Source organism: Petromyzon marinus, chromosome 79 (genome assembly GCF_048934315.1).
Source record: "Petromyzon marinus isolate PM22_M1 ecotype Great Lakes invasive population chromosome 79, UKy_Petmar_22M1.pri1.0, whole genome shotgun sequence".
In the NCBI taxonomy this organism is placed as follows: domain Eukaryota; kingdom Metazoa; phylum Chordata; class Hyperoartia; order Petromyzontiformes; family Petromyzontidae; genus Petromyzon; species Petromyzon marinus.
The window spans coordinates 15452952-15518072 of NC_133745.1; the positions used below are offsets into that span (position 1 = coordinate 15452952).

At 45.4% G+C, this 65121-nt stretch overlaps 2 protein-coding genes across 3 annotated transcripts; one reads left to right on the forward strand and one right to left on the reverse strand.

The window, feature by feature from the left end:
• Positions 1 to 41167: 41167 nt before the first annotated feature.
• On the reverse strand, positions 41168 to 49607 carry LOC116945277 (uncharacterized). Of its 2 annotated transcripts, none has more exons than XM_076056954.1 (11): positions 49351 to 49607; positions 48871 to 49198; positions 47944 to 48061; positions 46525 to 46594; positions 46141 to 46229; positions 44729 to 44836; positions 43401 to 43510; positions 43063 to 43099; positions 42150 to 42227; positions 41553 to 41603; positions 41168 to 41309 (listed from the first exon to the last, which is right to left on the reverse strand). In XM_076056954.1, the coding sequence occupies exons 1-11, from the start codon at positions 49409 to 49411 to the stop codon at positions 41307 to 41309; spliced, it is 1053 nt and encodes a 350-aa protein (XP_075913069.1). In that variant the 5' UTR covers positions 49412 to 49607; the 3' UTR covers positions 41168 to 41306. The 2 variants fall into 2 exon arrangements, with proteins under 2 accessions (XP_075913069.1, XP_075913070.1); XM_076056955.1 differs by having other exon boundaries at positions 48871 to 49168; positions 49351 to 49605.
• Positions 49608 to 49662: 55 nt separating this feature from the next.
• LOC142907451 (uncharacterized) lies at positions 49663 to 59942 on the forward strand. The gene is made up of 5 exons (XM_076056956.1): positions 49663 to 54562; positions 55365 to 57342; positions 57661 to 57788; positions 58042 to 58200; positions 59741 to 59942. The coding sequence occupies exons 2-5, from the start codon at positions 57168 to 57170 to the stop codon at positions 59756 to 59758; spliced, it is 480 nt and encodes a 159-aa protein (XP_075913071.1). The 5' UTR covers positions 49663 to 54562; positions 55365 to 57167; the 3' UTR covers positions 59759 to 59942.
• The last annotated feature ends 5179 nt before the right edge of the window (positions 59943 to 65121 follow it).

The window sequence follows — 65121 nt, forward strand, 5'->3', positions numbered from 1 at the left end:
CCCATAGCTTAACCACTCAAATCTTTGGATTCCACTCGATGAGGCGAGCAGCACAAGTACCACCTTGATGGGTCTGCGACGTTTCCTTCCAGAGTTATTGCCAAAAAAACACAAACTTCCAGAATCCTCTCGGTTTGGGGTCAAAATGTTGTCGCTCATTAAATCCCATAAGAAACATCGCATCGAATAAATGTGAGTGAATTCTCCCCGTCTGGACGAGCGGAATTGAATGGTGCAACTGATTTTGCTGTGCTGTGTTAAATAAGATATTTGCATGACTGCTTTTGTTTTATTTTGTGAATAGCAAAAAGCATTCAACCCCGTAATACATGTTGTTTTATTGGTCGCTCGTCCATTTCATATCCCATAGCTTAACCACTCATATCTTTGGATTCCTCTCGATGAGGCGAGCAGTACGAGTACCACCTTGATGGGTCTGCGACGTTTCCTTCCAGAGTTATTACAAAAAAAACCACAAACATCCCAGAATCCTCTCGGTTTGGGGTCAAAATGTTGTCGCTCATTAAATCCCATAAGAAACGTCGCATCGAATAAATGTGATTGAATTCTCCCCGTCTGGACGAGTGGAATTGAATGGTGTAACTGATTTTGCTGTGCTGTGTTAAATAAGATATTTGCATGACTACAATTGTTTTATTTTGTGAATAGCAAAAAGCATTCAACCCCGTAATACATGTTGTTTTATTGGTCGCTCGTCCATTTCATATCCCATAGCTTAACCACTCATACCTTTGAATTCCTCTCGATGAGGCGAGCAGTACGAGTACCACCTTGATGGGTCTTCGACGTTTCCTTCCAGAGTTATTGCCAAAAAAACACAAACATCCCAGAATCCTCTCGGTTTGGTGTCAAAATGTTGTCGCTCATTAAATCCCATAAGAAACGTCGCATCGAATAAATGTGATTGAAATCTCCCCGTCTGGACGAGCGGAATTGAATGGTGCAACTGATTTTGCTGTGCTGTGTTAAATAAGATATTTGCATGACTGCTTTTCTTTTATTTTGTGAATAGCAAAAAGCATTCAACCCCATAAAACATGTTTTTTATTGGTCGCTCGTCCATTTCATATCCCATAGCTTAACTACTCAAATCTTTGGATTCCACTCGATGAGGCGAGCAGCACAAGTACCACCTTGATGGGTCTGCGACGTTTCCTTCCAGAGTTATTGCCAAAAAAACACAAACTTCCAGAATCCTCTCGGTTTGGGGTCAAAATGTTGTCGCTCATTAAATCCCATAAGAAACATCGCATCGAATAAATGTGAGTGAATTCTCCCCGTCTGGACGAGCGGAATTGAATGGTGCAACTGATTTTGCTGTGCTGTGTTAAATAAGATATTTGCATGACTGCTTTTGTTTTATTTTGTGAATAGCAAAAAGCATTCAACCCCGTAATACATGTTTTTTTATTGGTCGCTCGTCCATTTCATATCCCATAGCTTAACGACTCATATCTTTGGATTCATCTCGATGAGGCGAGCAGTACGAGTACCACCTTGATGGGTCTGCGACGTTTCCTTCCAGAGTTATTACAAAAAAACCACAGACATCCCAGAATCCTCTCGGTTTGGGGTCAAAATGTTGTTGCTCATTAAATCCCATAAGAAACGTCGCATCGAATAAATGTGATTGAATTCTCCCCGTCTGGACGAGTGGAATTGAATGGTGTAACTGATTTTGCTGTGCTGTGTTAAATAAGATATTTGCATGACTACAATTGTTTTATTTTGTGAATAGCAAAAAGCATTCAACCCCGTAATACATGTTGTTTTATTGGTCGCTCGTCCATTTCATATCCCATAGCTTAACCACTCAAACCTTTGAATTCCTCTCGATGAGGCGAGCAGTACGAGTACCACCTTGATGGGTCTGCGACGTTTCCTTCCAGAGTTATTGCCAAAAAAACACAAACATCCCAGAATCCTCTCGGTTTGGTGTCAAAATGTTGTCGCTCATTAAATCCCATAAAAAACGTCGCATCGAATAAATGTGATTGAAATCTCCCCGTCTGGACGAGCGGAATTGAATGGGGTAACTGATTTTGCTGTGCTGTGTTAAATAAGATATTTGCATGACTACAATTGTTTTATTTTGTGAATAGCAAAAAGCATTCAACCCCGTAATACATGTTGTTTTATTGGTCGCTCGTCCATTTCATATCCCATAGCTTAACCACTCTTACCTTTGAATTCCTCTCGATGAGGCGAGCAGTACGAGTACCACCTTGATGGGTCTGCGACGTTTCCTTCCAGAGTTATTGCCAAAAAAACACAAACATCCCAGAATCCTCTCGGTTTGGTGTCAAAATGTTGTCGCTCATTAAATCCCATAAAAAAACGTCGCATCGAATAAATGTGATTGAAATCTCCCCGTCTGGACGAGCGGAATTGAATGGTGCAACTGATTTTGCTGTGCTGTGTTAAATAAGATATTTGCATGACTGCTTTTGTTTTATTTTGTGAATAGCAAAAAGCATTCAACCCCATAAAACATGTTTTTTATTGGTCGCTCGTCCATTTCATATCCCATAGCTTAACCACTCATATCTTTGGATTCCAATCGATGAGGCGAGCAGCACAAGTACCACCTTGATGGGTCTGCGACGTTTCCTTCCAGAGTTATTGCCAAAAAAACACAAACTTCCAGAATCCTCTCGGTTTGGGGTCAAAATGTTGTCGCTCATTAAATCCCATAAGAAACATCGCATCTAATAAATGTGAGTGAATTCTCCCCGTCTGGACGAGCAGGATTGAATGATGCAACTGATTTTGCTTTGCTGTGTTAAATAAGATATTTGCATGACTGCTTTTGTTTTATTTTGTGAATAGCAAAAAGCATTCAACCGCATAATACATGTTGTTTTATTGCTCGCTCGTCCATTTCATATGCCATAGCTTAACCACTCATATCTTTGGATTCCTCTCGATGAGACGAGCAGTACGAGTACCACCTTGATGGGTCTGCGACGTTTCCTTCCAGAGTTATTACAAAAAAACCACAAACATCCCAGAATCCTCTCGGTTTGGGGTCAAAATGTTGTCGCTCATTAAATCCCATAAGAAACGTCGCATCGAATGAATGTGATTGAATTCTCCCCGTCTGGACGAGCGGAATTGAATGGTGTAACTGATTTTGCTGTGCTGTGTTAAATCAGATATTTGCATTACTGCTTTTGTTTTATTTTGTGAATAGCAAAAAGCATTCAACCCCATAATACATGTTGTTTTATTGGTCGATCGTCCATTTTATAACCCATAGCTTAACCACTCATATCTTTGGATTCCGCTCGATGAGGCGAGCAGGACGAGTACCACCTTGATGGGTCTGCGACGTTTCGTTCCAGAGTTATTACCAAAAAACCACAAACTTCCAGAATCCTCTCGGTTTGGGGTCAAAATCTTGTCGCTCATTAAATCCCATAAGAAACATCGCATCGAATAAATGTGAGTGAATTCTCCCCGTCTGGATGAGCGGGATTGAATGGTGCAACTGATTTTGCTGTTCTCTGTTAAATAAGATATTTGCATGACTGCTTTTGTTTTATTTTGTGAATAGCAAAAAGCATTCAACCCCATAATACATGTTGTTTTATTGGTCGCTCGTCCATTTCATATCCCATAGCTTAACCACTCATATCTTTGGATTCCTCTCGATGAGGCGAGCAGTACGAGTACCACCTTGATGGGTCTGCGACGTTTCCTTCCAGAGTTATTACAAAAAAACCACAAACATCCCAGAATCCTCTCGGTTTGGGGTCAAAATGTTGTCGCTCATTAAATCCCATAAGAAACATCGCATCTAATAAATGTGAGTGAATTCTCCCCGTCTGGACGAGCAGGATTGATTGGTGCAACTGATTTTGCTGTGCTGTGTTAAATAAGATATTTGCATGACTGCTTTTGTTTTATTTTGTGAATAGCAAAAAGCATTCAACCCCATAATACATGTTGTTTTATTGGTCGCTCGTCCATTTCATATCCCATAGCTTAACCACTCATATCTTTGGATTCCTCTCGATGAGGCGAGCAGTACGAGTACCACCTTGATGGGTCTGCGACGTTTCCTTCCAGAGTTATTACAAAAAAACCACAAACATCCCAGAATCCTCTCGGTTTGGGGTCAAAATGTTGTCGCTCATTAAATCCCATAAGAAACGTCGCATCGAATAAATGTGATTGAATTCTCCCCGTCTGGACGAGTGGAATTGAATGGTAACTGATTTTGCTGTGCTGTGTTAAATAAGATATTTGCATGACTACAATTGTTTTATTTTGTGAATAGCAAAAAGCATTCAACCCCATTAAACATGTTGTTTTATTGGTCGCTCGTCCATTTCATATCCCATAGCTTAACCACTCATTTCTTTGGATTCCACTCGATGAGGCGAGCAGGACGAGTACCACCTTGATGGGTCTGCGACGTTTCCTTCCAGACCTATTACCAAAAAACCACAAACCTCCAGAATCGTCTCGGTTTTTTGGTCAAAATCTTGTCGCTCATTAAATCCCATAAGAAACGTCGCATCGAATAAATGTGATTGAATTCTCCCCGTCTGGACGAGCGGAATTGAATGGTGTAACTGATTTTGCTGTGCTGTGTTAAATAAGATATTTGCATGACTACAATTGTTTTATTTTGTGAATAGCAAAAAGCATTCAACCCCGTAATACATGTTGTTTTATTGGTCGCTCGTCCATTTCATATCCCATAGCTTAACCACTCATACCTTTGAATTCCTCTCGATGAGGCGAGCAGTACGAGTACCACCTTGATGGGTCTGCGACGTTTCCTTCCAGAGTTATTGCCAAAAAAACACAAACATCCCAGAATCCTCTCGGTTTGGTGTCAAAATGTTGTCGCTCATTAAATCCCATAAGAAACGTCGCATCGAATAAATGTGATTGAAATCTCCCCGTCTGGACGAGCGGAATTGAATGGTGCAACTGATTTTGCTGTGCTGTGTTAAATAAGATATTTGCATGACTGCTTTTGTTTTATTTTGTGAATAGCAAAAAGCATTCAACCCCATAAAACATGTTTTTTATTGGTCGCTCGTCCATTTCATATCCCATAGCTTAACCACTCATATCTTTGGATTCCAATCGATGAGGCGAGCAGCACAAGTACCACCTTGATGGGTCTGCGACGTTTCCTTCCAGAGTTATTGCCAAAAAAACACAAACTTCCAGAATCCTCTCAGTTTGGGGTCAAAATGTTGTCGCTCATTAAATCCCATAAGAAACATCGCATCTAATAAATGTGAGTGAATTCTCCCTGTCTGGACGAGCAGGATTGAATGGTGCAACTGATTTTGCTTTGCTGTGTTAAATAAGATATTTGCATGACTGCTTTTGTTTTATTTTTTGAATAGCAAAAAGCATTCAACCGCATAATACATGTTGTTTTATTGCTCGCTCGTCCATTTCATATGCCATAGCTTAACCACTCATATCTTTGGATTCCTCTCGATGAGGCGAGCAGTACGAGTACCACCTTGATGGGTCTGCGACGTTTCCTTCCAGAGTTATTACAAAAAAACCACAAACATCCCAGAATCCTCTCGGTTTGGGGTCAAAATGTTGTCGCTCATTAAATCCCATAAGAAACGTCGCATCGAATAAATGTGATTGAATTCTCCCCGTCTGGACGAGCGGAATTGAATGGTGTAACTGATTTTGCTGTGCTGTGTTAAATAAGATATTTGCATGACTACAATTGTTTTATTTTGTGAATAGCGAAAAGCATTCAACCCCATAAAACATGTTGTTTTATTGGTCGCTCGTCCATTTCATATCCCACAGCTTAACCACTCATATCTTTGGATTCCACTCGATGAGGCGAGCAGGACGAGTACCACCTTGATGGGTCTGCGACGTTTCCTTCCAGACCTATTACCAAAAAACCACAAACCTCCAGAATCGTCTCGGTTTTTTGGTCAAAATCTTGTCGCTCATTAAATCCCATAAGAAACGTCGCATCGAATGAATGTGATTGAATTCTCCCCGTCTGGACGAGCGGAATTGAATGGTGTAACTGATTTTGCTGTGCTGTGTTAAATCAGATATTTGCATTACTGCTTTTGTTTTATTTTGTGAATAGCAAAAAGCATTCAACCCCATAATACATGTTGTTTTATTGGTCGATCGTCCATTTTATAACCCATAGCTTAACCACTCATATCTTTGGATTCCGCTCGATGAGGCGAGCAGGACGAGTACCACCTTGATGGGTCTGCGACGTTTCGTTCCAGAGTTATTACCAAAAAACCACAAACTTCCAGAATCCTCTCGGTTTGGGGTCAAAATCTTGTCGCTCATTAAATCCCATAAGAAACATCGCATCGAATAAATGTGAGTGAATTCTCCCCGTCTGGATGAGCGGGATTGAATGGTGCAACTGATTTTGCTGTGCTGTGTTAAATAAGATATTTGCATGACTGCTTTTGTTTTATTTTGTGAATAGCAAAAAGCATTCAACCCCATAAAACATGTTTTTATTGGTCGCTCGTCCATTTCATATCCCATAGCTTAACCACTCATATCTTTGGATTCCTCTCGATGAGGCGAGCAGTACGAGTACCACCTTGATGGGTCTGCGACGTTTCCTTCCAGAGTTATTACAAAAAAACCACAAACATCCCAGAATCCTCTCGGTTTGGGGTCAAAATGTTGTCGCTCATTAAATCCCATAAGAAACATCGCATCTAATAAATGTGAGTGAATTCTCCCCGTCTGGACGAGCAGGATTGATTGGTGCAACTGATTTTGCTGTGCTGTGTTAAATAAGATATTTGCATGACTGCTTTTGTTTTATTTTGTGAATAGCAAAAAGCATTCAACCCCATAATACATGTTGTTTTATTGGTCGCTCGTCCATTTCATATCCCATAGCTTAACCACTCATATCTTTGGATTCCTCTCGATGAGGCGAGCAGTACGAGTACCACCTTGATGGGTCTGCGACGTTTCCTTCCAGAGTTATTACAAAAAAACCACAAACATCCCAGAATCCTCTCGGTTTGGGGTCAAAATGTTGTCGCTCATTAAATCCCATAAGAAACGTCGCATCGAATAAATGTGATTGAATTCTCCCCGTCTGGACGAGTGGAATTGAATGGTGTAACTGATTTTGCTGTGCTGTGTTAAATAAGATATTTGCATGACTACAATTGTTTTATTTTGTGAATAGCAAAAAGCATTCAACCCCGTAATACATGTTGTTTTATTGGTCGCTCGTCCATTTCATATCCCATAGCTTAACCACTCATACCTTTGAATTCCTCTCGATGAGGCGAGCAGTACGAGTGCCACCTTGATGGGTCTGCGACGTTTCCTTCCAGAGTTATTGCCAAAAAAACACAAACATCCCAGAATCCTCTCGGTTTGGGGTCAAAATGTTGTCGCTCATTAAATCCCATAAGAAACGTCGCATCGAATAAATGTGATTGAAATCTCCCCGTCTGGACGAGCGGAATTGAATGGTGCAACTGATTTTGCTGTGCTGTGTTAAATAAGATATTTGCATGACTGCTTTTGTTTTATTTTGTGAATAGCAAAAAGCATTCAACCCCATAAAACATGTTGTTTTATTGGTCGCTCGTCCATTTCATATCCCATAGCTTAACCACTCATATCTTTGGATTCCACTCGATGAGGCGAGCAGGACGAGTACCACCTTGATGGGTCTGCGACGTTTCCTTCCAGACCTATTACCAAAAAACCACAAACCTCCAGAATCGTCTCGGTTTTTTGGTCAAAATCTTGTCGCTCATTAAATCCCATAAGAAACGTCGCATCGAATAAATGTGATTGAATTCTCCCCGTCTGGACGAGTGGAATTGAATGGTGTAACTGATTTTGCTGTGCTGTGTTAAATAAGATATTTGCATGACTACAATTGTTTTATTTTGTGAATAGCAAAAAGCATTCAACCCCGTAATACATGTTGTTTTATTGGTCGCTCGTCCATTTCATATCCCATAGCTTAACCACTCATATCTTTGGATTCCACTCGATGAGGCGAGCAGCACAAGTACCACCTTGATGGGTCTGCGACGTTTCCTTCCAGAGTTATTGCCAAAAAAACACAAACTTCCAGAATCCTCTCGGTTTGGGGTCAAAATGTTGTCGCTCATTAAATCCCATAAGAAACATCGCATCTAATAAATGTGAGTGAATTCTCCCCGTCTGGACGAGCAGGATTGAATGGTGCAACTGATTTTGCTTTGCTGTGTTAAATAAGATATTTGCATGACTGCTTTTGTTTTATTTTGTGAATAGCAAAAAGCATTCAACCCCATAATACATGTTGTTTTATTGGTCGCTCGTCCATTTCATATCGCATAGCTTAACCACTCATATCTTTGGATTTCTCTCGATGAGGCGAGCAGTACGAGTACCACCTTGATGGGTCTGCGACGTTTCCTTCCAGAGTTATTAGAAAAAAACCACAAACATCCCAGAATCCTCTCGGTTTGGGGTCAAAATGTTGTCGCTCATTAAATCCCATAAGAAACGTCGCATCGAATAAATGTGATTGAATTCTCCCCGTCTCGACGAGTGGAATTGAATGGTGTAACTGATTTTGCTGTGCTGTGTTAAATAAGATATTTGCATGACTACAATTGTTTTATTTTGTGAATAGCAAAAAGCATTCAACCCCGTAATACATGTTGTTTTATTGGTCGCTCGTCCATTTCATATCCCATAGCTTAACCACTCATATCTTTGGATTCCACTCGATGAGGCGAGCAGCACAAGTACCACCTTGATGGGTCTGCGACGTTTCCTTCCAGAGTTATTGCCAAAAAAACACAAACTTCCAGAATCCTCTTTCGTTTGGGGTCAAAATGTTGTCGCTCATTAAATCCCATAAGAAACATCGCATCTAATAAATGTGAGTGAATTCTCCCCGTCTGGACGAGCAGGATTGAATGGTGCAACTGATTTTGCTTTGCTGTGTTAAATAAGATATTTGCATGACTGCTTTTGTTTTATTTTGTGAATAGCAAAAAGCATTCAACCCCATAATACATGTTGTTTTATTGGTCGCTCGTCCATTTCATATCCCATAGCTTAACCACTCATATCTTTGGATTCCACTCGATGAGGCGAGCAGGACGAGTACCACCTTGATGGGTCTGCGACGTTTCCTTCCAGACCTATTACCAAAAAACCACAAACCTCCAGAATCGTCTCGGTTTTTTGGTCAAAATCTTGTCGCTCATTAAATCCCATAAGAAACGTCGCATCGAATAAATGTGATTGAATTCTCCCCGTCTGGACGAGTGGAATTGAATGGTGTAACTGATTTTGCTGTGCTGTGTTAAATAAGATATTTGCATGACTACAATTGTTTTATTTTGTGAATAGCAAAAAGCATTCAACCCCGTAATACATGTTGTTTTATTGGTCGCTCGTCCATTTCATATCCCATAGCTTAACCACTCATATCTTTGGATTCCACTCGATGAGGCGAGCAGCACAAGTACCACCTTGATGGGTCTGCGACGTTTCCTTCCAGAGTTATTGCCAAAAAAACACAAACTTCCAGAATCCTCTCGGTTTGGGGTCAAAATGTTGTCGCTCATTAAATCCCATAAGAAACGTCGCATCGAATAAATGTGATTGAATTCTCCCCGTCTGGACGAGTGGAATTGAATGGTGTAACTGATTTTGCTGTGCTGTGTTAAATAAGATATTTGCATGACTACAATTGTTTTATTTTGTGAATAGCAAAAAGCATTCAACCCCGTAATACATGTTGTTTTATTGGTCGCTCGTCCATTTCATATCCCATAGCTTAACCACTCATATCTTTGGATTCCACTCGATGAGGCGAGCAGCACAAGTACCACCTTGATGGGTCTGCGACGTTTCCTTCCAGAGTTATTGCCAAAAAAACACAAACTTCCAGAATCCTCTTTCGTTTGGGGTCAAAATGTTGTCGCTCATTAAATCCCATAAGAAACATCGCATCTAATAAATGTGAGTGAATTCTCCCCGTCTGGACGAGCAGGATTGAATGGTGCAACTGATTTTGCTTTGCTGTGTTAAATAAGATATTTGCATGACTGCTTTTGTTTTATTTTGTGAATAGCAAAAAGCATTCAACCCCATAATACATGTTGTTTTATTGGTCGCTCGTCCATTTCATATCCCATAGCTTAACCACTCATATCTTTGGATTTCTCTCGATGAGGCGAGCAGTACGAGTACCACCTTGATGGGTCTGCGACGTTTCCTTCCAGAGTTATTACAAAAAAACCACAAACATCCCAGAATCCTCTCGGTTTGGGGTCAAAATGTTGTCGCTCATTAAATCCCATAAGAAACGTCGCATCGAATAAATGTGATTGAATTCTCCCCGTCTGGACGAGTGGAATTGAATGGTGTAACTGATTTTGCTGTGCTGTGTTAAATAAGATATTTGCATGACTACAATTGTTTTATTTTGTGAATAGCAAAAAGCATTCAACCCCATAATACATGTTTTTTTATTGGTCGCTCGTCCATTTCATATCCTATAGCTTAACCACTCATATCTTTGGATTCCACTCGATGAGGCGAGCAGCACAAGTACCACCTTGATGGGTCTGCGACGTTTCCTTCCAGAGTTATTGCCAAAAAAACACAAACTTCCAGATTCCTCTCGGTTTGGGGTCAAAATGTTGTCGCTCATTAAATCCCATAAGAAACGTCGCATCGAATAAATGTGATTGAATTCTCCCCGTCTGGACGAGTGGAATTGAATGGTGTAACTGATTTTGCTGTGCTGTGTTAAATAAGATATTTGCATGACTACAATTGTTTTATTTTGTGAATAGCAAATAGCATTCAACTCCGAAATACATGTTGTTTTATTGGTCGCTCGTCCATTTCATATCCCATAGCTTAACCACTCATACCTTTGAATTCCTCTCGATGAGGCGAGCAGTACGAGTACCACCTTGATGGGTCTGCGACGTTTCCTTCCAGAGTTATTACAAAAAAAACACAAACATCCCAGAATCCTCTCGGTTTGGGGTCAAAATGTTGTTGCTCATTAAATCCCATAAGAAACGTCGCATCGAATAAATGTGATTGAAATCTCCCCGTCTGGACGAGCGGAATTGAATGGTGCAACTGATTTTGCTGTGCTGTGTTAAATAAGATATTTGCATGACTGCTTTTGTTTTATTTTGTGAATAGCAAAAAGCATTCAACCCCATAAAACATGTTTTTATTGGTCGCTCGTCCATTTCATATCCCATAGCTTAACCACTCATATCTTTGGATTCCACTCGATGAGGCGAGCAGTACGAGTACCACCTTGATGGGTCTGCGACGTTTCCTTCCAGAGTTATTACCAAAAAACCACAAACTTCCAGAATCCTCTCGGTTTGGGGTCAAAATGTTGTCGCTCATTAAATCCCATAAGAAACATCGCATCTAATAAATGTGAGTGAATTCTCCCCGTCTGGACGAGCAGGATTGAATGGTGCAACTGATTTTGCTGTGCTGTGTTAAATAAGATATTTGCATGACTGCTTTTGTTTTATTTTGTGAATAGCAAAAAGCATTCAACCCCATAATACATGTTGTTTTATTGGTCGCTCGTCCATTTCATATCCCATAGCTTAACCACTCATATCTTTGGATTTCTCTCGATGAGGCGAGCAGTACGAGTACCACCTTGATGGGTCTGCGACGTTTCCTTCCATAGTTATTACAAAAAAACCACAAACATCCCAGAATCCTCTCGGTTTGGGGTCAAAATGTTGTCGCTCATTAAATCCCATAAGAAACGTCGCATCGAATAAATGTGATTGAATTCTCCCCGTCTGGACGAGTGGAATTGAATGGTGTAACTGATTTTGCTGTGCTGTGTTAAATAAGATATTTGCATGACTGCTTTTGTTTTATTTTGTGAATAGCAAAAAGCATTCAACCCCATAATACATGTTGTTTTATTGGTCGCTCGTCCATTTCATATCCTATAGCTTAACCACTCATACCTTTGAATTCCCCTCGATGAGGCGAGCAGTACGAGTACCAACTTGATGGGTCTGCGACGTTTCCTTCCAGAGTTATTACAAAAAAACCACAAACATCCCAGAATCCTCTCGGTTTGGGGTCAAAATGTTGTCGCTCATTAAATCCCATAAGAAACGTCGCATCGAATAAATGTGATTGAATTCTCCCCGTCTGGACGAGTGGAATTGAATGGTGTAACTGATTTTGCTGTGCTGTGTTAAATAAGATATTTGCATGACTACAATTGTTTTATTTTGTGAATAGCAAAAAGCATTCAACCCCGTAATACATGTTGTTTTATTGGTCGCTCGTCCATTTCATATCCCATAGCTTAACCACTCATATCTTTGGATTCCACTCGATGAGGCGAGCAGCACAAGTACCACCTTGATGGGTCTCCGACGTTTCCTTCCAGAGTTATTACAAAAAAACCACAAACATCCCAGAATCCTCTCGGTTTGGGGTCAAAATGTTGTCGCTCATTAAATCCCATAAGAAACGTCGCATCGAATAAATGTGATTGAATTCTCCCCGTCTGGACGAGTGGAATTGAATGGTGTAACTGATTTTGCTGTGCCGTGTTAAATAAGATATTTGCATGACTACAATTGTTTTATTTTGTGAATAGCAAAAAGCATTCAACCCCATAATACATGTTGTTTTATTGGTCGCTCGTCCATTTCATATCCTATAGCTTAACCACTCATATCTTTGGATTCCTCTCGATGAGGCGAGCAGTATGACTACCACCTTGATGGGTCTGCGACGTTTCCTTCCAGAGTTATTACAAAAAAACCACAAACATCCCAGAATCCTCTCGGTTTGGGGTCAAAATGTTGTCGCTCATTAAATCCCATAAAAAACGTCGCATCGAATAAATGTGATTGAAATCTCCCCGTCTGGACGATCGGAATTGAATGGTGCAACTGATTTTGCTGTGCTGTGTTAAATTAGATATTTGCATGACTGCTTTTGTTTTATTTTGTGAATAGCAAAAAGCATTCAACCCCATAAAACATGTTTTTATTGGTCGCTCGTCCATTTCATATCCCATAGCTTAACCACTCATATCTTTGGATTCCACTCGATGAGGCGAGCAGTACGAGTACCACCTTGATGGGTCTGCGACGTTTCCTTCCAGAGTTATTACCAAAAAACCACAAACTTCCAGAATCCTCTCGGTTTGGGGTCAAAATGTTGTCGCTCATTAAATCCCATAAGAAACATCGCATCTAATAAATGTGAGTGAATTCTCCCCGTCTGGACGAGCAGGATTGAATGGTGCAACTGATTTTGCTGTGCTGTGTTAAATAAGATATTTGCATGACTGCTTTTGTTTTATTTTGTGAATAGCAAAAAGCATTCAACCCCATAATACATGTTGTTTTATTGGTCGCTCGTCCATTTCATATCCCATAGCTTAACCACTCATATCTTTGGATTTCTCTCGATGAGGCGAGCAGTACGAGTACCACCTTGATGGGTCTGCGACGTTTCCTTCCATAGTTATTACAAAAAAACCACAAACATCCCAGAATCCTCTCGGTTTGGGGTCAAAATGTTGTCGCTCATTAAATCCCATAAGAAACGTCGCATCGAATAAATGTGATTGAATTCTCCCCGTCTGGACGAGTGGAATTGAATGGTGTAACTGATTTTGCTGTGCTGTGTTAAATAAGATATTTGCATGACTACAATTGTTTTATTTTGTGAATAGCAAAAAGCATTCAACCCCATAATACATGTTGTTTTATTGGTCGCTCGTCCATTTCATATCCTATAGCTTAACCACTCATACCTTTGAATTCCCCTCGATGAGGCGAGCAGTACGAGTACCACCTTGATGGGTCTGCGACGTTTCCTTCCAGAGTTATTACAAAAAAACCACAAACATCCCAGAATCCTCTCGGTTTGGGGTCAAAATGTTGTCGCTCATTAAATCCCATAAGAAACGTCGCATCGAATAAATGTGATTGAATTCTCCCCGTCTGGACGAGTGGAATTGAATGGTGTAACTGATTTTGCTGTGCTGTGTTAAATAAGATATTTGCATGACTACAATTGTTTTATTTTGTGAATAGCAAAAAGCATTCAACCCCGTAATACATGTTGTTTTATTGGTCGCTCGTCCATTTCATATCCCATAGCTTAACCACTCATATCTTTGGATTCCACTCGATGAGGCGAGCAGCACAAGTACCACCTTGATGGGTCTGCGACGTTTCCTTCCAGAGTTATTACAAAAAAACCACAAACATCCCAGAATCCTCTCGGTTTGGGGTCAAAATGTTGTCGCTCATTAAATCCCATAAGAAACGTCGCATCGAATAAATGTGATTGAATTCTCCCCGTCTGGACGAGTGGAATTGAATGGTGTAACTGATTTTGCTGTGCCGTGTTAAATAAGATATTTGCATGACTACAATTGTTTTATTTTGTGAATAGCAAAAAGCATTCAACCCCATAATACATGTTGTTTTATTGGTCGCTCGTCCATTTCATATCCTATAGCTTAACCACTCATATCTTTGGATTCCTCTCGATGAGGCGAGCAGTATGACTACCACCTTGATGGGTCTGCGACGTTTCCTTCCAGAGTTATTACAAAAAAACCACAAACATCCCAGAATCCTCTCGGTTTGGGGTCAAAATGTTGTCGCTCATTAAATCCCATAAAAAACGTCGCATCGAATAAATGTGATTGAAATCTCCCCGTCTGGACGATCGGAATTGAATGGTGCAACTGATTTTGCTGTGCTGTGTTAAATTAGATATTTGCATGACTGCTTTTGTTTTATTTTGTGAATAGCAAAAAGCATTCAACCCCATAAAACATGTTTTTATTGGTCGCTCGTCCATTTCATATCCCATAGCTTAACCACTCATATCTTTGGATTCCACTCGATGAGGCGAGCAGTACGAGTACCACCTTGATGGGTCTGCGACGTTTCCTTCCAGAGTTATTACCAAAAAACCACAAACTTCCAGAATCCTCTCGGTTTGGGGTCAAAATGTTGTCGCTCATTAAATCCCATAAGAAACATCGCATCTAATAAATGTGAGTGAATTCTCCCCGTCTGGACGAGCAGGATTGAATGGTGCAACTGATTTTGCTGTGCTGTGTTAAATAAGATATTTGCATGACTGCTTTTGTTTTATTTTGTGAATAGCAAAAAGCATTCAACCCCATAAAACATGTTGTTTTATTGGTCGCTCGTCCATTTCATATCCCATAGCTTAACCACTCATACCTTTGGATTCCACTCGATGAGTCGAGCAGTACGAGTACCACCTTGATGGGTCTGCGACGTTTGCTTCCAGAGTTATTACCAAAAAACCACAAACTTCCAGAATCCTCTCGGTTTGGGGTCAAAATGTTGTCGCTCATTAAATCCCAATAGAAACATCGCATCTAATAAATGTGAGTGAATTCTCCCCGTCTGGACGAGCAGAATTGAATGGTGCAACTGATTTTGCTGTGCTGTGTTAAATAAGATATTTGCATGACTGCTTTTGTTTTATTTTGTGAATAGCAAAAAGCATTCAACCCCATAATACATGTTGTTTTATTGGTCGCTCGTCCATTTCATATCCCATAGCTTAACCACTCATATCTTTGGATTTCTCTCGATGAGGCGAGCAGTACGAGTACCACCTTGATGGGTCTGCGACGTTTCCTTCCAGAGTTATTACAAAAAAACCACAAACATCCCAGAATCCTCTCGGTTTGGGGTCAAAATGTTGTCGCTCATTAAATCCCATAAGAAACGTCGCATCGAATAAATGTGATTGAATTCTCCCCGTCTGGACGAGCGGAATTGAATGGTGCAACTGATTTTGCTGTGCTGTGTTAAATAAGATATTTGCATGACTGCTTTTGTTTTATTTTGTGAATAGCAAAAAGCATTCAACCCCATAAAACATGTTTTTATTGGTCGCTCGTCCATTTCATATCCCATAGCTTAACCACTCATATCTTTGGATTCCAATAGATGAGGCGAGCAGTACGAGTACCACCTTGAGGGGTCTGCGACGTTTCCTTCCAGAGTTATTACCAAAAAACCACAAACTTCCAGAATCCTCTCGGTTTGGGGTCAAAATGTTGTCGCTCATTAAATCCCATAAGAAACATCGCATCTAATAAATGTGAGTGAATTCTCCCCGTCTGGACGAGCAGGATTGAATGGTGCAACTGATTTTGCTGTGCTGTGTTAAATAAGATATTTGCATGACTGCTTTTGTTTTATTTTGTGAATAGCAAAAAGCATTCAACCCCATAATACATGTTGTTTTATTGGTCGCTCGTCCATTTCATATCCCATAGCTTAACCACTCATATCTTTGGATTTCTCTCGATGAGGCGAGCAGTACGAGTACCACCTTGATGGGTCTGCGACGTTTCCTTCCATAGTTATTACAAAAAAACCACAAACATCCCAGAATCCTCTCGGTTTGGGGTCAAAATGTTGTCGCTCATTAAATCCCATAAGAAACGTCGCATCGAATAAATGTGATTGAATTCTCCCCGTCTGGGCGAGCGGAATTGAATGGTGTAACTGATTTTGCTGTGCTGTGTTAAATAAGATATTTGCATGACTACAATTGTTTTATTTTGTGAATAGCAAAAAGCATTCAACCCCATAAAACATGTTGTTTTATTGGTCGCTCGTCCATTTCATATCCCATAGCTTAAACACTCATACCTTTGGATTCCACTCGATGAGGCGAGCAGTACGAGTACCACCTTGATGGGTCTGCGACGTTTCCTTCCAGAGTTATTACCAAAAAACCACAAACTTCCAGAATCCTCTCGGTTTGGGGTCAAAATGTTGTCGCTCATTAAATCCCATAAGAAACATCGCATCTAATAAATGTGAGTGAATTCTCCCCGTCTGTACGAGCAGGATTGAATGGTGCAACTGATTTTGCTGTGCTGTGTTAAATAAGATATTTGCATGACTGCTTTTGTTTTATTTTGTGAATAGCAAAAAGCATTCAACCCCATAATACATGTTGTTTTATTGGTCGCTCGTCCATTTCATATCCCATAGCTTAACCACTCATATCTTTGGATTTCTCTCGATGAGGCGAGCAGTACGAGTACCACCTTGATGGGTCTGCGACGTTTCCTTCCAGAGTTATTACAAAAAAACCACAAACATCCCAGAATCCTCTCGGTTTGGGGTCAAAATGTTGTCGCTCATTAAATCCCATAATAAACGTCGCATCGAATAAATGTGATTGAATTCTCCCCGTCTGGACGAGTGGAATTGAATGGTGTAACTGATTTTGCTGTGCTGTGTTAAATAAGATATTTGCATGACTACAATTGTTTTATTTTGTGAATAGCAAAAAGCATTCAACCCCATAATACATGTTGTTTTATTGGTCGCTCGTCCATTTCATATCCTATAGCTTAACCACTCATACCTTTGAATTCCCCTCGATGAGGCGAGCAGTACGAGTACCACCTTGATGGGTCTGCGACGTTTCCTTCCAGAGTTATTACAAAAAAAACACAAACATCCCAGAATCCTCTCGGTTTGGGGTCAAAATGTTGTCGCTCATTAAATCCCATAAGAAACGTCGCATCGAATAAATGTGATTGAATTCTCCCCGTCTGGACGAGTGGAATTGAATGGTGTAACTGATTTTGCTGTGCTGTGTTAAATAAGATATTTGCATGACTACAATTGTTTTATTTTGTGAATAGCAAAAAGCATTCAACCCCGTAATACATGTTGTTTTATTGGTCGCTCGTCCATTTCATATCCCATAGCTTAACCACTCATATCTTTGGATTCCACTCGATGAGGCGAGCAGCACAAGTACCACCTTGATGGGTCTGCGACGTTTCCTTCCAGAGTTATTACAAAAAAACCACAAACATCCCAGAATCCTCTCGGTTTGGGGTCAAAATGTTGTCGCTCATTAAATCCCATAAGAAACGTCGCATCGAATAAATGTGATTGAATTCTCCCCGTCTGGGCGAGCGGAATTGAATGGTGTAACTGATTTTGCTGTGCTGTGTTAAATAAGATATTTGCATGACTACAATTGTTTTATTTTGTGAATAGCAAAAAGCATTCAACCCCATAAAACATGTTGTTTTATTGGTCGCTCGTCCATTTCATATCCCATAGCTTAACCACTCATACCTTTGGATTCCACTCGATGAGGCGAGCAGTACGAGTACCACCTTTATGGGTCTGCGACGTTTCCTTCCAGAGTTATTACCAAAAAACCACAAACTTCCAGAATCCTCTCGGTTTGGGGTCAAAATGTTGTCGCTCATTAAATCCCATAAGAAACATCGCATCTAATAAATGTGAGTGAATTCTCCCCGTCTGGACGAGCAGGATTGAATGGTGCAACTGATTTTGCTGTGCTGTGTTAAATAAGATATTTGCATGACTGCTTTTGTTTTATTTTGTGAATAGCAAAAAGCATTCAACCCCATAATACATGTTGTTTTATTGGTCGCTCGTCCATTTCATATCCCATAGCTTAACCACTCATATCTTTGGATTTCTCTCGATGAGGCGAGCAGTACGAGTACCACCTTGATGGGTCTGCGACGTTTCCTTCCAGAGTTATTACAAAAAAACCACAAACATCCCAGAATCCTCTCGGTTTGGGGTCAAAATGTTGTCGCTCATTAAATCCCATAATAAACGTCGCATCGAATAAATGTGATTGAATTCTCCCCGTCTGGACGAGTGGAATTGAATGGTGTAACTGATTTTGCTGTGCTGTGTTAAATAAGATATTTGCATGACTACAATTGTTTTATTTTGTGAATAGCAAAAAGCATTCAACCCCATAATACATGTTGTTTTATTGGTCGCTCGTCCATTTCATATCCTATAGCTTAACCACTCATACCTTTGAATTCCCCTCGATGAGGCGAGCAGTAGGAGTACCACCTTGATGGGTCTGCGACGTTTCCTTCCAGAGTTATTACAAAAAAACCACAAACATCCCAGAATCCTCTCGGTTTGGGGTCAAAATGTTGTCGCTCATTAAATCCCATAAGAAACGTCGCATCGAATAAATGTGATTGAATTCTCCCCGTCTGGATGAGTGGAATTGAATGGTGTAACTGATTTTGCTTTGCTGTGTTAAATAAGATATTTGCATGACTACAATTGTTTTATTTTGTGAATAGCAAAAAGCATTCAACCCCGTAATACATGTTATTTTATTGGTCGCTCGTCCATTTCATATCCCATAGCTTAACCACTCATATCTTTGGATTCCACTCGATGAGGTGAGCAGCACAAGTACCACCTTGATGGGTCTGCGACGTTTCCTTCCAGAGTTATTACAAAAAAACCACAAACATCCCAGAATCCTCTCGGTTTGGGGTCAAAATGTTGTCGCTCATTAAATCCCATAAGAAACGTCGCATCGAATAAATGTGATTGAATTCTCCCCGTCTGGACGAGTGGAATTGAATGGTGTAACTGATTTTGCTGTGCTGTGTTAAATAAGATATTTGCATGACTACAATTGTTTTATTTTGTGAATAGCAAAAAGCATTCAACCCCATAATACATGTTGTTTTATTGGTCGCTCGTCCATTTCATATCCTATAGCTTAACCACTCATACCTTTGAATTCCCCTCGATGAGGCGAGCAGTACGAGTACCACCTTGATGGGTCTGCGACGTTTCCTTCCAGAGTTATTACAAAAAAACCACAAACATCCCAGAATCCTCTCGGTTTGGGGTCAAAATGTTGTCGCTCATTAAATCCCATAAGAAACGTCGCATCGAATAAATGTGATTGAATTCTCCCCGTCTGGACGAGTGGAATTGAATGGTGTAACTGATTTTGCTGTGCTGTGTTAAATAAGATATTTGCATGACTACAATTGTTTTATTTTGTGAATAGCAAAAAGCATTCAACCCCGTAATACATGTTGTTTTATTGGTCGCTCGTCCATTTCATATCCCATAGCTTAACCACTCATATCTTTGGATTCCACTCGATGAGGCGAGCAGCACAAGTACCACCTTGATGGGTCTGCGACGTTTCCTTCCAGAGTTATTGCCAAAAAAACACAAACTTCCAGAATCCTCTCGGTTTGGGGTCAAAATGTTGTCGCTCATTAAATCCCATAAGAAACATCGCATCTAATAAATGTGAGTGAATTCTCCCCGTCTGGACGAGCAGGATTGAATGGTGCAACTGATTTTGCTTTGCTGTGTTAAATAAGATATTTGCATGACTGCTTTTGTTTTATTTTGTGAATAGCAAAAAGCATTCAACCCCATAATACATGTTGTTTTATTGCTCGCTCGTCCATTTCATATGCCATAGCTTAACCACTCATATCTTTGGATTCCTCTCGATGAGGCGAGCAGTATGAGTACCACCTTGATGGGTCTGCGACGTTTCCTTCCAGAGTTATTACAAAAAAACCACAAACATCCCAGAATCCTCTCGGTTTGGGGTCAAAATGTTGTCGCTCATTAAATCCCATAAGAAACGTCGCATCGAATAAATGTGATTGAATTCTCCCCGTCTGGACGAGTGGAATTGAATGGTGTAACTGATTTTGCTGTGCTGTGTTAAATAAGATATTTGCATGACTACAATTGTTTTATTTTGTGAATAGCAAAAAGCATTCAACCCCGTAATACATGTTATTTTATTGGTCGCTCGTCCATTTCATATCCCATAGCTTAACCACTCATATCTTTGGATTCCACTCGATGAGGTGAGCAGCACAAGTACCACCTTGATGGGTCTGCGACGTTTCCTTCCAGAGTTATTACAAAAAAACCACAAACATCCCAGAATCCTCTCGGTTTGGGGTCAAAATGTTGTCGCTCATTAAATCCCATAAGAAACGTCGCATCGAATAAATGTGATTGAATTCTCCCCGTCTGGACGAGTGGAATTGAATGGTGTAACTGATTTTGCTGTGCTGTGTTAAATAAGATATTTGCATGACTACAATTGTTTTATTTTGTGAATAGCAAAAAGCATTCAACCCCATAATACATGTTGTTTTATTGGTCGCTCGTCCATTTCATATCCTATAGCTTAACCACTCATACCTTTGAATTCCCCTCGATGAGGCGAGCAGTACGAGTACCACCTTGATGGGTCTGCGACGTTTCCTTCCAGAGTTATTACAAAAAAACCACAAACATCCCAGAATCCTCTCGGTTTGGGGTCAAAATGTTGTCGCTCATTAAATCCCATAAGAAACGTCGCATCGAATAAATGTGATTGAATTCTCCCCGTCTGGACGAGTGGAATTGAATGGTGTAACTGATTTTGCTGTGCTGTGTTAAATAAGATATTTGCATGACTACAATTGTTTTATTTTGTGAATAGCAAAAAGCATTCAACCCCGTAATACATGTTGTTTTATTGGTCGCTCGTCCATTTCATATCACATAGCTTAACCACTCATATCTTTGGATTCCACTCGATGAGGCGAGCAGCACAAGTACCACCTTGATGGGTCTGCGACGTTTCCTTCCAGAGTTATTGCCAAAAAAACACAAACTTCCAGAATCCTCTCGGTTTGGGGTCAAAATGTTGTCGCTCATTAAATCCCATAAGAAACATCGCATCTAATAAATGTGAGTGAATTCTCCCCGTCTGGACGAGCAGGATTGAATGGTGCAACTGATTTTGCTTTGCTGTGTTAAATAAGATATTTGCATGACTGCTTTTGTTTTATTTTGTGAATAGCAAAAAGCATTCAACCCCATAATACATGTTGTTTTATTGCTCGCTCGTCCATTTCATATGCCATAGCTTAACCACTCATATCTTTGGATTCCTCTCGATGAGGCGAGCAGTATGAGTACCACCTTGATGGGTCTGCGACGTTTCCTTCCAGAGTTATTACAAAAAAACCACAAACATCCCAGAATCCTCTCGGTTTGGGGTCAAAATGTTGTCGCTCATTAAATCCCATAAGAAACGTCGCATCGAATAAATGTGATTGAATTCTCCCCGTCTGGGCGAGCGGAATTGAATGGTGTAACTGATTTTGCTGTGCTGTGTTATATAAGATATTTGCATGACTACAATTGTTTTATTTTGTGAATAGCAAAAAGCATTCAACCCCATAAAACATGTTGTTTTATTGGTCGCTCGTCCATTTCATATCCCATAGCTTAACCACTCATACCTTTGGATTCCACTCGATGAGGCGAGCAGTACGAGTACCACCTTGATGGGTCTGCGACGTTTCCTTCCAGAGTTATTACAAAAAAAACACAAACATCCCAGAATCCTCTCGGTTTGGGGTCAAAATGTTGTCGCTCATTAAATCCCATAAGAAACGTCGCATCGAATAAATGTGATTGAAATCTCCCCGTCTGGACGAGCGGAATTGAATGGTGCAACTGATTTTGCTGTGCTGTGTTAAATAAGATATTTGCATGACTGCTTTTGTTTTATTTTGTGAATAGCAAAAAGCATTCAACCCCATAAAACATGTTTTTATTGGTCGCTCGTCCATTTCATATCCCATAGCTTAACCACTCATATCGTTGGATTCCACTCGATGAGGCGAGCAGTACGAGTACCACCTTGATGGGTCTGCGACGTTTCCTTCCAGAGTTATTACCAAAAAACCACAAACTTCCAGAATCCTCTCGGTTTGGGGTCAAAATGTTGTCGCTCATTAAATCCCATAAGAAACATCGCATCTAATAAATGTGAGTGAATTCTCCCCGTCTGGACGAGCAGGATTGAATGGTGCAACTGATTTTGCTGTGCTGTCTTAAATAAGATATTTGCATGACTGCTTTTGTTTTATTTTGTGAATAGCAAAAAGCATTCAACCCCATAATACATGTTGTTTTATTGGTCGCTCGTCCATTTCATATCCCATAGCTTAACCACTCATATCTTTGGATTCCACTCGATGAGGCGAGCAGCACAAGTACCACCTTGATGGGTCTGCGACGTTTCCTTCCAGAGTTATTACAAAAAAACCACAAACATCCCAGAATCCTCTCGGTTTGGGGTCAAAATGTTGTCGCTCATTAAATCCCATAAGAAACGTCGCATCGAATAAATGTGATTGAATTCTCCCCGTCTGGACGAGTGGAATTGAATGGTGTAACTGATTTTGCTGTGCTGTGTTAAATAAGATATTTGCATGACTACAATTGTTTTATTTTGTGAATAGCAAAAAGCATTCAACCCCATAATACATGTTGTTTTATTGGTCGCTCGTCCATTTCATATCCTATCGCTTAACCACTCATACCTTTGAATTCCCCTCGATGAGGCGAGCAGTACGAGTACCACCTTGATGGGTCTGCGACGTTTCCTTCCAGAGTTATTACAAAAAAAACCACAAACATCCCAGAATCCTCTCGGTTTGGGGTCAAAATGTTGTCGCTCATTAAATCCCATAAGAAACGTCGCATCGAATAAATGTGATTGAATTCTCCCCGTCTGGACGAGTGGAATTGAATGGTGTAACTGATTTTGCTGTGCTGTGTTAAATAAGATATTTGCATGACTACAATTGTTTTATTTTGTGAATAGCAAAAAGCATTCAACCCCGTAATACATGTTGTTTTATTGGTCGCTCGTCCATTTCATATCCCATAGCTTAACCACTCATATCTTTGGATTCCACTCGATGAGGCGAGCAGCACAAGTACCACCTTGATGGGTCTGCGACGTTTCCTTCCAGAGTTATTGCCAAAAAAACACAAACTTCCAGAATCCTCTCGGTTTGGGGTCAAAATGTTGTCGCTCATTAAATCCCATAAGAAACATCGCATCTAATAAATGTGAGTGAATTCTCCCCGTCTGGACGAGCAGGATTGAATGGTGCAACTGATTTTGCTTTGCTGTGTTAAATAAGATATTTGCATGACTGCTTTTGTTTTATTTTGTGAATAGCAAAAAGCATTCAACCCCATAATACATGTTGTTTTATTGCTCGCTCGTCCATTTCATATGCCATAGCTTAACCACTCATATCTTTGGATTCCTCTCGATGAGGCGAGCAGTATGAGTACCACCTTGATGGATCTGCGACGTTTCCTTCCAGAGTTATTACAAAAAAACCACAAACATCCCAGAATCCTCTCGGTTTGGGGTCAAAATGTTGTCGCTCATTAAATCCCATAAGAAACGTCGCATCGAATAAATGTGATTGAATTCTCCCCGTCTGGACGAGCGGAATTGAATGGTGTAACTGATTTTGCTGTGCTGTGTTAAATAAGATATTTGCATGACTACAATTGTTTTATTTTGTGAATAGCAAAAAGCATTCAACCCCATAAAACATGTTGTTTTATTGGTCGCTCGTCCATTTCATATCCCATAGCTTAACCACTCATATCTTTGGATTCCACTCGATGAGGCGAGCAGGACGAGTGCCACCTTGATTGGTCTGCGACGTTTCCTTCCAGACCTATTACCAAAAAACCACAAACATCCAGAATCGTCTCGGTTTTTTGGTCAAAATCTTGTCGCTCATTAAATCCCATAAGAAACGTCGCATCGAATGAATGTGATTGAATTCTCCCCGTCTGGACGAGCGGAATTGAATGGTGTAACTGATTTTGCTGTGCTGTGTTAAATCAGATATTTGCATTACTGCTTTTGTTTTATTTTGTGAATAGCAAAAAGCATTCAACCCCATAATACATGTTGTTTTATTGGTCGATCGTCCATTTTATAACCCATAGCTTAAACACTCATATCTTTGGATTCCGCTCGATGAGGCGAGCAGGACGAGTACCACCTTGATGGGTCTGCGACGTTTCGTTCCAGAGTTATTACCAAAAAACCACAAACTTCCAGAATCCTCTCGGTTTGGGGTCAAAATCCTGTCGCTCATTAAATCCCATAAGAAACATCGCATCGAATAAATGTGAGTGAATTCTCCCCGTCTGGACGAGCAGGATTGAATGGTGCAACTGATTTTGCTGTGCTGTCTTAAATAAGATATTTGCATGACTGCTTTTGTTTTATTTTGTGAATAGCAAAAAGCATTCAACCCCATAATACATGTTGTTTTATTGGTCGCTCGTCCATTTCATATCCCATAGCTTAACCACTCATATCTTTGGATTCCACTCGATGAGGCGAGCAGCACAAGTACCACCTTGATGGGTCTGCGACGTTTCCTTCCAGAGTTATTACAAAAAAACCACAAACATCCCAGAATCCTCTCGGTTTGGGGTCAAAATGTTGTCGCTCATTAAATCCCATAAGAAACGTCGCATCGAATAAATGTGATTGAATTCTCCCCGTCTGGACGAGTGGAATTGAATGGTGTAACTGATTTTGCTGTGCTGTGTTAAATAAGATATTTGCATGACTACAATTGTTTTATTTTGTGAATAGCAAAAAGCATTCAACCCCATAATACATGTTGTTTTATTGGTCGCTCGTCCATTTCATATCCTATCGCTTAACCACTCATACCTTTGAATTCCCCTCGATGAGGCGAGCAGTACGAGTACCACCTTGATGGGTCTGCGACGTTTCCTTCCAGAGTTATTACAAAAAAAACCACAAACATCCCAGAATCCTCTCGGTTTGGGGTCAAAATGTTGTCGCTCATTAAATCCCATAAGAAACGTCGCATCGAATAAATGTGATTGAATTCTCCCCGTCTGGACGAGTGGAATTGAATGGTGTAACTGATTTTGCTGTGCTGTGTTAAATAAGATATTTGCATGACTACAATTGTTTTATTTTGTGAATAGCAAAAAGCATTCAACCCCGTAATACATGTTGTTTTATTGGTCGCTCGTCCATTTCATATCCCATAGCTTAACCACTCATATCTTTGGATTCCACTCGATGAGGCGAGCAGCACAAGTACCACCTTGATGGGTCTGCGACGTTTCCTTCCAGAGTTATTGCCAAAAAAACACAAACTTCCAGAATCCTCTCGGTTTGGGGTCAAAATGTTGTCGCTCATTAAATCCCATAAGAAACATCGCATCTAATAAATGTGAGTGAATTCTCCCCGTCTGGACGAGCAGGATTGAATGGTGCAACTGATTTTGCTTTGCTGTGTTAAATAAGATATTTGCATGACTGCTTTTGTTTTATTTTGTGAATAGCAAAAAGCATTCAACCCCATAATACATGTTGTTTTATTGCTCGCTCGTCCATTTCATATGCCATAGCTTAACCACTCATATCTTTGGATTCCTCTCGATGAGGCGAGCAGTATGAGTACCACCTTGATGGATCTGCGACGTTTCCTTCCAGAGTTATTACAAAAAAACCACAAACATCCCAGAATCCTCTCGGTTTGGGGTCAAAATGTTGTCGCTCATTAAATCCCATAAGAAACGTCGCATCGAATAAATGTGATTGAATTCTCCCCGTCTGGACGAGCGGAATTGAATGGTGTAACTGATTTTGCTGTGCTGTGTTAAATAAGATATTTGCATGACTACAATTGTTTTATTTTGTGAATAGCAAAAAGCATTCAACCCCATAAAACATGTTGTTTTATTGGTCGCTCGTCCATTTCATATCCCATAGCTTAACCACTCATATCTTTGGATTCCACTCGATGAGGCGAGCAGGACGAGTGCCACCTTGATTGGTCTGCGACGTTTCCTTCCAGACCTATTACCAAAAAACCACAAACATCCAGAATCGTCTCGGTTTTTTGGTCAAAATCTTGTCGCTCATTAAATCCCATAAGAAACGTCGCATCGAATGAATGTGATTGAATTCTCCCCGTCTGGACGAGCGGAATTGAATGGTGTAACTGATTTTGCTGTGCTGTGTTAAATCAGATATTTGCATTACTGCTTTTGTTTTATTTTGTGAATAGCAAAAAGCATTCAACCCCATAATACATGTTGTTTTATTGGTCGATCGTCCATTTTATAACCCATAGCTTAAACACTCATATCTTTGGATTCCGCTCGATGAGGCGAGCAGGACGAGTACCACCTTGATGGGTCTGCGACGTTTCGTTCCAGAGTTATTACCAAAAAACCACAAACTTCCAGAATCCTCTCGGTTTGGGGTCAAAATCCTGTCGCTCATTAAATCCCATAAGAAACATCGCATCGAATAAATGTGAGTGAATTCTCCCCGTCTGGATGAGCGGGATTGAATGGTGCAACTGATTTTGCTGTGCTGTGTTAAATAAGATATTTGCATGACTGCTTTTGTTTTATTTTGTGAATAGCAAAAAGCATTCAACCCCATAATACATGTTGTTTTATTGGTCGCTCGTCCATTTCATATCCCATAGCTTAACCACTCATATCTTTGGATTCCTCTCGATGAGGCGAGCAGTACAAGTACCACCTTGATGGGTCTGCGACGTTTCCTTCCAGAGTTATTACAAAAAACCACAAACATCCCAGAATCCTCTCGGTTTGGGGTCAAAATGTTGTCGCTCATTAAATCCCATAAGAAACGTCGCATCGAATAAATGTGATTGAATTCTCCCCGTCTGGACGAGTGGAATTGAATGGTGTAACTGATTTTGCTGTGCTGTGTTAAATAAGATATTTGCATGACTACAATTGTTTTATTTTGTGAATAGCAAAAAGCATTCAACCCGTAATACATGTTGTTTTATTGGTCGCTCGTCCATTTCATATCCCATAGCTGAACCACTCATACCTTTGAATTCCTCTCGATGAGGCGAGCAGTACGAGTACCACCTTGATGGGTCTGCGACGTTTCCTTCCAGAGTTATTAAAAAAAAAACACAAACATCCCAGAATACTCTCGGTTTGGGGTCAAAATGTTGTCGCTCATTAAATCCCATAAGAAACGTCGCATCGAATAAATGTGATTGAAATCTCCCCGTCTGGACGAGCGGAATTGAATGGTGCAACTGATTTTGCTGTGCTGTGTTAAATAAGATATTTGCATGACTGCTTTTGTTTTATTTTGTGAATAGCAAAAAGCATTCAACCCCATAATACATGTTGTTTTATTGGTCGCTCGTCCATTTCATATCCTATAGCTTAACCACTCATACCTTTGAATTCCCCTCGATGAGGCGAGCAGTACGAGTACCACCTTGATGGGTCTGCGACGTTTCCTTCCAGAGTTATTACAAAAAAAACACAAACATCCCAGAATCCTCTCGGTTTGGGGTCAAAATGTTGTCGCTCATTAAATCCCATGAGAAACGTCGCATCGAATAAATGTGATTGAATTCTCCCCGTCTGGACGAGTGGAATTGAATGGTGTAACTGATTTTGCTGTGCTGTGTTAAATAAGATATTTGCATGACTACAATTGTTTTATTTTGTGAATAGCAAAAAGCATTCAACCCCGTAATACATGTTGTTTTATTGGTCGCTCGTCCATTTCATATCCCATAGCTTAACCACTCATATCTTTGGATTCCACTCGATGAGGCGAGCAGCACAAGTACCACCTTGATGGGTCTGCGACGTTTCCTTCCAGAGTTATTACAAAAAAACCACAAACATCCCAGAATCCTCTCGGTTTGGGGTCAAAATGTTGTCGCTCATTAAATCCCATAAGAAACGTCGCATCGAATAAATGTGATTGAATTCTCCCCGTCTGGGCGAGCGGAATTGAATGGTGTAACTGATTTTGCTGTGCTGTGTTAAATAAGATATTTGCATGACTACAATTGTTTTATTTTGTGAATAGCAAAAAGCATTCAACCCCATAAAACATGTTGTTTTATTGGTCGCTCGTCCATTTCATATCCCATAGCTTAAGCACTCATACCTTTGGATTCCACTCGATGAGGCGAGCAGTACGAGTACCACCTTGATGGGTCTGCGACGTTTCCTTCCAGAGTTATTACCAAAAAACCACAAACTTCCAGAATCCTCTCGGTTTGGGGTCAAAATGTTGTCGCTCATTAAATCCCATAAGAAACATCGCATCTAATAAATGTGAGTGAATTCTCCCCGTCTGGACGAGCAGGATTGAATGGTGCAACTGATTTTGCTGTGCTGTGTTAAATAAGATATTTGCATGACTGCTTTTGTTTTATTTTGTGAATAGCAAAAAGCATTCAACCCCATAATACATGTTGTTTTATTGCTCGCTCGTCCATTTCATATGCCATAGCTTAACCACTCATATCTTTGGATTCCTCTCGATGAGGCGAGCAGTATGAGTACCACCTTGATGGGTCTGCGACGTTTCCTTCCAGAGTTATTACAAAAAAACCACAAACATCCCAGAATCCTCTCGGTTTGGGGTCAAAATGTTGTCGCTCATTAAATCCCATAAGAAACGTCGCATCGAATAAATGTGATTGAATTCTCCCCGTCTGGGCGAGCGGAATTGAATGGTGTAACTGATTTTGCTGTGCTGTGTTATATAAGATATTTGCATGACTACAATTGTTTTATTTTGTGAATAGCAAAAAGCATTCAACCCCATAAAACATGTTGTTTTATTGGTCGCTCGTCCATTTCATATCCCATAGCTTAACCACTCATACCTTTGGATTCCACTCGATGAGGCGAGCAGTACGAGTACCACCTTGATGGGTCTGCGACGTTTCCTTCCAGAGTTATTACAAAAAAAACACAAACATCCCAGAATCCTCTCGGTTTGGGGTCAAAATGTTGTCGCTCATTAAATCCCATAAGAAACGTCGCATCGAATAAATGTGATTGAAATCTCCCCGTCTGGACGAGCGGAATTGAATGGTGCAACTGATTTTGCTGTGCTGTGTTAAATAAGATATTTGCATGACTGCTTTTGTTTTATTTTGTGAATAGCAAAAAGCATTCAACCCCATAAAACATGTTTTTATTGGTCGCTCGTCCATTTCATATCCCATAGCTTAACCACTCATATCTTTGGATTCCACTCGATGAGGCGAGCAGTACGAGTACCACCTTGATGGGTCTGCGACGTTTCCTTCCAGAGTTATTACCAAAAAACCACAAACTTCCAGAATCCTCTCGGTTTGGGGTCAAAATGTTGTCGCTCATTAAATCCCATAAGAAACATCGCATCTAATAAATGTGAGTGAATTCTCCCCGTCTGGACGAGCAGGATTGAATGGTGCAACTGATTTTGCTGTGCTGTCTTAAATAAGATATTTGCATGACTGCTTTTGTTTTATTTTGTGAATAGCAAAAAGCATTCAACCCCATAATACATGTTGTTTTATTGGTCGCTCGTCCATTTCATATCCCATAGCTTAACCACTCATATCTTTGGATTCCACTCGATGAGGCGAGCAGCACAAGTACCACCTTGATGGGTCTGCGACGTTTCCTTCCAGAGTTATTACAAAAAAACCACAAACATCCCAGAATCCTCTCGGTTTGGGGTCAAAATGTTGTCGCTCATTAAATCCCATAAGAAACGTCGCATCGAATAAATGTGATTGAATTCTCCCCGTCTGGACGAGTGGAATTGAATGGTGTAACTGATTTTGCTGTGCTGTGTTAAATAAGATATTTGCATGACTACAATTGTTTTATTTTGTGAATAGCAAAAAGCATTCAACCCCATAATACATGTTGTTTTATTGGTCGCTCGTCCATTTCATATCCTATCGCTTAACCACTCATACCTTTGAATTCCCCTCGATGAGGCGAGCAGTACGAGTATCACCTTGATGGGTCTGCGACGTTTCCTTCCAGAGTTATTACAAAAAAACCACAAACATCCCAGAATCCTCTCGGTTTGGGGTCAAAATGTTGTCGCTCATTAAATCCCATAAGAAACGTCGCATCGAATAAATGTGATTGAATTCTCCCCGTCTGGACGAGTGGAATTGAATGGTGTAACTGATTTTGCTGTGCTGTGTTAAATAAGATATTTGCATGACTACAATTGTTTTATTTTGTGAATAGCAAAAAGCATTCAACCCCGTAATACATGTTGTTTTATTGGTCGCTCGTCCATTTCATATCCCATAGCTTAACCACTCATATCTTTGGATTCCACTCGATGAGGCGAGCAGCACAAGTACCACCTTGATGGGTCTGCGACGTTTCCTTCCAGAGTTATTGCCAAAAAAACACAAACTTCCAGAATCCTCTCGGTTTGGGGTCAAAATGTTGTCGCTCATTAAATCCCATAAGAAACATCGCATCTAATAAATGTGAGTGAATTCTCCCCGTCTGGACGAGCAGGATTGAATGGTGCAACTGATTTTGCTTTGCTGTGTTAAATAAGATATTTGCATGACTGCTTTTGTTTTATTTTGTGAATAGCAAAAAGCATTCAACCCCATAATACATGTTGTTTTATTGCTCGCTCGTCCATTTCATATGCCATAGCTTAACCACTCATATCTTTGGATTCCTCTCGATGAGGCGAGCAGTATGAGTACCACCTTGATGGGTCTGCGACGTTTCCTTCCAGAGTTATTACAAAAAAACCACAAACATCCCAGAATCCTCTCGGTTTGGGGTCAAAATGTTGTCGCTCATTAAATCCCATAAGAAACGTCGCATCGAATAAATGTGATTGAATTCTCCCCGTCTGGGCGAGCGGAATTGAATGGTGTAACTGATTTTGCTGTGCTGTGTTATATAAGATATTTGCATGACTACAATTGTTTTATTTTGTGAATAGCAAAAAGCATTCAACCCCATAAAACATGTTGTTTTATTGGTCGCTCGTCCATTTCATATCCCATAGCTTAACCACTCATACCTTTGGATTCCACTCGATGAGGCGAGCAGTACGAGTACCACCTTGATGGGTCTGCGACGTTTCCTTCCAGAGTTATTACAAAAAAAACACAAACATCCCAGAATCCTCTCGGTTTGGGGTCAAAATGTTGTCGCTCATTAAATCCCATAAGAAACGTCGCATCGAATAAATGTGATTGAAATCTCCCCGTCTGGACGAGCGGAATTGAATGGTGCAACTGATTTTGCTGTGCTGTGTTAAATAAGATATTTGCATGACTGCTTTTGTTTTATTTTGTGAATAGCAAAAAGCATTCAACCCCATAAAACATGTTTTTATTGGTCGCTCGTCCATTTCATATCCCATAGCTTAACCACTCATATCTTTGGATTCCACTCGATGAGGCGAGCAGTACGAGTACCACCTTGATGGGTCTGCGACGTTTCCTTCCAGAGTTATTACCAAAAAACCACAAACTTCCAGAATCCTCTCGGTTTGGGGTCAAAATGTTGTCGCTCATTAAATCCCATAAGAAACATCGCATCTAATAAATGTGAGTGAATTCTCCCCGTCTGGACGAGCAGGATTGAATGGTGCAACTGATTTTGCTGTGCTGTCTTAAATAAGATATTTGCATGACTGCTTTTGTTTTATTTTGTGAATAGCAAAAAGCATTCAACCCCATAATACATGTTGTTTTATTGGTCGCTCGTCCATTTCATATCCCATAGCTTAACCACTCATATCTTTGGATTCCACTCGATGAGGCGAGCAGCACAAGTACCACCTTGATGGGTCTGCGACGTTTCCTTCCAGAGTTATTACAAAAAAACCACAAACATCCCAGAATCCTCTCGGTTTGGGGTCAAAATGTTGTCGCTCATTAAATCCCATAAGAAACGTCGCATCGAATAAATGTGATTGAATTCTCCCCGTCTGGACGAGTGGAATTGAATGGTGTAACTGATTTTGCTGTGCTGTGTTAAATAAGATATTTGCATGACTACAATTGTTTTATTTTGTGAATAGCAAAAAGCATTCAACCCCATAATACATGTTGTTTTATTGGTCGCTCGTCCATTTCATATCCTATCGCTTAACCACTCATACCTTTGAATTCCCCTCGATGAGGCGAGCAGTACGAGTACCACCTTGATGGGTCTGCGACGTTTCCTTCCAGAGTTATTACAAAAAAACCACAAACATCCCAGAATCCTCTCGGTTTGGGGTCAAAATGTTGTCGCTCATTAAATCCCATAAGAAACGTCGCATCGAATAAATGTGATTGAATTCTCCCCGTCTGGACGAGTGGAATTGAATGGTGTAACTGATTTTGCTGTGCTGTGTTAAATAAGATATTTGCATGACTACAATTGTTTTATTTTGTGAATAGCAAAAAGCATTCAACCCCGTAATACATGTTGTTTTATTGGTCGCTCGTCCATTTCATATCCCATAGCTTAACCACTCATATCTTTGGATTCCACTCGATGAGGCGAGCAGCACAAGTACCACCTTGATGGGTCTGCGACGTTTCCTTCCAGAGTTATTGCCAAAAAAACACAAACTTCCAGAATCCTCTCGGTTTGGGGTCAAAATGTTGTCGCTCATTAAATCCCATAAGAAACATCGCATCTAATAAATGTGAGTGAATTCTCCCCGTCTGGACGAGCAGGATTGAATGGTGCAACTGATTTTGCTTTGCTGTGTTAAATAAGATATTTGCATGACTGCTTTTGTTTTATTTTGTGAATAGCAAAAAGCATTCAACCCCATAATACATGTTGTTTTATTGCTCGCTCGTCCATTTCATATGCCATAGCTTAACCACTCATATCTTTGGATTCCTCTCGATGAGGCGAGCAGTATGAGTACCACCTTGATGGATCTGCGACGTTTCCTTCCAGAGTTATTACAAAAAAACCACAAACATCCCAGAATCCTCTCGGTTTGGGGTCAAAATGTTGTCGCTCATTAAATCCCATAAGAAACGTCGCATCGAATAAATGTGATTGAATTCTCCCCGTCTGGACGAGCGGAATTGAATGGTGTAACTGATTTTGCTGTGCTGTGTTAAATAAGATATTTGCATGACTACAATTGTTTTATTTTGTGAATAGCAAAAAGCATTCAACCCCATAAAACATGTTGTTTTATTGGTCGCTCGTCCATTTCATATCCCATAGCTTAACCACTCATATCTTTGGATTCCACTCGATGAGGCGAGCAGGACGAGTGCCACCTTGATTGGTCTGCGACGTTTCCTTCCAGACCTATTACCAAAAAACCACAAACATCCAGAATCGTCTCGGTTTTTTGGTCAAAATCTTGTCGCTCATTAAATCCCATAAGAAACGTCGCATCGAATGAATGTGATTGAATTCTCCCCGTCTGGACGAGCGGAATTGAATGGTGTAACTGATTTTGCTGTGCTGTGTTAAATCAGATATTTGCATTACTGCTTTTGTTTTATTTTGTGAATAGCAAAAAGCATTCAACCCCATAATACATGTTGTTTTATTGGTCGATCGTCCATTTTATAACCCATAGCTTAAACACTCATATCTTTGGATTCCGCTCGATGAGGCGAGCAGGACGAGTACCACCTTGATGGGTCTGCGACGTTTCGTTCCAGAGTTATTACCAAAAAACCACAAACTTCCAGAATCCTCTCGGTTTGGGGTCAAAATCCTGTCGCTCATTAAATCCCATAAGAAACATCGCATCGAATAAATGTGAGTGAATTCTCCCCGTCTGGATGAGCGGGATTGAATGGTGCAACTGATTTTGCTGTGCTGTGTTAAATAAGATATTTGCATGACTGCTTTTGTTTTATTTTGTGAATAGCAAAAAGCATTCAACCCCATAATACATGTTGTTTTATTGGTCGCTCGTCCATTTCATATCCCATAGCTTAACCACTCATATCTTTGGATTCCACTCGATGAGAGCTGAACGCTGGACGCCACTAAACTATTTGTTTATTTTAGCAGGTGTTGCCCACTGAGCCATTGTAGCCTTTTTTTCAGAAGAGACCTGGCCACACATTATAGTCCAACGAAGTGGCTTATCATCGTGTGGAAATGTTAGCAGCCAAATACTCTTAAACGCGTGATCCTGATTGATATTAAATGTGGAGGAAGAAACCCAGAGGGCCTGGAGAAAAAAAAAAAAACACGCGACCGAGGGGAGAGACGCAAACAAATTCCAAATATTACAGCAGGCGAGGTAGTGAACATCTCGCCACCGCGGCGCCCAAGCGCTGAGTCTGGGTCAACACTCATTTTTTACTTTTGGTGAATTGCGTCTTCGCGTTAACCGGGTCAGAGGGCCATTTGCCACGCAACACGGCAGGGACATCCTAGCAGGCATTTGTGGTTGAAACTCGTTGCCCGCAGTTATAACGCCGTGAGTTGGGGGCTGAGTTATGCAATTAAAATGGTTATTTATAACATGTGCGATGTTGAAATGTCTCTTCAGCACCACGGTCTTTGCATAGAAGCACTCTTACAAAATGGAGCTGTATACCATTCACAAAAGCACCATGCCATAACCTTACAACAGTTCCATCTCCCAGCAGCTCACTTGTATACCCGTTTCCTTGCCAGAGGCTATGTTTGATCCTTAAATCTACACATTCATTGGGAACCTACCCCGATTTAGTAAAAAAAACTCACATTTTAGAATTTCCCACTGCATGTCACTGCCAACCGCACACTCACCTCTTACCCACTGATAGCTTCTGATTTGACAAACCCATTGTTAGACCTACACCATACCTCTTTCTCAGGAAGTCCATGTAACAGTGGAATGTGTTTCAAATTCCGTGAGTTGGTAGCGCTTCCAATGCACGTGCGTTACAGTTTTAGGGACGAGGCTGTCTGCCTGTGCGTGAGTTTTAGGGATGAGGCTGTCTGTCTGTGCGTGACAGCTGTAGGGACGAGGCTGTCCGCCTGTGCGTGACAGCTTTGGGGATGAGGCTGTCCACCTGTGCGTGACAGCTGTAGGGACGAGGCTGTCCGCCTGTTCGTTACAGCTGTAGGGACGAGGCTGTCCGCCTGTGCGTTACAGCTGTTGGGACGAGGCTGTCCGCCTGTGCGTGACAGCTGTAGGGACGAGGCTGTCCGCCTGTGCGTTACAGCTGTAGGGACGAGGCTTTCTGCCTGTGCGTGACAGCTGTAGCGATGAGCGTGTAGAGGCGATGTGCGGGGCCGGACGTCGTTGCTGATCGCGAATCCCAGGCGCGCTACGACCACCTGGAGCACGTCAGCAGCTGTGGCCCCTCTGCCTGGAGATGTTCTCCAAGCCCGTGGTCATCGTGCCCTGCCAGCACAACCTGGGCCACAAGTGCGGCAACGACGCGTTGCAGTTGCTCGCCCGAACGCTCGCCTGTGACACTCACCTGCACGTTCACCTGTACACTGACATGAACGCTCACTCACCTGTACATTCTCTTGCACACTCACCTGTATACTCATTCGCCTGTGCACTCGCCTGTACGCTCACTTGCCTGTACAGTACTCACCTGTGCAGTGACTAGCCTGCACGCTCACCTGTTCATTGTCACCCCCCTCCCACCCTCCTTGGGGGTACGGGGGGGGGGGCGTGGTGCCGCCAGGAGGTGGTGCTGCACCGCCACGGCGTGTACACCTCCAACACAGACTCCTCCTCTACAACATCATCCACATCTACACGCAGCAGCAGCAGCAGCATGAGGGCAGGGGGCACGGGGCAGGGCAGTGACAAAGGGCAGGACACGACTGGGCCAGGGGGACAGGACGCAGGTGTAGGGGGCAGTGAAGGAGAGGAGGGAAGGGCAGGGTTTAGAGTAGGGTAGGAGGCAGGGAGGGCAAGGCTGTGTAGGGTAGAGTATTGGGGTAGAGGCGTATGGCTGGGTGGGGTAGTGTAGAGGAGGGCAAAACTGGGGATGGGCAGGGGTAGGGCAGTCTCAGGGCATGGTGGGCAAGGCAGCACAGCAGGAGAGGGCAAGGCTGGTCATAATCACCTTGTTGCTCTGTCTGGTAGTTGCGTTGTTGGTGATGGTGGTGGTTGTTGTTGTGGGGTGTGGTTGTAGTACTATGGCAACCCGTGTTGTTGGTGGTGGTGCTAATGGCCACGTTGTTATTGTAGTGGTTGTGATCAGTGTTGTTGTGTTCATTGTTGTCTCTGTCATCGCTGTCACCGTCATCATCACTGTTGTGATTCTCCACGCAGCGTCGTCATCGTTGTTGGAATCGCTGTTGTCCCAGTGTTGTTTATTGTTATCTCTGTGTTGTCATCCTCCAAGTGTTGTTGTTGTGCCAGTGTTATTGTTGTTGTCCTAGTTTCGTCGTCGTTGTTGTGGTGGTGGCGGTGCCCCCAGGGGCCCCGGCGGCCGCAAGGACGCGGAGCCGCGCTGCTTGGAGCACGGTGAGGAGGAGGAGCAGGAGGAGGAGACACGTGGACTGATCCTCCTCCTCCTGGTGCCGCACGCCCAGCTGCTCGCTCTGCAACCAGCGGCACAGCCAGACGGCAACGCTCGACGTCATCAACGAGCAGCGTGACGTGGACTACTCCTCATACCTCCTCAACCTCCTCACACCACCACGCACCACCACACACCACCACGCACCACCACGCACCACCACACACCACCACCACCACACACCACCACACACCTCACACCACCACACACCACCACGCACCACCACGCACCACCACACACCACCACCACTACACACCACCACACACCTCACACCACCACGCACCACCACGCACCACCACACACCACCAAGCACCACCACGCACCACCACGCACCACCACCACTACACACCACCACACACCTCACACCACCACCACGCACCTCACCACCACACACCACGACACACAACCACACACCACGAAACACAACCACACACAACCACACACCACCACGCACCACCACACACCACCAAGCACCACCACACACCACCACGCACCACCACGCACCACCAACCACTACACACCACTACGCACCACCACGCACCACGACACACCACCACGCACCACCACACACCACCACCACGCACCACACACCACCACGCACCACCACGCACCACCATACGCCACCACACACCACTACACACCACCACGCACCACACACCACCACGCACCACCACCACCACGCACCACCACGCAGCACAACGCACCACCACACACCACCACACGCCACCACACACCACCACGCACCACCACACACCACCACGCACCACCACGCACCATCACACACCACCACGCACCACCACGCACCACCATCACCACTACACACCACCACGCACCACCACACACCACCACGCACCATCACCACCACGACAAACCACCACACACCACCGCCACCACACCGCTCTTCACACTTTCACGCCCCTCATCTCCAGACCTTCACGCCCCTCCATATACCCTGATTCCATCTTCGCTCACCCCCTCGCTCATCCACACACCTCACACATCCACACGCCTTGTCACACCTCATCACACCACCTCGCACCACCTCACACCTCCACATGATGTTGGAACCGGTACATCCCCCCCTGTATAGTGAGCTGAGTGATGGTGCTGGTGATGCTGGTGATGATGGTGATGCTATGTCTGTTACTGATGGTGATAAATACGTTGGTGATGTTAATGACGGTAATGGCAGTGATGATAGTTAATTATGTTGGTGATGGTGATGTTGATGATGGTAGTGATGTTAATGGTGATAATGGGCCGTCGCCTCCAACAGGGTGGGCCAAGTCTTGGTAGTGTTGGTTATATTTGTAGTGGTCGACTTGACGCGAACAACTTTCTTGTTTTCTCCGACACATCTTGTATTACAACTCTTCACAGTACGTCTGTGACTCCGTCATTCCGCTTAGCCGCAGCTCGCTCGCCGCGCTCTGCCCGTCTCGCTCACTCCGCTTCCTTCCCCTATCCCTCACTGTCCCTTTGTGTCGTCCCTGTCTCTCTTCATCGCTCGCTGTCTCTGTCTCTCTCCGTCGCTCGCTGTCTCCGTCTGTCTCCGTCGCTCGCTGTCTCCGTCTCTCTCCGTCGCTCGCTGTCTCCGTCTCTGTCCGTCGCTCGCTGTCTCCGTCTCTCTCCGTCGCTCGCTGTCTCCGTCTCTCTCCGTCGCTCGCTGTCTCCGTCTCTCTCCGTCGCTCGATGTCTCCGTCTCTCTCCGTCGCTCGCTGTCTCCGTCTCTCTCCGTCGCTCGCTGTCTCCGTCTCTCTCCGTCGCTCGCTGTCTCCGTCTCTCTCCGTCGCTCGCTGTCTCCGTCTCTCTCCGTCGCTCGCTGTCTCCGTCTCTCTCCGTCGCTCGCTGTCTCCGTCTCTCTCCGTCCCTCGCTGTCTCCGTCTCTCTCCGTCGCTCACTGTCTTCGTCTCTGTCGCTCGCTGTCTCCGTCTCTCTCCGTCGCTCGCTGTCTCCGTCTCTCTCCGTCGCTCGCTGTCTCCGTCTCTCTCCGTCGCTCGCTGTCTTCGTCTCCGTCGCTCGCTGTCTCCGTCTCTCTCCGTCGCTCGCTGTCTCCGTCTCTCTCCGTCACTCGCTGTCTCCGTCTCTCTCCGTCGCTCGCTGTCTCCGTCTCTCTCCGTCGCTCGCTGTCTTCGTCTCTGTCGCTCGCTGTCTCCGTCTCTCTCCGTCGCTCGCTGTCTCCGTCTCTCTCCGTCGCTCGCTGTCTCCGTCTCTCTCCGTCGCTCGATGTCTCCGTCTCTCTCCGTCGCTCGATGTCTCCGTCTCTCTCCGTCGCTCGATGTCTCCGTCGCTCGCTGTCTCCGTCGCTCGCTGTCTCCGTCTCTCTCCGTCTCTCGATGTCGCCGTCTCTCGATGTCTCCGTCGCTCGATGTCTCCGTCTCTCGATGTCTCCGTCGCTCGCTGTCTCCGTCTCTGTCCGTCGCTAAATGTCTCTGTCTCTCTCCGTCGCTCGATGTCTCTGTCTCTCTCCGTCGCTCGCCGTCTCAGTCTCGTCTCCGTCGCTCGATGTCTCCGTCACATTGCTGGATTCAAACTCGGGTCTCCAAATTAATATTTCAGTGTGTAAACCACTGCTCCCATATTTAATTAACTACTGGTTAATTGGCCCATTAACTGTTGAATTAAATGTAATTTCTATCAACTCACCTATCCATATCAGTGATGATGATGATGATACGTATTTAGCGCGCAGCGCGACAGACCCGGTGACCTGAGTTTGATTCCTGCTCAAGGTCAACACCAGTCAGGATTATGTGAAACGGTCCTGGGCCTCCCCTAGGTCGACTCAGCCTCAAATGAGTACCTAGTGCGGTGTGTAAACAACACCATTTGGGAGACAAAGGCAGTTGGGCATGGTGCTGGCCATCTACCCCATCGCATACCATGCCAGCCTTAATAGGTGCTCGCTAACACCACCTGCCCCAACAGTCTGTTAAGGCTATAGGGGGGATGTTTGTCATCGTGTGAGTGATGGGGCAATAGTACAGAAAGTAGACAAGTTTCCGTACCTGGGCAGTGTGCTTCTAACCAACTCCAGTTTGGCTGCAGTTGTCTCACCCTGAATCCGCTGAGCAGCACTGCATTTGTTTTTCACCGTGTGAACGAAAATTAAGTTGAATATTTTGAGGTTCTTTAAAAATTATTACTAAACACTGCTTATAAACATAAACGCATAAATGCTGAGAATATAATGTCAGATGCATATCGTCTGTACTTTATACAGTGGCTTGTGCTAAGAAACTGCCAGTCAGACGCAAACTTGTCATGCTGGGGTGTTATTGCCAGAAACGCCTTTGTTTCCCCAGCGCTGATTTTTACCAACCACACCTGGTATTCAATTAAGATTGAGTCGACTTAGGGGAGGGGTAGGGCCGGTTCAAATATAATTTACCACTGCTATTGGCCACGACCGGGAATTATGTGAAATAGTATCGGAGCCAGATGACATCCCCGTCGCACCCCACGGTAAACAGGAGGAAATGGCTCTGACACTCGGGTCCGTATGTTTACACGGGCCTTCCCACCATAATGGTCCTTAATGATTGTGAACAGAGTCAGGGACCCCAAAAGCACAAAGAATAACCCAAGACCGTGGCCTCTTATTGGTATTGGAGGTCTTCACCAGGTCAAGAGAGCTTCCTGGTGTGTGCACGTGTTCCACTGTTGCGGTGCCCTGCAGTGGCATTTTGGTGACACTTTTTTTTTTCAATTTGTGGAGGAAATTTCTCCTGCCATGGCCAGGTTGGATCTGATGTATGGAGTCCCACTGCTTGCGGTGGTGAGGGGCCAGTGAGCTTCCTGATGGTTTGATCCACAATGAGGCGCTTCTTTGGGATGTTTGCGTTCTTCCAATTGTTTATCCACTCAAGCATATCGGTTGTGTGGACATAAGCCGGATGGATTTAAGAAACGTTTCCATTGATTACCACGATAACAGATCAAACTAGCGACTTCTGGATTGTGTACCAACCATTGCGTCATGCCAGCGTCTTGTGATGTCATGGTTATAGGTGGGGGGAAATAACAACCAGGGTACAAGGTGTTAGTGTGTCGTGAGTTTGAGGACACAGTTTCAAATATAGTTATTTTTTTATTTTTTTCCTCTCCCCCCAAATGGGGTAAAAACAAATAAATTGCAATGTATAAGGGTTGTGGAGGAAAGGGTTGGTAGGAGAATGTGTGCCGAGATCGCCAGCAATCTGCGGCGGACGCCTGCTCACTGTACGAACGCCTCCCGTGGAATCCGTCCGGTAGTCGGACGAAAAGGAACGATGAAGGTAGGCGACCGCGGTTTTCGGAGATCCGAGGCGGACGGCGACAGTGATGAGGGAAGGGGGGAGAGAGAGGGGTGGAATAGAAGGGGAGATGGGCGGTATCGTTAGTGATGCTCGTCAAACGCGAATGCGCCCGACCGTTTGCTATCAGTCGTGTCCATAAACGGTGCGGATGGGACGGCACTCACGTTCAGTTCCATGAGGGTGTTCGCACACTGCTGGAACTGCCAGCTGTTCTCCTGCAGCCACCCGAGAGTGGGCGCGCACGCACACAGGAGAGACGTCAACATGACTACCCAGTTTGCCAACCAGATAACTAGGCCTGGCCTGGATCCCATGGCAGCCTGAATGGGCGACGCCACTCCAAGTGGGTCATGTAAACCCCTTACATTGTGCCGCTTTGCTCGCTTTCCTATGGGAGCTGCACGCTTTGATGTTGGCCGACTTCGGAAACAGTCATAATGTCACAAAGTCAGTGCACAAGAGGTGCAACTGTTAAGCTGCTGCTGATTAAGTTTAAGTTTTTGCCAATGTTTTGTAAAATAAAATGGTGGATATGTAAACAAGTGATTGATTAGAGCTTGGTATATGCTTAAGCCATTTCAAGCATACGTTAAACCTCTAATAATAATTATTTTAAAATAAATATTGTTCCTTTCATCTGGCTGTGGACAAAATGGAGGATGGGAAGTGGTAGGAGTAATGCCAGGGTTGTGGCCAAAGAGCCGCATGGCCCTCGAAAAGTTGGGAGAATAAATATTTCTCATTGTTGCAGCGAAGCGTACCGCAATTCTGTGCACCACCGCAGGCGTGGAGGGCACCACAGGCGTAGAACTTCGCAGCTGCGAAAGCATCTGCCCATCCTGATGGTGACAATGGTGAAGGTAGTGGTTGTAAAAAGTGGTATAGATCATGGCGATAATGATTGTGATTGATTATAGTGGTGAGCATGATTATGGAAACAGTAGTCGTGGTGATGAAGATAATGGTAAAGATGGTAATGATTGTTGTGGAAGTAGTAGTTATGGTGAAAGGGATCATGGTGATGATGGAATTACATTATGATGTTGGCGGTCAGGATGAAGATGACGGCAATAGTGGTGGTGTTTGTGGCAATGATGATGATAGTGATGATTGTGGTAACGATGGTAGATGTGTGACGAAGATAGTCAAAGATGGTGTTAGAGATAGATGATTGAAGCAATAAGTGATGATGTTGATAACCGCCAGCAGGACAAAAACAAAAAACAGATGACATTCAACAGCTGCTCATGTTCCTCTGTGTCATCTGTAAACTGCACGTAACCTTTTCTTAAGTGAACTCTTATACAAACAATTAAGAAACTTAAGTGGGCTCGGGCAGGACACGTCTTTATAAGGGTTAATGGCTGATGATCAAGAATGCAGCAATGAGATGGAACCCATCTAACAGTTGTTCATGGGCAGGTGCTAGGTGGGTTATTACAATTTCGCAATCATGAGAAATTTCAATGGCTTAGGGGAGGTATTCATCCAGCAGTAGTTTGACCAAGGCAGGAAATGATGACCTTCTTCAGAAGTGTTTTACTTGGTGCATTTGGCAAAATCCTCTGATCACAAGCACTTTTGCATGTGTGGGGAAACTGGAATGCACGGAGACACAAATATCACAGAGAGTGGGGATAGCTTGAGGGCCGGCATCTGTGGAGGGTCACTCACCAGGATCACGAGCTGTGGAAAGTGGTTTCGCACGAAGCTGTTGACACACACACATGCAGTTAGAGATGGGACACAAGGCCAAGGGAGTGTGTGTGAGTGACCGGGTGGATGAACGCATGAGCGAGCGGGGTGTTGAGTGCATGGGTGAAGCTGGAGGGTGGGGGAGTAGGCGTGCGGGCGAGCCATTGGTTGAACAGGCAACCACAAAGATAAACCATGTAGATGAGTGGGTGGATAAGCATGAGGACGAGTGAGTGCCTGGGTGAGTGGGGAGCTGCGTGGACGGACAGGCGAATGGGTAAGCGGGCAATGTCGCGTTCATGACGAAGGAGCGGTACCTCATGTAGGCATTTGGGTCGTGGAAGGAGTCGCACAGCGGATTCCCGTTCAGCCATAGCTCTTTCAAATTGAAGGCCTTCAGTGGGTAAAGTTCCCTCACATCTTTGAGCTGCATGGCAGGGGAGATATTTCCATACAATTAGGGGCATAAGGGCCATGCTTCTGGGCAACTTACCACAAGTTATGCATTACAATCCATGCCCACGCATGGATTGTAACGCTTTGCAGAATGCATTTGCCTTAGCGTGCAAAAGCTGACGCGCAGCTGTCACGGCAAAATGTGTATGCATATTTGTAAACAGTCCCTTGTGCTATAGTTTGCATCTCTTTTGGTTAACCCTTTCATCATTGGTGTGCGGTATTCAGTTGGGTGTCCTTGATAGTAACAACACATTATACAAACATTTCGTTTATATTGGATCACATTTTATGAACGTTACATTGCCCTCCATTACGAATGGGCAGAGTCAATGCAGAAATTCCTTTAATATTCGTTGAAAAGGGTTAACAAAGGAGGCCAAATACTGCAATCACATATTCTAAGTGAATGTATCAGCTCTCAACTTAATTGATTAATTAGCCCATTTCAGCATAATGGTCAAATTCAAGAGTCCATGCTATGTTTCGTCTTTTGTTTGTATTAATTGTATTTTGTTTGTGTGGTCTGTCCTGTCCAGTATGTACTGTGTCCCATTTGTACTGACCGTCTCATCGTATGTCTCACTGTACTCTCTTGTCTGCACTGTCTTGTTGCCTATCTTGTTCATGCAGCCCAATATGTTTTGTCCATATAATTAGTTGTCTGCCTTGTCTGTCTCTTATGTGTCATTAGCCTAATTTAACGTGCATATAATTTGCATGAATAATAAAGAACTGGTTCCGACACACCATTTGGTGCATGCGTTGTGAGTGCAATGACTGAAGTTAATTGACGTATTGATGCGGAGTTGCGGGCCTACTGTACAAAGTACATCAACAGGTACCACCCATAGGTGATACATGTTGATGTACTAAACTGCAATAGTACGTTTCACATTTGTGTATTCATTGCATTTAAATAATTAATTACGTTTCCACTAATTAAAGGCATATCTGATACCCAATACATGCTTAAAATAATATCAAGCGAATCGGAAATGAACAAGTACCAAAACAAAAGGAGACGATATAAGATATAATAGTAGGTATATCGATACTTGGATTGAATCGCGTAACGAACGGTCGACTCGCTGTGGCGAGGAATCTGAACCAACGCGACGCTCGCACCAGAGGTGCACCAGGCATGCGAGCGTCACGTCGCGATTTATTGAACGGCGCTCACACCCACATTGTTTTTGGAGAGGTTCAGCTTCTTGAGAGATGGAGTGTGCTGGGCAAGTTTTGCCAGGTCATCCAACCGGTGCAGGTCATTGCACGTTAGATTCAGGGATGTGATCTGTGGGAGTGGAAAGCAAGGGAGGCACAGAAAAGAAAAAGGTCCCTCTTATAGCCTTAACAGTCTTTTGCAGAAAGTGCTGTGAGCGAGCACCTATGAAAGCCAGCACGGTACACAAGGGTGGTCAGCACCACGCCGACCGCCTCTGTCTCCCTAGTGGTGATGTTTACACACTGCACTAGGTACTCATTTGAGGCTAAGTCGACCGAGAGGAGGCCCAGGACCGGTTCAGATAATCGTCACTGGTGTTGGCCGTGAGCGGAAATCGAACTCTGGTCGCTCGATTCATAGCGCAGCGTGCGAACAACTGCACTACCGCTCCCCTCTAAGGGAGGCAAAAGACAAAGATCCCCAGTATAGCCTTAACAGACTAGGAGCAAGTGCTGTTAGCGAGAACCTATGAAGGCCAGGATGGCACACGAGGGGGTGGGTGGCCAGCACCACGCCGACCGCCTTTGTCTCCCCAGTGGCGATGTTTACTCACCGCACTAGGTACTCATTTGAGGCTGAGTCGACCTAGTGGAAGCCCAGGACCGGTTCAGAATAATTGTCACTGATTTTGGCCGTGAGCGGGAATAGACACTTGGGCCGCTAGGTTCGTAGCGCAGTGCAGTGCCACCACCTACGGTTTAGCAGCAATAGCAGCAATGTAAATGTCGTGCCGTGCCTCGTTTTGGTTTTATCTCAAGTCGATGGTCGGCGATGACCGCGAGGTAAAATGGGGGCTACGCAACCATGAAGCACGCACCAACATCCACGTGTGGCGACGCGCCTCTAATCCAGCACTAATTAATCTAGTCGCTAATACCAATGCCACATTATACTGCAGTTTGGTACGTATTTTGTACTGGTAGGAACCTCCTGGTTCCACCCAGCCCACAAGGGATTATTGTGTCCGTCTGTCGTCCATCCAAAAATGGGAGGGGTGGGGCTGGGTGGAGAGGGGAGGGTGGGGAGGGGCTGGGTGGGGAGGGAGGGGCGGGGTGGGGAAGGCGGCCACGGCACACACGAGGGGGTGGGTGGCCACCAACCACGTCCGGCCATCTTCACGACATTTTTCCCTCCACGTGGAGAATCAACAACATGCGTTTGGAGTATGCGGATGCTCACAATCTCTAAATTATAAGCCGCCAATTCGTTGAGCCATCATTCGAGGCAAGCAACGTTCCTACCAGCTCCCTCTGCAGGAATGTGTTTTAAGAGTAATAATGCCCTACAGACGAATGGACCAAGAGAGCTAACGCAGCAACACTATACCTTAGGTGCAAAGCATTAAAACACGTGGGGAGAGGAGAAGGCCGTACCATTGGAATATTCTCTCGGATGATCTTGTTCAGACCATCCATGTGGTCCTTCCGGTTCAAAACCAGGTCGACACCACGTGCCTCCAGCTCTGGGGAGTGGGGGAGGGTGATCGTGCATTCATTACGCGTTGCGTTCAACTCAACTCCTACCCTCGCGATGCATACAGTGAGTGATGCGTATAAGGATGAATTAATTAAATATTAGTTAAAATGACATGACAATGATATCTTTAGGCTAACAGGATGAATAAACTAGAACAAATGAGACTAAAGAAACAGTATGAACGATTCTCGGCTCAAATAATAAAGCTGAGTTGTGACAAGTTGTCAATGTGCAGGAGTGCAAAGTAAACTTAAAAAAACACAAATGTTTGTTTCAATTACCTTCATTAATTCTGACCGCCTTCAAGTCCAGAGCTTTGTTGGTAGGGTCATATTTTTGGCTCAAACATTTCTGTAAAAAGAACACGCACATGTCGCATCCCCCATTAGCATAAACTGGCTGCTATGACAGGGTCTGTTGGGGTGCACCAATTTTAAGCACAATGTGAGGACACAGCATCACCATGTCATCTACACGCATTGCGTGTCACTCAGTGACACGGCTTTTGCAGTAGAAAAACAACCTGTCGCTGCCTGAGCCGCGCTGAGTTGACTTGGCACAGCAGTGGGCATAGTAACACACAGACCTGGCTGTCTTTGTCACTGCTAACATTGTCTACGTAATGGCCCTGTACGTTTATTTTAGGTCAAATTGACCAAGCTCAGATACCCACTCTAACAGCAGGGTGATTACTGGAGCCGGGACCAGAGTGCAGTGGGTTTGCTCAACCAACCACAGAAAATACTCCCTGTTTAGGCTTACAGAGTATTGGGGGCAGCGAGTGCTCTTCGTGAACACTAATTAAGGCCGGAAAGGTACACCAGACGGTGATGTGGTGAGCACCACACCAAGCTGTGTTTGTCTCCCCATTGGTGATGTTAACAAACTGAACCAGGTATAAATATATGGTTGCGTCCATATAGGAAAAGTGTCATAGCATCACAAGTTTAAGAGGGCATGGCTCTAAAGAAAGCTGTCTATGGTGTGGACCAATCAGTTTAAAAGACAATGCATATACTACCAGAGCATGTTTTTTGTTTGCATGTTCACCACGAGCATATATGGTTAATGCAGACATGATTCCTTGCAAAAGGTTTCAAAATGGTGTTATAACATCTTAACACTATTTTTATTGCCAGAAAGGCTAACATCTATTCTTATATATCAATGTTGCATGTCGATTTAAACTAGATACTTTACAACGTCAAAGTTTAGTTTGTTTAACCAGTTGAGAATTCAAGAGACCAGGATGTGTTCACTTTTTGTCAAGGAGCATAAACCATCACATGAGCTCCAGTCATCCTCGTAGTGGCTTTTGGCCACTCATCGAAAAAAGATAGTCACTGCATCGAGCGCATTCAAATGCACTTCTGCGGCCTTCTGGAACGCTCTTCCAATATCAGGAAGCTACTGGAGCTATGCACTCTTAAATATAAATTGACAACTCATTTCCCTATAACTACTTGTTGTGTTTAGTTGTCCTCCCGCACCTCCGGTCAGCATGGTTGGCTATGTATGGTGTGAAATAAGTTTAAATGCATACATTTCCGAGAGTGACCTGGGTCACCAAAATGACAAGTCTCTATATTCTATAATTATTTTGGTGCAACTGTTAACCTTTTATAATTGGCATTTCTTTCTCAAAACCTGATACCTAGGATACTCCATCTCCACGTTTGCACACCCCCCAGTACATTTACCGAGATCTCGAACCAGCACAATTGGCTTGGCACCGCAGAATCGGCTTTGAAGATGCGCCGCTTGGCCATCAGCAGCTGCTGCCGCTGCGCCTTGCAGATGGACATCGTATAGGGTCCGCTGGTGGTGGCAACGCAGGTGCACCACAAACAAAACACAACAGCACAGAACATCAGCGATGAGGGCAAGAATTAGGCACATGAGATAAACCTGCGCTTTGCCCAGACAGAGGCAGTGTCCAGGCTCTACTCGAGGTTTGCATTATATTCTAGGTCGCTAGTCGACTATAATAGGAACGTGACTAATAGCCACAGGCAGAGCAAGATGTATACTGGATGTGGTGCGCCGGGTTGAGGTTATTAGTCAAAATGTTACTGACCCAGACAGACCCAGCTGAAATTATGCCCCGACTCTAAAAATAACGCAATAGCTAAACACTGATGGATGTATATAGCGTCTAACTCGAACACATCTCTAGATGCTGTATGAAAACCAGGGCGTGCGCACCATGGAGAATCAGATGTGGGCTCCGAGGATTGAGGTGAGAGCCTCATTCACCGCTATGGGAAAAGAGTATTGTGGTGGCCTTCCGGATCATATAGAGTAAATAACCCTCTTGTAGCCTACCTAGGTTGTAAGAGCAAGTGATGTCAGTGAGCGCCTATTAAGGCCTAAATGGCATGTAAAGGGGTGGGTGGTTTGGTCAGCCGCACCCGGCCGCCTTCACTGCCCCATTGCTGCTAAAGTTTTCACAATGCAGCAGGTACAAATCGACTTTGGGCAGGCCCGGGGACCGGTTCATATATCAATCTCCACTGATGTAGCCATGGCTGGAAATCAAACTAAGGTCCCCAGGTACATAGTGCAGTGGCCTAATCACCGCGTCCCCTCTGCACACACATGCACGGTGTGCGCTCAGTTAAACTTACCGGCGCTGGCAGGAACCCGACCTATCCCCCTTGTCCACATTTCCACGTCCACTCATACGATGGGAGCGGGGGATTCGGCCATCTCTAGCATCTCGTCCTCCGCTACTACAAGAGCCTCCGCCATCACCTCGTGTCCATCCTGCACCATTCCTTGTTTTCCAGGTGCCCATATGGTGTGCATATTCGCCTCTCTTTCCACCACGTGCGGGGAACCCAGACAACTCCTCAAACATGTGGGGTCTGGGGCCTCTATGAGGACTCCTGGCTGTAGCCTGGGTCTCCATGCACACTTCATGCTCTGTGGACACGGTGGTGGGGGGACTAAAATCTGAGTCAGTGGAGAATATTAATTTGTGAACTTACATTATAATACATGTGCGACAGTGCTGTATGTTGTACATTAATGCTGATGTGTGTTTTGTATGTTATAGGTTTGTGTTGTGTGTTATTGCTGCTGTGTTGTGCGATAGTGACGCGCACCTTGGAAAGTCATGTTCGCCATGGCCACGCAGAGCGAGAGGATGTCGGCTTCGTTCGCCATAGCTGTTGTCGCCGTCGTGGACTCCACGGCACTGCTGGGCTGTGATTCGCGTTGCTTGGCCGTCTTCGTGTTCCGCGCCACTGTCACAGCCAACTTCTCCGCCTCCCTCCGCCGTCTGATGCGTGCTTCCGCCCTGCCGTCTCTGAGACCCCGCCCCTTCCGGGTTACCGAGATCTCGCGAGAGCCGCGCCCGTCACGAGATCTCGCGAGAACCGCGCCCTTCACGAGAACCACAACAAAAACAACAACAACAACAACAATGGTGAACGCGTTACAATCCACGACAACATCGTTACGTAGCATGTCATATAAACGCCGTGCGATGGCGTTCTGTAAGTGTATCAAATGTGATCTGGTTCGTTTGCGCGGCTGTTGATTTTGATGGCCATTGACCAGAGCGGCTGTTGATGTCGGCGCCTCGAGGCGCACAGCCATTTGACTTATAAATTAAAAATAATCAGAACACACGATTGGACTTAGACTCGCGTGACGTGTTTTAATAAAGTAAAGTTAGTTGAAGTATTTAAGTAATTGGGATATTTTATAGGGGAGGGTGAGGGGTGTGTGGTTGTGTGTTGATGTGTTTGTGTGTTGATGTGTCTGTGTGTTGATGTGCCTTGTGTGTTGATGTGTGTGTTGATGTGTCTGTGTTGATGTGTCTGTGTGTTGATGTGTCTGTGTGTTGATGTGTTTGTGTTGATGTGTTTGTGTGTTGATGTGTTTGTGTGTTGATGTGTCAGTGTGTTGATGTGTTTGTGTGTTGATGTGTCTGTGTGTTGATGTGTTTGTGTGTTGATGTGTCTGTGTGTTGGTGTGTTTGTGTTGATGTGTTTGTGTTGATGTGTCTGTGTGTTGATGTGTCTGTGTTGATGTGTCTGTGTTGATGTGTCTGTGTGTTGATGTGTCTGTGTGTTGATGTGTTTGTGTGTTGATGTGTCTGTGTGTTGATGTGTCTGTGTGTTGATGTCTGTGTGTTGATGTCTGTGTGTTGATGTGTCTGCGCTATAAACCCGGCGAGCCGAGTTCGATTCCCACTCGGGGCCAACACCGGTCCGCTTCTACGCCCTCCTCTAAGTCGACTCAGCCTCAAATGAGTGCCGAGTGCCGTGCGTAAACATCGCCACAAGGGAGACAAAGGCGGCCGGGCGTGCTTCTGGCCACCCACCCCCTCGTGTATAACGCTCCAGACACGTGTACAGTACAAACATCTCTCTCGAGTACAGACTACCATCGCTACTCATCATTTATAGACACAACAAAGACAAATATCCCCCGTGTAGCCTTAACAGACTGTAGGGGCAAGTGCTGTTAGCGAGCACCTATGAAGGCCGGAACGGTACACGAGGGGGTGGGTGGCCAGCACCACGCCCGACCGTCTTTGTCTCCCCAGTGGCGATGTTTACACACCGCACCAGGTACTCATTTGAGGCTGAGTGGACCTAGGGGAGGCCCAGGACCGGTTCAGATAAAATCGTCACCGGTGTTGGCCGTGAGCGGGAATCGAACCCGGGTCGCCAGGTTCACAGCAACGCAACGCGCTAACCGCTACACGAACACGCACACGAGAGCATTACGTGTACTAAGTTTGGTCCTATAATAACAATGACATAATAATGTCAATTATTTACTGAGCAAATCTTCACCGAGTCTCAAGATTGGTGTTTATGAGGCTCATGTGTTGTGTGCCGCGTGGCCAATGCCTGCAGCTTTAATCTTCACGACTGTTTGAAGAATTATTCCGTGAGCGATCTTTGATTTACTGGACGATCGTCACCCACACATACTTTGTACGCACGAGTTATTTATCTGCATGATACGTTATTGCAGAATTGTATTTTGAAGCTTTTGTTGTTGTTGAGTACGGTGCTGTACAGTGGGGATGGAGCGGTGGCACAGTGGTTGGCACACGGCGCTTCAAATCCAAGCCGAGTTCGGTTCCCGACCACGGCGAACATCAGAGGGGACTGATATCTGAACCGGTCCTGGTCAAGCCCCGCTACCTCCCGCTCTCCCAGCGTTACCGGCACGCACTGGTGAAGTATGGTCAGACAACACCCGCCTATGCCCGATACGGCCTTCTTTGAACCATATATTTTACAAAAAATATGTTAAGGCTAAAGCGGGGGTCTTTTGTCTTTGTGTGTGTCTATAAGACGAGCGTGTGATACATACACACAGGGTAACCTAATTTGTTTTATTTTAGTCATAAACGCACGAGGAGAATAATTTATTGAAGAGATGATGGCATTTGGACAAGGCGGATGATGGAACAGCAGCCAAAGAACGTGCCTGAGAATGCAACCTTTTTTATTTTACCAGGTTAGGCCCACTGAGCTGTACAGCTCGTTTTCGTAAGCGACCTGGCTACAAATGTTAGCTCAACGAAGTGGCTTATCACGTGGACATTTATAGCAGCCAAATATTCTAAATGCATGTTTCTAAATGTGGAGGGGAAAACCAGAGGAAGCAAGTTATGTTATGAGTTACTGCACTGAACATTTACAACAATGACTAGTAATCGGTGTTATGTTCTTTCTCTGAATTTTTTTCATAAATAATATGGCGTCATTACATTTGGAAATCAATAATTAAGTGTTTCACTTCATTCGGAGGAAAAAAATGCTTAAAATTACAACCTCAGGCAGCTCTAACAAAGTATTTTACTTTCAATTCTTATTTGGTTTTTATAACCTACCAGTTTCTTGTATATCATCATACAGTAAAAGTGATATTCACTTTTTTTTCAAAATATGTGAATAGTTCATACTATTCCTTGGTTCTTTTGGTAAAGTCACGTAGATAGAAAAATAATAAAGTGAATAAAAATTTAAAAAGAAATAATAATTAAAACACTAATGTAGATTGTAGCCTGGTTCTTCATCGGAGTGAGTGTACTGGCAATCTATAATGTAGACTGGAGCCTGGTTATTAAGCTGGGTGAGTGTACTGGCAGTCTATAATGTAGACTGGAGCCTGGTTCTTTAAGTGATACAATTAAAAACAGGCACACTGCGTGACGCTTCCGCATGCGCGGGTGACATCACAGATGTGAAGTCACAGCTCACTTGCCGTGCAAAATATATCCATTATTACGCCCCCCCCCCTCCCCCCCAAAAAAAACAAAAGTCTATTTTTCTAATTTTTGCATTGTGTACAGTCTGGAAAGTACCCACATGGCACATTTCAAGTTGCATGTCAGGAAGTATGCTAAACATTTTGAACAGACACATTTACAAATTTCCTTTTTATATATAGATAAACCCCAATGATCCGATCGAAATCCCTAATTTTACATGAAGTGCCACCCAACCCCCCCCCAAATGCTCCGCCATGACCAGAGTGCAATGATAAAGGGCTGTAATTTTTTGTCAGTATGTGTATTTTTTCACGATCTTTAACACCATTTTGTACATGCAGTAGAAAGTACAGTACAGCTTTTCCATGTTCAGATACTGTGTACAGATTTCACAAAATTTATGAAAATTCTGAAGCAGTGGCTTTAACATTTTCCTCACAAATTTGCTCGTGAAGTTCAATTCAGCTCTCTATGAGAAGCCATCCAACACAGTCCAGCGACTGCAAGAACTGCTGCCTCCGCATTCCAGTGATCCAAGGTACTCCCCTTTTTACGTGCCACCTTCAGCTGCAAAAGCTGAGTCTGCATATCTGCCCAAAAGGAACCGTGGGCATTGCAGCACCCCTGATGGAAACAATTGCGTGCCTTTGAGACAATCGTGACTGAACCAGGGGTGGAGATGATCGTGCGTGGCGCTGGAGACGTCCAGCTTCAGCTGCTGTACCAGCTGCTCCATCTTCCTGATCTCCACCCGCAGCAGCTTATAGTCCAGCTCTGTGTAGCAGTCATGGCCCTGCTCCATTCGCTCCACGCGCACCGTTAGGTTCTGCAGCAGCGCCGTGTAGCGCACCAGCGTGGCGTGGTTCTCTGCCACCTGCAGGCGTAATTTCAATTACTGTCTACTTCTAACGCATGAACAACCCTTAATACAACATGTAATGGACTGTATTGCTATCAGTGCTGTACTGTAGTTTTACATGAAGTAGTATGATCTATACCAGATATGTTGGAAGGCTGTATCCTCAAACCATCCTTCAGGTCAGGAGCGCAGCCTGATTTAACAGGAGCACTAACATTATATAATTCTTAGTATTGGTTGAAATGCAATACTGTAGCACTGCCACCTGTAGGGGTAGTTTAAATATTATCTCCTTCCAATTCATTTCAATCGATCTTTTACACGTGTTGACTTAATATACAACCATTTTTATGAAATATACGGGACTGTGTTGTTGGCAGTCCTGTAGTCATAGATATAAACTTATCATGATTATAACAGCACGGTTGGCCAAGGTACGGTGCGAAAGAAGTTCAACATGCATACATACTTACATTAGAAGGTTACTTCCTCAAGGAATCTTTGAGGACAGTCAGGTTAATGCATTCGCCTGGTATACAGGAGGTCGTGGGTTCGATTTTGACCCCAACGCCTGCTGTATATTTGGAGACTGCATGTTCTTCCCGTGATCATGTGGATTTTTCTCCGGGTCCTCCGACTTTTCCCTCTACATTTAGAAATATGCGTTTAGAGTATTTGGTTGCGATACATTTCCACATGATAACCCACTTTGTTGGGCTAACATTTGTGGCCAGGTCGCTTCTAAAAAAGAGATCTATAGCTCAGTGGGGCTCACCTGGTAAAATAAAAAAAGTTTTTTTTCATATTTTACAGAGAGTTAGGGGGAAGGGGTGTGTGGCACTCGTAGTCTGTTACCAGCAATGGGTCTCTATCGTAGCGCACTCCCGGTGTCTGCCCAGTGGTTGGTGGTGAATCTGTCAGGTTGCATTGCATTCTTAGTGAAAGGGGTGCAGCAGCCATTGTTAGAGTTTAAATCACTGATAGTGCTACTGAGACTACATACAACTGTCCTGGAAGTGTGTCAGAATCGGTGATCGATGGCACAGATTTGACCCCCAAGGGGTTGGCGTCGTCGCGTCTCGCAGGAGCCGTACCCACGTGACGATGGAGACGGGGCTCAAGTGCTGCTTCCTGAGCCTCAAGGTGCAGGACACCAACCTGGACCTGCAGAAGGAACATGATCGGAGTGAGCGCCAGCTGATCAGACGACGTGCTGGTACGCGCACCGCACCTTGCCGTTCGTTCTCCGGGTCCTCCAGTTTATTTCCCTCCCACATTTACAATCAACGTGCGTTTAAAGTATTTGGCAGCTATAAATGTCCACTTTGTAAGCCACTTTTGTTGAGTTGTGGCTTGTGGCCAGGTGAAATAAAAATAGCTTAGTTAAAAAAAAGTTATTTCGTTTTTAGAAGGATCAAATGTTTGCGTAACTGAACCCGGGTGATTGTCACTGGAAGTCTCTCAACTTGTCGGTTTGTAGCCGCCCAATGAGATGTGAATCACGCTTTGAACCCGCTAAAATGTGCGTAGAGCTCACATGCTCGCAAAACCTCCGAGAAAGAAACGTCTCGTTAGAAGAGTAACGTCACACAATGTTTAGAAAGAAAGTGTTACGCAGTCTAACACGTAGAAGGCTTTCGTGACCAATATTAATCATAGTAAAGGATTTTTGGGATAGACCGTGTGAATATAAATGTTTCATTAACCCACCACCACCCGACATGGCCAATTAGTAAGGTTTGTCACGTGAACAAAACGTGCCAAATAGTGACTACTTCAGCAGACTTGGTTTTGTTGTTTGTGTGTAAATCCGCAACGTTTACAATTCGAGTACTGTGACGTTTTCACCAGGTCATCGGGCGATTTGCCAGATCTAACCCAAAAACCTTTACGATGCGTCTGTCACGCATCCCTCGCGTGCAGCCGAGACGCTCGACTTGCAACCGTGCTCCCCGAGGTCCCGCCGCTGGCCCCGCGGCCTCTCAAGCGCTCGCACCCCCTCTGACCTCGGCGTGCAGGTGTCGCGCAAGGCCTACCTGGCGGGCGACGGGTTCATGTCGCTGGCCGTCAAGGAGCCCTTCCCCGTGCTGAGACGAGGCTCACGTTCCGCACCATGCAGCCAAGCGGCCTGCTCTTCTACTACTCCCTGCAAGTACCGGCCCGGCCTGAAGCCGGCCACACCACCCACCCCAGTATCAACGGTCGGTGACTCCTGTCACGTGTGACGCGCGGTGGCGGTGGTTGTGGTGGTAGTGGTGCGGTGGGGAGAGACTCACGGGGCAGCCCTCCAACGTGCAGCTCCTGCTGTGTGTGTGTGTGAGCAGCCCGGGCACCGGGCCCTTGACGCGGCTCACATCCCCCATCCATGTCTAAGTGAAGCACGTTGCCCTTCTTGATCACTGCAAACAATAATAAAAACAAAGACAAAAGGTCCCCCATACAGCCTTTAACACTCTTACCCAGGCTAATCGAGAGGTGACTGCGGGGAGTGGTACATCGTGGGGAGTGGTGGTGCAACGGTTAGCGCAATGCGCTACGAATCCGGCAACCTGAGTTCGATTGCCACTCACGGCCAACAGCAGTGACGATTATCTGATTTGGTCCTGGGCCTCTCCTAGGTTGACTTGGCCAAAAATGAGTATTTTTTGCAGTGTGTAAACATCGCCACTAGGAAGACAAAGGTGGTCGGGCATGGTGTTGGTAACTCACCCTCTTGTGTGCCGTGCTGACCTTCACAGGTGCTCGCGAACAGCACTCATCCCAACAGTCTGTGTGTGTGGGCAGGGTGAGATTCTGTCCGTCGCCCTCAAGAGGGGGCGGTGGTCCTGAAGACAAAGAGGACACCCTGCGGACCATGAGCGACGGATACAACGAAGGCTCCAACCATTTACCTCTTCGCTCTGTGCAACTCCTCCAGATGCCGCCTCGGTCTCCCCTGTCTTGGCCATAGGAACGTGGAATTTCCGTATTGCCACCGCAGGCTCTGGTTTGTTAGAAGAGACGAGCTCGATGCGTGTGCACCCCCCCTAGCGCGTGCGTGCATGTGTTCGTGTCACTTTGTCGTTCTTTCTTGCGCGTGTGCGTCTTTGCCTGCGTGTGTGTGCATCTGTGTCTCTCTGTGTGTGTCTGTACCTACGCGTATGCACATGTGCTTCTGTGTCTCTGCGTGTGTCTGTGTCTTTGCGTATGCGCATGTGCGTCTGTGTCTCTGCGTGTGTCTGCCTGCACGTATGCTCATATGCGTCTGTGTCTCTGCGTCTGTCTGCCTGCACGTATGTGCATGTGCGTCTGTCTCTGCGTGTGTCTGTGTCTACGCATATGTGCATGTGCATCTGTGTCTCTGCGTGTGTCTGTGCCTACACGTATGCGCATGTGCGTCTGTGTCTCTGCGTGTGTCTGTGTCTACGCGTATGTGCATGTGCATCTGTGTCTCTGCAGCGCCGCGGGGACACGTGGCTATCACACTCGCGCGTCGTACAAAGTCATCGTCACCATCATCCTCAACATCATCGTCGATAGCATTGTCATTGTCGTCGTCAATATTGTCATCTTCAACACTTAGTCATCAGACATGGGTCCTGGCTATAAAAGTCTGGAATATCCACGACTGTCTTGGATCCATCCACAGAAATGATCCACCTCCTCCATTGTTCACACTTGGGCCAGACTTATGCTGGTAATTTAGTACGGTAATACAATAAACAGAGACAGGTGACTGTGTGACCGGTGGTGACCATGGCTGGTTGTGGTGGTGACTGGTGGTGACCGATGGTGACCGTGTGGCCAGGGTTCATCAGCGCGGCACCTGAGGCCCGTGCAGGATGGTGTGCCGGCGTGGCCCGGCGAGGGTGGCTGTGCGGGGCCGTGGGGGGGACACGCAGGGGGCGTGCGGGGGCAGGGGGGCAACAGTGCCGGTGCCGGAGCCACGCACGACCGCCTCTTGTGGGGGAAACGCATGCGCAGCGCGATCCACCGCAGCTGACGAAGTGTGGAAATGTACGTACGTGTGTTGAACTTCTTTGGCACCGTATGTAGCCAACCGTGCTTGTCCGAGGTGCAGGGAAAAAGACCAACAAACTGTACACAAAAAGCAGTTCTAAAGGAATGAGTTTTAGATCTACGTGGGTGAATGTTTATGTGGGAGTTTGTGTACGTGGGAGAGTGTGTGTGTGTGTGGGCGTATTTGTGAGTGTTTAAGCGGGTCACTTCTGAAAAAGAGCTATATAGCTCAGGACACCTTACCTGGTCAAATAAAAATAGTGTAGTTTTAATGTGTGAGCAACGTTGGCGGTGCCCTCTCTGTGCCTCTCACAGGCACCTCGCTGGAGCTGAAGACCGACGCCAACGGGTTGCTCGCGTACGCGTCCACCGGCGGGGACGACGACAGGCGGCACCTGGACATGCACCTGGAGGCGCAGCCCTTGTCCCAGCAGCTGCTGATGGTGAATGCAGTCCGTTATTTGCAGATGTTACACATTGGAGCTCATTACTTACAACAGTCGAAACATCTCCCTTCTAGCCGTATAGACAGAGAAAGCAGCGTAGTGGGGGAGCCCTGTGGGCCTCGATGCTCATAGTGATCTGTACATCACTTTAGATGTGACATCGTGATGCGCCCCGGTTGTGTTTGCACCCCAGAGGTGGCAACCCCCCAGCGTGACGTTGCCCGCCGGTCCGCCGCTTCGTGTCGCGCAGGTGGAGGTGGTGGTGGGCCCTGAGGCTCACGGGGAGCTGAACGTGGACGGCTCGGCGGCGAAGGCCGCCCCGACACGCCGCAGGGGCCCGGAGTTCGGCCTGCGCTCCCCGCTCTACCTGGGTGGCGTCGCGAGCGGCACGGGCCGGCGACACCTGCAGGTAGAAAGCCGCCCACGTTCGTCGTGCTGTGTCGGGGCGTTTTGCCCGATTCGAGGGTTTTATTCTGAGTTTTGTTGCGATTTGTGCCGTCAGCGTCACTCCGTGAAACGGTGGACTGTCGCGATGGCGCCTCCGGCTGTGCCAGCACCGGACATCCACCTTCCCCCCCCGGGGCTGTGTCAAATGGCGCAGCTCGCCTGAGAGTTCCAAAGCGGAAATCTTATCCGATAACGTTCCCAATACGAGATGGGTTACATTGGTGACCCATCAAACCATAGGATTATTTACAAACCATGCCTGCTCTTCTTGTTGGCCCACCCATACTGGACATCTATGAAAAAGAGCCTCATAACTCATCACATTCCTCCTGCAGTCTAAATAAAGATTCTGCGTCTGATCTACAAGGGTCTGTACCAATCTGCCCCATCCTATCTTGCTGAGCAGTGCACAGCGCCGGCCTCAACAGGACCCCAAATCGACGCCGTCAATGATCCGCATCCCACGGTTACCCTGCTGCTCTGCTGCTACTGCTCCTGCTGCTCTTGCTGCTGCTGCTACTCCTGCTGCTGCTACTCCTGCTGCTCCTGCTGCTGCTCTTGCTGCTGCTGCTACTCCTGCTGCTGCTCCTGCTGCTGCTGCTCTTGCTGCTGCTGCTATTCCTGCTGCTGCTGCTCCTGCTGCTGCTCCTGCTGCTACTCCTGCTGCTACTCCTGCTGCTGCTCTTGCTGCTCCTGCTGCTACTCCTGCTGCTCCTGCTGCTGCTGCAGCTACTCCTGCTGCTCCAGCTACTCCAGCTACTCCAGCTGCTGCTGCTACTCCTGCTGCTCCTGCTCCTGCTGCTGCTACTCCTGCTGCTGCTACTCCTGCTGTTGCTCCTGTTCCCGTTCCCGCCCGCAAGCCTTGTGCGGCGATGCGGCCAGCGCAGTTTCGCCGGGAGTCTCCAAACCTGAGGAACTGGAGGCGGTCACCTGTGGGAGACGTTCCTCATCCATGCTTGAGTCTCAGACCAGTTTTGTTCGACACTTAAAGTGGCGCTGCTACTCCGTGTGAGCGGCGCGCATTTCCGATGGCACGGACTCGTAAGAGCACACGATCGCGAGCGCTCACGCTCGTTGACAGACTTATTGGTGTCTCTCGCAAAGCAGTGTGCCGCCCCCTGCTAGAGAATAGCCCGCGGAAGCGGATAATGCTGAACTAGTTCTGAGATACTTTTGTCCAAAGAATAAGGGGCAGCACTTTTCCACCCGCCCTTCCACGTGAGAATTATATTCACTTCCATAAGGCCACGATGCGGCTGATGAGATCTGTACAAATCCATACATTTATTTTTTACGTTAATCAAATACGTTAAGGAGAACGAATTGTCTGCTTATTTATCTTTGTTATGTTCTCCACAATGGCGCGCAAAGTTATTTTGTGTTATTAACAGTGGAGAGAGAGAGATCACATGTTCAAGGCCGAGTCTATGCCGGTGTTTGGTGTTGTTTGTATGTAGCTCTGTTTTGCGCTCGTAATGCATTTGTTTCCTGTCTTGCATTAGCGCGCTACGTGGCGCTGACGGTAGCCATGCGGGCCGAGAAGGAGGAGCGCCGTTCTATCGGGAGGCGTCGCGCGCCCCGGGTGTGCCGTCACCGCCCCCCCCACCCCAGGGCCGCTGGAGGGCCGGGCTGCGTGCGCGGGGCCCGGCTCAACGGAGCGTCCCTGGGGGAGCCAGCACGCCGCTTCGCCGTGACGCCCTGCACCTCCGCGCCCACGACGCCCGGCGTGTGCTTCTCGCACGAAGGAGGCCACGTGCTGCTGGGTGAGAGAGCCATGCCGGCATTGTCGTCCCCCCCGCTCCCTCGCCCCCAACCGAACATCAAATAATCTGTTTAAACGCACGTTTCTAAATGTGGAGGGAACAACTGTCCTTGCCCCGCAGTCCGATTATCGCGGTTGGCTACGTACGGAGCAAAAGAAGTTCAACCACGCGATGCAGCACAGCGAACCCCACGCAGGTGTCGTCATGCTGTCGCCTCGCCGCGTCACGACATGCAGCAGTGTCGTTATTTTGCTGTTATTGTTGCGGATATATTGTTTTTTTTATGTTTCACTTGTCAAAGTAAATTATGAATCGCTGCTTTGAACCTGGCGTTCCCGAGTCAAATTCATGGCCGTGGCCACCGCTCTATGAACCCGGCATTGTAAGTTGAATTCCTGGCTATGTCAAACGTTAGAGGAGAGCGATATCGGATATCGGAACCGGTCTGGGGCCTCCCCTAGGTTGGCTCGGCCTTAAACGAGCATCCGGTGCGGTGTGTAAAATATCAGCGCTGGGAATGTGTGGCTCTGGCCACACCGCCTCCTTGTGTGCTGTGACAACGTTTATAGACGCTCAATAACAGTGCTCGCCCCAACAGTTGTTGGTATCACTGCACTTTTTTGCCACCCATCGAACGGAGACGGTCAACACATCGCGTGCGTTCAAATGCACTTCTGCGGCCGTCTGGAACGCTCTTCCTTCCGATATTAGGAAGCCAATGGAGCTATGCACTTATAAATTATCTAGATTGACGAATTCATAATAAAGGTTTTTTGGGTTAGATCGCGTTTATTTATAAATGTGTCGTAACCCTCCACCACCCGACACGGCCAATCAGCAAAAAAAGGTGTCACGTTGACAAAAAGACAAATAATTCACTACTTTAGCCCACCGGTGTGTTGAAGAGCGAATCCACATTTACAGTTTGAGTACGACGTTTCGCTGGTAAATACAACCAGCATCATCGGGCAATTCGCCAGAATGGTAAAGCCCTCCCTTGCTCCCGGTTTTATATAGAGCAGCAGGGTGACGTCATCACTTAACTCATATCAGGTGCAGTGATTAGAGGCGGAGGGGGGGGGTATTGTAATTATATGATCGATTAGTAATCAGTCATTGGTTATGATTAGTAATGAGTTGTAGATTAGTAATTCTTTAAATCAAAATGTAATGTGTATTATTTAATTATACGCTTCCAGGCCGCACTAAGCCTGTAGCTGTCAGAGCGATTAAAGTTATTCTTGTTCCTCTCAATTTCAATGGATTCTCTAATTAGTCTTTGCCAGTAATAATTAGTTTTACACAACACTGCAACATTGTCAAAATCAATTGAGTGTCCTTGTTGACAAGCATGTTCTGCCACTGCCGACAGTTGTGTTTGAGATAATTTAATATTTCTCTTATGTTCTTTAAGTCTTACGCTGATGTTACGTCCCGTCTGTCCAATGTAGCAGCTGCCACATAAACAATTAATCCGATATACACCTTCTGTTGACTCTCACCCCTACAACATTCACGCTCACTCCTGCAACATCCACGCTCACACCTGCAACATCCACACTCACCTCGCCAACATCCACACTCACCCCAACACCATCCACGCCCACCCCAACCCCATTCACTCTCACCCCTACAACATCCACGCTCACTCCTACACCATCCATGCTCACCTTCACAACCTCCACGCTCACCCCCTACACCATCTACGCTCACTCCTACATCATCCATGCTCACCTTTACAACGTCCATGCTCACCCCTACACCATCCACGCTCACCCCTACAATAGCCACGCTCACCCTTACACCATCCACGCTCGCCTCTACAACATCCACGCTCACCCCTACACCATCCACGCTCACCACTACACCATCCACGCTTTCCCCTATACCATCCACACTCACATCTACACCGTCCATGCTCACTCATACAACATCCACTCTCACCCCTACACCATCCACGCTCACCCCTACAACATCCACGCTCACTCCTGCAACATCCACGCTCACCCCTACACCATCCACGCTCACCCCTACACCATCCACGCTCACCTCTCCAACATCCACGCCCACCCCAACCCCATCCACTCTCACCCCTACAATATCCACTCTCACTTCTACACCATCCACGCTCACCTTTGCAACCTCCACGCTCACCTTTACAACCTCCACGCTCACCCTCTACACCATCTACGCTCACTCCTGCAACATCCACTCTCACCCCTACAACATCCACGCTCACCCCTACACCATCCACGCTCACCCCTACACCATCCACGCTCACTCTTACACCAGCCACGCTCACTCCTACACCAGCCACGCTCACACCTTCACCATCCAAGCTCAACCCTATACCATCCACGCTCACCCCTACAATAGCCACGCTCACCCGTACACCATCCACGCTCACCTCTACAACATCCACACTCACCCCTACCCCATCCACGCTCACCCCTACAACATTCACGCTCACTCCTGCAACATCCACGCTCACCCCTGCAACATCCATGCTCACCTCGCCAACATCCACACTCACCCCAACACCATCCATGCCCACCCCAACCCCATTCACTCTCACCCCTACAACATCCACGCTCACTCCTACACCATCCATGCTCACCTTTACAACCTCCATGCTCACCTTTACAACCTCCACGCTCACCCCCTACACCATCTACGCTCACTCCTACATCATCCATGCTCACCTTTACAACGTCCACGCTCACCCCTACACCATCCACCCTCACCCCTACACCATCTCCGTTTACTCCTACAACACCCACGCTCACTCCTGCCACATCCACGCTCACCCCTACACCATCCACGCTCACCCCTACACCATCCACACTCACCCCTTAAACATCCACACTCTCTCATACAAAATCCACGCTCACTCCTGCAACATCCACACTCACCCCTACACCATCCACGCTCACCCCTACAATAGCTACGCTCACTCCTACACCATCCACGCTCACCCCTACACCATCGACGCTCACCCCTACAATAGCCACGCTCACCCCTACACCAATCACGCTCACCTCTACAACATCCACGCTCACACCTACACCATCCACGCTTACCACTACACCATCCATACTCACCCCGACACCATCCACTCTCACCCCGACACCATCCACTCTCACCCCAACACCATCCACTCTCACCCCAACACCATCCACCCCACACCCAACCCCATCCACTCTCACCCCTACAACATCCACGCTCACTCCTACACCATCCACGCTCACCTTTACAACCTCCACGCTCACCTTTACAACCTCCACGCTCACCCCCTACACCATCTACGCTCACTCCTGCAACATCCACTCTCACCCCTACAACATCCACGCTCACCCCTACACCATCCACGCTCACCCCTACACCATCCACGCTCACTCCTACACCATCCACGCTCACACCTTCACCATCCAAGCTCACCCCTACACCATCCACGCTCACCCCTACAATAGCCACGCTCACCCCTACACCATCCACGCTCACCTCTACAACATCCACACTCACCCCTACACCATACACCCTCACCCTGACAACATCCACGCTCACCCCTACAACATCCACCATCACCCCAACACCATCCACGCTCACCGCTACAACATGCACCCTCACTCCTACACCATTTACGCTCACTTCTACAACATCCACGCTCACCCCTACAACATCCACGTTCACCCCTACAACGTCCACGCTCACCGATACACCGTCCACGCTCACCTTTAGAATGTCCACGCTCACTCCTCCACCATCCACACTCACCCCTACACCATCCATGCTCACCCCTACACCATCCACGCTCACCACTACACCATCCACGCTTTCCCATATACCATCCACACATCTACACCATCCATGCTCACTCATACAACATCCACTCTCACCCCTACACCATCCACGCTCACCTTTACAACATCCACTCTCACCCCTACACCATCCACGCTCACTCCTGCAACATCCACGCTCACCCCTACACCATCCACACTCACCTCTCCAACATCCATACTCACCCCGACACCATCCACTCTCACCCCGACACCATCCACTCTCACCCCGACACCATCCACTCTCACCCCAACACCATCCACGCCACACCCAACCCCATCCACTCTCACCCCTACAACATCCACGCTCACTCCTAAACCATCCACGCTCACCTTTACAACCTCCACGCTCACCTTTACAACCTCCACGCTCACCTTTACAACCTCCACGCTCACCCCCTACACCATCTACGCTCACTCCTGCAACATCCACTCTCACCCCTACAACATCCACGCTCACCCCTACACCATCCACGCTCACCCCTACACCATCCACGCTCACTCCTACACCATCCACGCTCACACCTTCACCATCCAAGCTCACCCCTACACCATCCACGCTCACCCCTACAATAGCCGCGCTCACCCCTACACCATCCACGCTCACCTCTACAACATCCACACTCACCCCTACACCATACACCCTCACCCTGACAACATCCACGCTCACCCCTACAACATCCACCATCACCCCAACACCATCCACGCTCACCGCTACAACATGCACCCTCACTCCTACACCATCTACGCTCACTTCTACAACATCCACGCTCACCCCTACACCATCCACCCTCACCCCGACAACATCCACGCTCACCCCTACAACATCCACGTTCACCCCTACAACGTCCACGCTCACCGCTACACCGTCCACGCTCACCTTTATAATGTCCACGCTCACTCCTACACCATCCACGCTCACCCCTACACCATCCACGCTCACCCCTACACCATCCACGCTCACCACTACACCATCCACGCTTTCCCCTATACCATCCACACATCTACACCATCCATGCTCACTCATACAACATCCACTCTCACCCCTACACCATCCACGCTCACCTTTACAACATCCACTCTCACCCCTACACCATCCACGCTCACTCCTGCAATATCCACGCTCACCCCTACACCATCCACGCTCACCTCTCCAACATCCATACTCACCTCGACACCATCCACTCTCACCCCGACACTATCCACTCTCACCCCGACACCATCCACTCTCACCCCAACACCATCCACGCCACACCCAACCCCATCCACTCTCACCCCTGCAAC

What these genes read in the sequence shown, in the direction of transcription:
- LOC116945277 (XM_076056954.1), bottom strand. Translation starts at nt 49,411, where the DNA reads ATGGCGAACGAAGCCGACATCCTCTCGCTCTGCGTGGCCATGGCGAAC. An exon ending in GACCCAAATGCCTACATGAG is followed by an intron (nt 43,100 to 43,400) that starts GTACCGCTCCTT and finishes GTGTGTCAACAG; the next exon opens with CTTCGTGCGAAACCACTTTC. An exon ending in TTCCACAGCTCGTGATCCTG is followed by an intron (nt 42,228 to 43,062) that starts GTGAGTGACCCT and finishes TGTCACCATCAG; the next exon opens with GATGGGCAGATGCTTTCGCA.
- LOC142907451 (XM_076056956.1), top strand. Translation starts at nt 57,168, where the DNA reads ATGGTGTGCCGGCGTGGCCCGGCGAGGGTGGCTGTGCGGGGCCGTGGG. An exon ending in AGCTGACGAAGTGTGGAAAT is followed by an intron (nt 57,343 to 57,660) that starts GTACGTACGTGT and finishes TGCCTCTCACAG; the next exon opens with GCACCTCGCTGGAGCTGAAG. An exon ending in TGTCCCAGCAGCTGCTGATG is followed by an intron (nt 57,789 to 58,041) that starts GTGAATGCAGTC and finishes CGTGTCGCGCAG; the next exon opens with GTGGAGGTGGTGGTGGGCCC.